The 64,771-nt window shown below is 37.8% G+C and overlaps 1 protein-coding gene across 2 annotated transcripts; it reads left to right on the forward strand.

Annotated features, from left to right (window-relative positions):
* The first annotated feature begins 9,090 nt into the window (after window positions 1–9,090).
* On the forward strand, window positions 9,091–34,069 carry LOC102112847 (desmocollin-1). 2 transcript variants are annotated; one of them, XM_088062775.1, is made up of 17 exons: window positions 9,091–9,204; window positions 11,663–11,747; window positions 14,269–14,471; window positions 14,937–15,056; window positions 16,246–16,401; window positions 17,302–17,446; window positions 17,711–17,877; window positions 20,010–20,144; window positions 21,011–21,196; window positions 22,482–22,741; window positions 22,951–23,093; window positions 24,068–24,283; window positions 25,811–26,044; window positions 28,686–28,807; window positions 29,898–30,134; window positions 30,762–30,807; window positions 30,894–31,022. In XM_088062775.1, exons 1-16 carry the CDS (start codon window positions 9,166–9,168, stop codon window positions 30,798–30,800), a joined length of 2,487 nt encoding a protein of 828 aa, XP_087918901.1. In that variant the 5' UTR covers window positions 9,091–9,165; the 3' UTR covers window positions 30,801–30,807; window positions 30,894–31,022. The 2 variants fall into 2 exon arrangements, with proteins under 2 accessions (XP_087918901.1, XP_087918893.1); XM_088062767.1 differs by lacking the exon at window positions 30,762–30,807 and having other exon boundaries at window positions 30,894–34,069.
* The last annotated feature ends 30,702 nt before the right edge of the window (window positions 34,070–64,771 follow it).

Consider the following 64,771-nt stretch of genomic DNA (forward strand, 5'->3'; position numbering starts at 1 on the left):
AAAAGGGTTTAGATCTTTCATAAAAAGCTGTATCTTAGGGCATGCTCTCTCTCCCTGGGGAGAGAAGGAATGTTGTTTCAGTCTATGTTACAAAAAAAAATTGAGAGTGTGAAATATTCTTAAATAATCTGATCCAAAGAATTAAAATATCAGGCATTGTAGAAAAAAAAATCAAAAAACAAGAAGGAACTCCAAAACAAGGGCTTATGATACTTGCATCCAAGAAGAAGTTACTTTCTGATTCTACGTCAATGACTGATGATATGATATCCTTTGCTGTTTGTCTTTGATATCTTCTAGACTTGAAAGAAAGGGAATTTAAATTTCCCTAGAGTCTACACTGTGCATCAAAACTTGTAAAAATTCTTTCCTACCTTATGTACAAATTAAGTGAATCCATTACCCATAGGATAAGCTGAATTCAATAAAAGACACCACAATAAATATTTCCAGCATTTCAAAAGCAAGTATGAATCTGTAAAACCTTCATAAACTTCACAAGCATCATATTTAAACAATGAGGGTTTCTTGCCTACCATTTCATTTGAAAAGCACATAAAGGGTTTCCCTCTTTAAATGGTTACAGGCTTTATATATACAATGCCTTTCGTAAGATCATTATGCCTAAAAATCATTCCATCTTTGGAGATTACCCAGGTGGATTCTAAAGAATAAACATACTTTCTCTAAAACTTCTACCTTGATAGCTTAAATAGCTTTTTAAACTTTCTAAAATACCTCTTCCTATTATTATATTAGTCTTTCGTGATTTTGATCCAAATTTATATTATTTTATAAGCACGGAACATCTTGCTAATACTATGCACTGTAATGCTAAAGTTCCTCAGTCTTTACTGAAAGTTCTCCTGTGATCTTCCAGTAAATCCAGTTTTGTCTCTAAGTGCCAAGTCCCGTTGATAAGCTTTCAGTTTAAACTAAAACTTCTGGATTTAGTCTCTATATGCTTTACTTTCTATTACGCTGTTTTAGCCAAAGTTTTAAATTCCTATTCACAGTGTGCAGTCCACGTGCTCCTGTCAACACTGGCTGGACTTTTCTAGTGTTACACCATGATTTATTAAAGCCAAAATTGTTTTTAAGCAGTGTCGCAAATAATGATATTAGGCAGAACTTGTTCTAAGACTGGTTCTGGGAATATATAATTTCTAGTCTCTATCCACCTGGAAAACTCTCTTATCATTGTAATCTTCTCTTCAGCTATCATGGTAATTATTACATAGTCCTTGTTTATACTTCCACTTTCATTTCCTTTCCTTTGAAATCAATTTTAATTTCTTTGAGTCACTGCTTAACTGAAACATAGATTATTAAATTGACTTCATTGATCCCACCTGAAGAATATAAAAGAAAGATGTACTATAACGTAACACAATCTACCTTTGCCAAAATCATTTTGAATTTATCTTATTTAAACTTCATGTTCTTGGTTACTTTTCCATACAAACCCTGCATATTTTATTAAGGACAAATGAGGAACTCTTTTGGATATTCCACTTTCCCTTATCAGATACATGTATCACACTTACTATTTTCTAATGGGAAGCAATAAGTACCACGACCAAAACTGTAGCTTCTTTTAAAATAACAGTTACTGGACATTACCCAGGCTGTTAATATTTTGCACAATACCTGCTTATTTTTGAATTCACCATGGATGTTATAATTTCCATTTCCTATTCTTGTTGGATAATCTTTTCTTAGTCATATATATAATTTCTTCAGTTAAAACTGGGACAAAGTATTAAGATGTGTGACATTCAGTGTCACATAATCTCTGTCTGATTTTCAGGATATGGCCCCACTTGTCCCCTTCATGTTATTTCTATAGTACTCTGGATAGAAATCTTATAATTTTGTTTTGTTTCTTTGAAGGATCTAGCTCAGATAGATATTTTGTCCTTTTGACTCTATTTTTTTACTTTCTGACCTACACACTGATAGACAATCTCATTTCAGTAAATTCCTTATCACCTACTATGTGCTTTTTGAGGTGTTTAGTGGTCCTGGCAGATGCATAATTCTTTCTTTTCTACATTCTTCTGCTTAAAACTCAAGACCAGATTAATGAAATTTTCTCTTCGTGTGATCCATCTGACATTTGAATTTTAGTCCATGAGTCCCTCTTTGTTACTTTTATTGCCTCAAAATGTTAATAATTACCTATCTTTGTCTACCACGAACTTGAACCTATTGTGGGAGTTTTGAACCTGTTTCTAGTTCCAAGAATACTGTCTCAAGCTATTTTTCTCTCTGCTCAGTCCCCATTCTTGAATTAAGATTCACAGCTTTTAAAGTAAATATAACATGGCAGTTATATTTTTCTTATTAAAGAAATTTGTCTGGTATTTTCTCCAAGGACGCCTAACCTGATATTGTGGTATAATTAATACTGTAATCTATTAGCTTTTTTTTTTCCAAAACCATTTCTAGTAAATCCATGTATTTCTCTCATAGTTTCTAAGAGTCTTCTAGCACATATACAACCCTTTTGCATATTATAAAATGTCTTGGGGAGTTCTCTTGGCTTTTTTAAAAACAACATCTTTGACTTCATTCTCTAATTTTTCTCTTACATGCTAGGAATATGACTATAGGAAGTTTCAGTTTTGACACCTGTTGTGAGTAAAAAGGAGTCATAGGATTAGTAAAGATAGTACATGAAGAAAAGTATGATGAGTAACACTCTAGCAACTCCTATGTCAGCCCCTCCTATGCAATTTTATTATGCATCTTTTATGTGAGACAAAATAAAGCTGTGCAGAACAAATACATCCGGCTTCAAAGTATTTGACAAGCTGCTGTCATTCTGTTTTTCATTTATATATATGTAACTAGAAAAATAGAGATGGAAGCATGATATAGAACTAATTCAAGATTAATTAAATTTAAATACACCCAATGTGTTTTATAAGAGCACAAAAACATTTGTCTCATACACTTAATGCCCTCACCTCTGTTAGATGTCTAGGAAAATACAACAGAAAGACATGAGAGAAAAATAAAATTAACCTGCTTTACCACACCCTTTTGAAGGTCCATTTCATTCATACTGTCTCTCACAGCAAATAGAAACTGATGTTTAGGTGGGAAGTATAAGACATAAAGCATGTATGTATTGTCTTTTCCCAGTATACTCTCCAACTTTGCCAATCAGTGTTTAGGGATTTCCAAAGTCAAGCACTCAGGGCGGGGTCTCTAGCAATCAGTGATGAGCACGCGTTATGTTATTTTTTCTGATAATTTTTCAGGCATATTTATGCTTCTTTACACTATAATAAGATAGTATTAAGGTGCACCATTTGATTATCTACCATAAAAAATAAACATTTTACTTGTTTTTATCTTATTGCCTTGGCATTTCCCTTGATAACTTTTAAATTCTCAGCTTACAAGAAACTGTGACTAAATATTCCCTATTATTTTCCATATGTCATTCATTATGTGGCAAATCCCTGTCATAGTCCTTTTCCTCACCTATCTAACCTACTACCCACTGCCTTCCATTGTTGATTCTGGATTTAGTTTCATTGTATGAAAACCACTTTTTAGTTCTTTTCTTGATAGCTTCTCTGCCTCCTGTAGGTGCATACTGAGATGCCTGGACCCACATGCAGAATTTTCACAGTGTAAATTCCTGCGTTCACACAGTGTCATGATTCTGCTTTCAATTTTGCATCCCCCTTCTTCCATTCCTAATAAGTTTTGAGATTCAACTTGCTTTTCAAATGCCTCTGAGTAATGACTTGAGCTTTTCTGAGAAACAAAAACGCCCTTACCATGAGGGGTTTTGGCATTAAAAGCTGTTCAGGCTTTTTCCTGCAACTCAGGACCAAATGTGTACACTTGCTGAAAATAATCATGTATATTTTGGTAATAGTAAAGATCAGCTGGCTAAACACTTGTTAAACACAGAAAAAAAGCTGCACTACTTTCCTACCTATAAGACACTTTTTGCCTTCTATTACTCAATTTTTTTAATAGTTTAATAGTTATGACACTTCACCACCAACCACTTCCTTTTAAAATCTTTTGATTTGGATGAAATTTTTTGAACTAGTTTTGAACGAAAACCACTTTTAATATGCACTTTTTACTTCCTTTTTTCTCTTGGTCTTGGTCTGAACAGGGCAAAAACCCTCAACTATAATATTTCATTCATTGTCACTTAGAGGTAGAAAATTCTGGATCCTCACTTCCAAATAAACTGATTAGCAGCCACTATTTTCCTGGCTTTTTACCTGAAGAGACAGTTTTTCAACCAAGTGTTAAAAATGCCCATGCAGTTTTAAAGAACCTATTTCAATTTAATGTAAAGATTCATTATCTGTATTTAAAATTATTTTATTAAAACAATAACTATTTAATAAAATATTTAAATTCATGAAAGATTTTTTATATAAACATCTGGAGGTATATATACTTAAATGGCAAAGAAATAATTAACTAGAATTTGTTTGAAATTGCACAATGAAATACCTGATTATTTCCCCTTTGAAAAAAGCACATGAAAATCAAGGTCTACTGTGACAACAGGTATACTCAGACCATAAAAAGTACACTTTTTGCTAGGCAAATAGTGGTTTTCATATAAGAATAATAATGTGGATTACTAAGTGGAAACAAGAAAAGCTAGCTTAAGTACAGAAAGTGCATTTTATTATTCTGTGATGTAAAACTGATATAAATTAAAATTTGGATAAACATTTAAATGAAAACAGTTTCAAAATTGGAGACTTAATCTTAAATTTCAGACTATGCTTGCATTTTAATATGAGAAAAACAGAAGTGCAAAAGTGCGAGGCTATAGGCTCCAATGCCTTAGTCAATCCAGCCCTCATGTGGGAATGAGTAATGTGGAAAGCTTCAGACCACTGATAATAATTATTCTCTAAATTAAAGATGAGCTTTAACCCATCTTCTTTGATGATTAAGAAAGCCAAATTTTCAAAGCTAATTAGTTTCTCAGTAAGGGTCATTGTTGTTTATTGTTCAGGTACTCTTAAGGTAATTAGTACGCCCAACCTAAATTAGGCACATTTTGCACATTTTATTAACAATGCACAGTAACAGAAACCCCTGACCAAAATATATGCTGTGCCTCTGTCTTCTGAGGTGGCCTACCAAGGAAGCAAATTCCACGTCCAAGGATGCTTCCAACATAAACATCTGGCTGCAGGTTCTTGGTTACTTGACTAACAAAGGTTGCGCCATCCCACTGCTCAGGGAAAAGCAGCTTCCATGTTTTCCAAACCCTTTGCCGGTGTTATGTTGCTTCATGTGTAGTGCAGAACAGAGCACAGCCAGACAGAAAAGCACTTGGAACTACCAAAGGAACCAGTAAGGACTGGCTTGCCATTCTATCTCAATAGTTTGCTATCTCAGCAGTAGAAAGTAGCTGATTTTTACAGAAAAATAGTTGAAATCATAAATTATTGAATGATCCCTCCTACCCATAAAAACATGTATAATCTCTTCTAGCTTCCAACCATTAGCATTTTAAAACTTTCTGAACCAAAGATGAAACTGCTTTTAATATCCAAGATCTAATTATTCTGATATTTAGATTATGAGAAAGCATGCAGTCCTCCCCAGCTCATCTTCTCTGTATCATTACCAATTGTGTATACCTCTAACATACTCCTTTTCCCAAGTTCAAGAATCCGGTCCACTTAGTCTTCATAGCTACAATCTTCTCTTGTTGCTTTTTTTGGACCTGTTTTTGCTTCTGGTATGCAATTTATGAAATAGCTTAACAGAATTGCAAATATATCCTTTTCAATATATGGCGGTTCAGAGAGTATAACATTAAACATTAAGAGGTTGATGTTGTCTCTTTCAAAAGAATTGCTGCTGTTTTATTTCCCTTTGATTGACATTAGTCACTGAGCTCAAGACATTTGCAGAGAACTATATAAAATCTCTTCTCAACAAGGCATCAGCAAGGCTAGAGCCTGCCATTCTATTTGTATCACGTTAGTTCCATTACTATATTAATTTAAAATTTCATTTATCAATTTAGCATCTTTTCACTAACCTATTGGTGAAACATGGTAACATTTTTGTTTTACTTTGGGTAGCCAGCCTTAAATATGGCTGCCATGAATATGTCATACAACAATATGACAATAACAATTCTCCATTGTTACTGTGTTACTATTAATCTCCTTACACACATCCTTTATGAAAAGATGGTCAGGTCAAGCTGCCAACCTCCCCTACAACACAACTTACATAATTCTTCTTTTCCCCATTTAAAACTACCTATGATCACAGCAAAACCTCTACTCCTATTAAAACTTAGCAATTTGTGTATTGAGTGCAATCTTACGCTCTGGTTGATTTTTGAGATCTAACTGCCCTCTATGACAGTCATGCTAACTCTTCTCCAATATTTCATATGTCTTCACGTGCTCACTGAGCCCACCCTTTAATAATCTTTTATACTAACTGGTCTCCAAGATAATCAAATCACAAGTAAGTTTTTTGTTAAATCTTTTCCCCCCAAGACTATCATGCATATCAGTGCCATCAAAGCTCTAACTAAAACTGTTGGAGGATTCATTCTACAATTATGTGGCTCTGATGTGGAAATTTGTAGGGTCTCTGTGCCCAAAATATCATGAAACAAAGGGATGCTTTTCCCTCTCACATTCTTGCTGCTTGACTCTAGACCTAAGAATGCACTCACAGGAACTTAAAATATAAACATATCCATGCACACCTATGGTCAAAAGCATGGTGTGGGAGGAAGGTTAATTCAGAGCTCCAGTTATGAGATTCCTCATGATCAAACCAAAGCCTTGAAATCTGTGTATAAGCTCAGGGACACACAGCTTATAGGGCAGGGATTTAATGCAGTTACACAATACAACTCTTCCAATGGGCAGGACAGCCCATTGTCAAATACCTCTCTGCCATACAAATGTTTCCTGGTGATGAGGAAGGCGTGAACCACTCTAAAAAGTGCTGTGATTAAAAGGCATTTACTCACTCAGGTGGAATTTCCAACTGGATTTTTGAACAGCTGAGTGATTTTGATGCAGCTGACGTTAAGGAAGACCCAAGATTTTCTGGGAGAAACTCATGGTAGCAGAGGAGCACATGAGAGACCAACCAAGATGCGTCAAAGTTGATGGCCTCTCCAGCCCAGTGTGATTTCTCCAGCCGTGGCAGTAAGCAAATAGACAGAAAAAGCAAGAGCAAGGCAGCCTTGGGCTAAGGGTACCACAATCCCATCTAATTACTATTCCTATGTCTATGTCTCTCCTTCCAGCATCTGCCCTGTCTTCCCTTGAACTCCTGCTTTCTCAACCACAGCAGCAGCATCACGTTCAGTATAGAGGTCCAGTGTGTTACTGTAAATACAGAAGAGCATGTAGGAGGAGTAAAACACGAGTGGTACGAAGCCAGGCCAGAATTTTAGGATTGTTAATTAGGGCTTTGGAATAGACAGTCTGGGTCAACCCAATCTAGGCACCTATTCTGACAGATGTGGGTTTGTCCCACACTGACACAAAACAAAGAATTCAAAAGCTCAAAAATTAAGTTTTGACCACAAGGTAAATATTCTGAGTTATTAGGTTTGGATGGAAATTATTGCAGGTCCAGACAATTCATTCCATTTCTATATCCACAAGTGCTTGGATGGAGCACAATGAATTAAAATAGTTAGAAATTAGGCCCTGTTCCTCCCACCAAGCTGGAAACCTCACTAAAGCAAAGTGGAGGGTCTGGTGCAGCTGCAGGGGGCTGTGGACGCTTGCTTTGTGCTTATCTGAACACTTGGGACAGCCAGGGATGTGAGGTTGCTTCTCAAAGACAAATCACGCTTTATCAGTTCAAACAAAAAAAGTATTACAGCCCTTTTTCCTCTGGTCCCCCTGGATCTGTATGATGGAATTCGGTGCAATGTTGTTACGTTTATGGTTCAACCATCAGCAGTCATCCTGCAACACCAACATGCCATGGAATACGGCAGCACGTAGGTGCCAATGTTATCGTAGGTTATCATGAGTTACCACAGGTTACCATACAGAGTGCCTGGTGCCCAAAGTGCACTTGTATGTAACCAGCTGCTCACACACCTCTGTGGATGCCCACCTCGCATGCTGAGATGCAACAGGTCCCTCCTTACTAGCTTAAAATTTTAAGAAACACAAGGCTTATTTTTCAGAATTTTTGCTCCTGAACTGTGAATTTCAGTGTACACAAATGTAAACAAATACTGCAATCTACTTAGTCTTTTTTTGGCGTGCTTTGGGACTGGCTACAACTCAGTAATAACTGTTTCTAAAGCAAAGCGTGGAATAAAATGTAGCCGGCAATAGAAACACGATTCCTTGCTTCGGGATGAAGGGTCTTTTGAGCGCAGGCTGCTCCCGTGGGAAGCCCACCTCCTCCGTGTGCAACCCGCATCTCCGGATTTGTTACTGTTATTTCGGCTTTTAGTCACCCGGAGCCACTTAGAAACCAAGAAGCCACAGGCGAGCAAGAGCGGCCTCACGCTGGTCAGCACGGTCGTCCCGAAAAGAAGAACCCCGTCCGAAAACCCAAAAGTTTGGCTCTGAGCGCAGGGAACTTCGGCTCGCCATGGCGGCCGCCGGCCGGCACCGCCCCGACGGGAAGGGACGGGACGGGACCCGCCCGTACGGAACCTGCGCCCCACGGAGCGCGGCCCGCAGGGAAAGGGAAGCCAAGGAATGGCAAAGGAGAAGGGAGGAGAGGCGAGGGTGCCGCGCCCGGGAGCGGCACGCCGGGGCGGGGGCAGAGCTGTCCCGGGCGCGGCTCCGCAGGGCTCTGCGCGCAGCCGGCGCCGCGGCGGGGCGGGGTAGCGCGGGGAGGGGACGGGCAGCGCCTCGCCGCGGAGGTGGGCGGTGAACGGGCGGGGTGTTCCAGCGCCGTGCCCGGGACGGGCATTACCCAAAAGGCCGAAAAAAAAAAAAGGCAGTAATTAAAGTCGCCGCTGCCGCGCACGGTCCCACCCTCCCCACCGGCCGGCTCCTGTGGCAGACGGGAGGGGACAGCAGAGCCGGGATCCCGCGGAGTCGCGCCGCCACCTCCGCCGCCACCTCCAGCTCGCTCCCTCGCCCGCCGTGGCAGCACCGACGGCGGCGGCTCCCCCCTTCCCGCCTAGCCCCGCGCACCATGGCCCCCGCAGCCCCCTGCCTCGTCCTCGGCCTCCTGGTGAGTGAGGGATGGAGGGAGGGAGCGGGATCACTGGGATCACGAGTGGGATGAATGGGATGAGTGGGTGGGCGCCGCGGGGAGCTCGGCGGAGCTCACGCACCTGGCCGCGCGTTTCCTCGGCTGCACCGCGGGCGCGCAGCGCACAGCAGAGACATCCGAGCGGGTGATCTCTGGCTGGCTCTTGACTCCAAGTCGGGTTTCTCCTCGGCGAGGTCCTTGCGAGGGGCGCAGAGCAGCGCGGAGGCTGCGCGGCCGCGGGGCGCACCTCGGGGGAGCTTGGGCGCCGGCAGGAATCCAGTGGGATGCGAGGCTCACCTTGGGACAGGTGGTCAGGTGGCTTTTGGAGCCTACCGTGAGTTTACGCGACGGGCACACGCTCGGGTCGCTAATGCTGCTGCTGGTTATTCATAGAAAAAAAAAAAAAATAAAAATACCGCGGTTAATTTTATTTAAATCTCCCCCTCTGCCTCTCCCCACCTGGTTCTCCCTTTTCTGTGGGAAGGATTGTGCCGCAGTGTGGAGCGTGTTGAGCTTCTCTGAAAGAGTTAGTTGTGCGTCCGACACTTTTCAGCGATTTCCTTCAACTTCAGTTTATTGTATTTGTACATAATTATCAGCTCCGGAAAGGCCTTTGGCAGGGAGAGCAGGGGAATTCTCTCTCACATTTTATTTTTTTTTAAATTTGTAGTAGATGAGTAAAAGTGATTTGTCTTTTGTTTCCTAGCCCTCTTCCTCCTTATTAACATTGCATTCACAAAAATAGGGCAGATGATTGAGCCTGTGAAAGAGAAATACTTGCTAGTGTTGAAGTACTGAATTTGTTATTTTAATCTTAGTTGTATATGCACATTGAAATGAAAAAGTTACTATTTCAGACAGTGTGTGCTTGCCTTTGCAAGGATATTAAAGTAAAATCCAAATAAATGAAAGCAGCTTTACTCACACATCTAATAAAAAGAAAAAAAATCTTTCGTCGAGCAGAAAAAACCAAACAACACTCAAAGGAAAAAAAAAATCATGAGGTGTTTTCTTTGTGTAAAGTGAAAGGACATCACAACTTATTTTTACTGATGTTTTCTTATGTCTTGATGTCCATGAATAACTACCACTTACTTTTGTTTAACTCATCAGTAGTTCTTTGTGCCGACATCAGACTAGTATTTGCGTTACTATTTAAAAACTAGATGTTATTGATTCCTAAAATATTTCAGAACAGTGTAAAAAGATGTTGTGATTTCACTAACTTAAAGATTAGTGCGGTGTCTTTCAGGAGAGAGTGTTTTATTGAGTGTCTGCTAATAAGGAAAGGCTATTAATACATATGCAAGGATGTTTAAATTATTTGTATATATGCAATTTTTATATCTGCTTATATATATAAGGAACTCTATGGCGAGCTTTTATGGTGCAGACACAGCAATTTTTTTTAAAGGGTCCTAAAGAGTTTAAAGTATTTTTATTTAAATATTTTCTTAATAAGCATCACAAGTAATTTTCAGGATTTCCATTCCCTATTTGCCTCTTTATACCTTTAATCCTAAAGGTATGCGCAAAATAAAAATGCTTTTCCTTTTTTGCTAGACTTTCATCCTAAATGAGTAGAGGCACTTTAAAGGATGAATAGATTTATTTACATTTTTCTATGTCTTTGTTTAATCGTCTGTGTGATTTTTGGATTACAGTTTTAAGGATGGTGATAGAAACTAGGCAGAAACATACACATATAATCTGAGATCAGGATTCACTTGCTCTCTGCTGAGGAAAATCTTTGTACCTCTATGTGATTGTTTTTAGAAAAAAGGTCTGGTTATCTGCTACTCATTTGAATTTTTAGGAGGACCCTATTTTGTAACTGGTTATATGGGAGTGGATTTATTTATGTCATATCTAATTGCTGAAGCTGCATTTAATTAGCTTGTTGAGAATGCACTTTTAAGATGCAAAGTGATATATAAGTGCAAGTGTCGTCATGTGGTTTTAATGAGACACTTGTCCCTTTAATGTTCAGCATCACCACAATTCTACCAAGCTGAGTGTTGATGGATTAAACCTTAGTAATTTAGAGACCTTGGATCTATATTGGCCAGGAAAGCTGTTTGAGGGAGAGTACATCCGAGCTTTATTTTATGTTTTCTCTACTGAAGTAATAGTGTAGGCAAAATCTTCTAGTCAAAGGGAACTCAAAGGAACCACTGTCAGTGGTGCAGTGATTTTAGAAAAAAATGAAACACAAACTGTGGACAAATCCAGGAGCAGTAGTCAGATCTTGTTTCCAATTTGAAACTTTGTATGCTGTGCTGCACAGTACCTGAATTTTTAGGGAGGAGTGCTTTATGTGCTGTTTCACTTGTTTGTCATAACAAACAAACAAATCAACCAAAGTCAGCATCTGTGTCTAGTTCAAAATACCATGTAATTATGTGGGTTTTTTCCTATTTCTTCATTTGTTTTCTAGGTGCTGAGTTTGTGCTGTGAAGCTTGCAAGAAAGTAATTTTTCATGTTCCTTCTGAACTAGAGGCCGACACGTTAGTTGGCAGAGGTGAGAAAAACTATGAAATTCCCAGCTTAACAACACAGCATTGCACCTTTGCTGGAGATGCTGTTAGCAGTGGAGGTGACTTTATTTTTAATGGAATGAATGGATGACTGGAGAGCCAGCTAAACAGCTGGATCAGCCTTTTTATGAAGGATACGCCCTGTGTTTGTTATGAATTTGAACACCAGCTCCATGCATCCATTTGACTTTTGCATAAAGAACTATTGTCAGTTTACAGGATTTAATTTAAAACTAAAATGGCAGAATTTAATGTTTTCAAAATTTGGAGCGTAAAATTTACTGTTTAAATAAATGCTTGACATTCCAAACCTCACCTGTAACCCACGGTCATATGAAGAGGAGAATAAGTCATTTGGACAAAGGAAATTATAAAAAAAGAAGACAAAACCTGCTTAACCAGGCACCAAGAGGCTGCTGTTGTGTGGAGCACGGATGTGACTGCTCAGCAGTGCTGGGGCACTCAGAGCACACGAGGGGATGTGTTGCAGAGGTCTCCTGCATGCACATTCTGTTGGGAGAGTGCTCCTGTCTGACTGGACAGTCTGCCTCAGTTTAGAGCAGCTTACAGGTGACTGAGAGCAGTAGAGACCAGAAAACATCCCACTCCTATTTTTTTCAGACCAGTCTTTCAAAGGCAGCTTTGAAGGGTGTGGCATAGGAGGTGCTGAAGGATTCTGTGCTGCCTGAGACTGATTTTGAAGATTCAAAAGTGCCCTTTGTGAGTCCTATGACAATAGAAAAGTATGCTTCAAGTCTGCAGTCCCAATCCGTATTTCTGTAGAAGGAACAAATAAAGTGAATTTGTAGTTTATCACAATTGCCTAGAAAATTAGCTTTATAGTGAAAATTCCTTGATCTTACTTTTAAATTTTAAAACGAAGAAGGCTGCTAAAGATGTGTGAGTTTTCATAGACTTTAACATTTCTCTATGTAAATAAACATAATTAATATAAAAACTAAAATTCATGTTCTTGCAGTTCTTTGAAAGATATTGCATAATGTGGAACTTAATTTTTTTCCCCAAAAAACTTTTAATGAAGCCATTATAGGTCAAATGACATCACTTAAGCATTTATGGAGAAATATTTTGCAAGACGTGGACCATACCTTGACAGTGAAATTTGTCAGGCTTTTCCAGCTTAAGAGTACTTTATACCTTATACCAAAGTTTTGAAAGAAAAAAAACTGCACAAAACTACAGCTAACCAACCAAAGGGTTGACTCATATAACCATCAGAACAATATCTCCAGTCTGGTAATTTTTGAAATGTAATGTTGAAATAGGCAGCAGTATGAGGCACTTTTAAGTGAGGCAGTGATATTCTTTTCAATACTTCATTTGCACTGTACAGATGAAAAAAGATAGGAGTCACTTCTGCAGTACCATAGAAAGTCTAGGAAATCTTTATCTGTGCATTTAAAAGACTTAAAAAGAAATCACATCATATTTAAAATTATGCTTCCCATCTATTTTTGCAGTTTTGAAAGTGAAATTTAATTTAGTTTATTGAAAATGTCATATACGTACACAGGATGAAATTCTGAATCTTCATGGATTTTGCAATCAGCTTTCATACAGCAGTGTCCCACCCACTGATACCACTGAAAGAGTATTGAAAAGTTTTGATTTTGAGACCATGACACACCTCTTGTACTCTGCAGTGATCATTTGTTTGGAGCTTGAATCTCTGATTTTCATCCTTTTCAGGGTGCAAATAATTTTTTCTTAGTGCTGTGGTCATGTCCTGGCTTTGCTTTTTCTCCAGCTGTAGTGCTAAACTACTTGCTGGTGCATCGAGTTCACTGAAGTACAAAAAATCTGTTTTAGCCTCAAGTGATAGTGAATACTATGAAAAATAGCTGGGAAGTATGCTGAAATTACCTGTATGGGATTCTATCACATGCATATTAAAAAATTGCTAATTGTTTGTTCTAGAGTTAGTCTTTATCTCTCCCATCTGTCTGCCTCATAATTTAAAAGCCTTTGTCCTCCCAAGAGTATTAAATCACATAGTACAAGTTAGTGCTTTCCTCCTGAGGGCAAATCTTCCAAGATGTAACATCTCCATTGGGCATTTGCATTAATTAATCGTCTTCACCGATATTGTAGGGCATGGAGCACGAGGCAAATGTAATAGCTACTGGTCCAATAATGGGCATGTCTGCAATGTTTTTGCATTTAAATGTACATAATTTCATCTCTGATTCTTCAATAATTTTACCAGTGTAATAGTGTTTTGTTGAGTGATATCCATAAAGCACCCATGTCGTTTAGGAAACACTAATGAACACAAGAGTAGCAATTAATGAAAACTTCATCAAATGTGAGTGCATAAGTGGGTTTTAAAATCAGTATTTGTGATGCTTAAATACTGAATGAAAAGCTTTTGAAGACTCTGTCAGTAAATAAAATTTTTACGTGGGGCTTGGGGCTTTTTTGTTCTATGAGGGGTATCGTTTTTTGCTGTTTGAGTTATTGTATAATTTTTTTTTTTTTTTATAGTTGATTTGCAAGAATGCCTTCAGTCTGCAGAGTTTATCACTTCCAGTGATGGGAACTTCAAGGTTCTAGAGGATGGTTCTGTGTATACAACATCCGCTCTTTCTTTGTCTGCTGAGAAAAAGACTTTTACCATATTACTTAAGGACATTCAAGAAAAAGTTGAAAAGAAAATACACGTTAGCTTGGTGGAAGAAGAAAAAAAGGTTAGGTTCTCATTTCAAGATATCTTAATTTTTTTTCACAGAGTACAGCTTCATACTAAGTATGTGTAGTTGAATTTTAGAATTCAAATAATCAGGCAAAATACTGGTGTAGAGTGTGTTTTTATTTAGCAGTTGTTGATTACTGTTTTGCTTTAGTCAGCAGATTTGCTTTCTCAAATGGAGGATGCTAGCAAGTAGCATAATCAGGAATGACAAGAATCTTAAAAGCCATGTTTGAGGAATTAAAGCAGATCTTAGTCATGCAAAGTGTTACAAGAAATGAAAAAGCTTGGAATATTATCACAGATATAATCAGAAATTAAGACCTTGGAAAAACAAATTGTCAGTAGGAAGACTGGCATGGATGGAAAAAGATGGAAATGCAGATGGCAGTTAAGCAAAAAATATATGCAGTTAAGAATATATGGATGTATTCTTATCTGTCTTTCTATCTTCTCGACCCAGACACCGAAGACCAGGCATTCTAGAGATACAGTTCTCAAGAGAACCAAAAGAAGATGGGGCCCTATTCCATCTGTCATGATAGAGAACTCACTGGGACCTTTCCCACTGCAAATACAGCAGGTACATTTTGGATGAACCTTAATTTTATGACTATGGTAGTATTGTATGTGACCTCTATGATGAAGAAAATGAGCTGTCTTGTATTCTCTACCGATTCTACGACATTCCTGCTAATGTTTCTCTGTCTTTTTCCACCCTGTTCATTGTATATCTCATTATCTTGTATCTGAAATAACTTGTGATCTTAGTTGTTGGAGTGAAATGGAATTGTGCAAAAGTTGAAAAAAGAAGTGAGACATACTCTCAAAGAGAGCTCTTTGGCCTGGAGATCAGTATGTGTAATTAAAAGAAAAGCAATAGAAAACAGTCTTCCACTAAACATTGCTTAGAAAATGATTTTGTAAATACAGACTGGGGTAAATTTTGCCTGCTTGTCTACATCCTTTCTGGAGCTTGAGGTGTGTACCTTCAGCCTTGAAAATGGAGTATGGCCTGTGTTATTCAGAAAAGTACTTACTGGGAGAAAACAAGTAGGCGTGAAACAGAAATGCAAGAACTGAAGTTATCATAGATCCATCTAGCCTTCACTAGATTACAGAGTGGCTGGTAGCAGATGTGTAGAGACAAGTGTAATAACAGAGTCTGTGCAGAGCAGTCATTCTTCTACTAATCTTACCCTCCTAACTTCTGGCATCCATTAAATAAGAAAAGTATTTTGGGAGAAGAGTGTTTATAAATAGATGTCTAATGTTGCCTCCTTGGTGCTCATGATGAGATGCAGATGCTATCTGAATTGGCATATATCTGAACTCTACACTGTGTGGTCTTTCTTCTTTCTTTCCTTCACTTTTTCTTTTTTAGGTGCAAACCACATTCTCAATGAATGCACTAAAATTAAAGTCTCTTGAACCGGTTCAGAAATGAGCTGTCTGTATCTGAATATGCCTTGAGTGTGAAGTGTTCTAGAGAGATTGTATTTCAGATTTTTTTTTTTTTCCTTATACTGTCATTTCTTTAATTTGATGGTTATAAATATTGATGAGTTTGAATCGACTTTCCTTCTCATATACACATATTATAAAGGAAGGCAGTCATATGTCAGGTCGTTCTGCTATTCTGTGAACAGTAAATCAAGTTTGTTTTTTAGTTTTAGGAGTTTTTGTTTGTGCTAAATATGATTGTGAAAAGGGCGAAATGTATTGAGATGCTGTTGCTGTTTTATCTTCGGCTTAAAAATGTCTTCTTATAGGTCCAGTCAGACACAGCTCAGAACTACACAATCTATTATTCTGCAAGTGGACCAGGAATTGATCAAGATCCAAAGGGTTTGTTTTACATAGAAAGAGAAACTGGAAATATCTTTGCTACTCGTGCGGTAGACCGTGAACAGTATCCAAGTTTTCAGGTACAGGCCTATGTTGTGTAAATATGATTAAATATATATATATATATAGATAGATAGATAGATTTTATTTTTATTTTTTTTGAAAAATCTCTCATGCCTACATTTGACAGTTGGGTTGCAGGGGAAATGGCAACAAACAAGATCTGGAATCTCTATTTTGAGTAATACCCTTGGTGTTGAAGAGATAAAATCAGTAGTAAATAAATAAATAGCTGGTCATCTAGATCTTGAGAGTACTTTTGGTTTTTTTACTGCTTAATTTCTAATTGAAGCATGAATATAGTGAGCTATTGGGTTTGCATCAAATTTTCAGGGAAGGTTGAAAAGATCTGCAGAAAACTGAAATAGATGGCTGTGGTTTTATGAGTCTCTCAAGCTGTTCAGTTCTGTTAACAAGGTGCACTGCTCTCTCTACTGGCTGAGAAGTGTAAGAAGGCAATTAGCAGAAACAGCTTCTAAAATGTAATTTTCAGTACCTATTGCTGCATATTATTAGGTTATGCTTTAATGGACAAATAGTTTTGCTCTCCTTCTTGTTTTGTTCTAAATAACAATGTATACATCTAAATTTTGGTAGCTGTGATGCCTTGTAAACACCTGGAAAAAAGGTGTTCAGGAAACTTGGAAAAAGTGATGGAGTTGGAGGAGGGGTCGGGGGAAAATTAGTAAAGTACTTGTAGTGTGTGAGGAATGGGGGGGAAAAGATTGGAAAGCATTCAAAGGTTTTGTTCTGCTCTCACTCTGAGATACCAGTAACATCCCCTTCCACGTGCCTTAAGAGCCTGGTCTTGAGAAGGATGTGCTTTGCACACTGTATTTCATTTCATTTTATTGACTCCTCCATTGAACTAAAAATGTAATAATACTACATGCTACTTAAGCACTGAATTTTTCTTACAGATCATTTGCTTTGCAACCACCCCGGATGGTTATTCACCAGAAGTACCCCTTGTGCATACAATCAGGATAGAGGATGACAATGATAATGCTCCATATTTTACACAAGACCTTTTTGAATTTTGTGTGCCTGAAAATTCCAGACCTGGTAAGAATTTTTTAAAATCACTTAAGACACCACTACTCAGCTCTGTTACATACCAGTATGGCTAGGTGTGATCCTGCCTTTTAAGATATTTCAGTGGGATTTCCTGGGGAGTATTATGTTTCAGAAAAGGCTGAATTTGCAAAGAGCAGCAGTAAATGATCAAGTAGCTCTTGTCACATGTTTAAAACAGAAATATCTTTTCAAATAATTTTTTACTATTTACAGATTTTTCTGGAACTAAAAATTGCTGTATTGTGTTCACAGGTGTTGTTGTTGGAAAAGTGATTGCAGAGGACAGAGATGAGCCTTATACTCTCCATACCACACTGAAATACCGCATTGTGTCTCAAACCCCACCAATTACCCCAGCATTTTCTTTACATGGTGACACCGGTGTCATCTCTGTATTACTGCCACAGCTGGACAGAGAGGTGATGTTTCCTGAAGCATTCTCAACTGTCATTTACTACTCTGCTCTGCCCTGTGAGACCCCACCTGCAGGGCTGCATCCACTTCGGGGCTCCTCAGTGCAGGAAGGACATTGACCTCTTAGAACAGGGCCAGAGGAGGGATGTGAAGAAGCTCAAATCCAAAAGTTGGAGCACTTCCTCTATGAAGACAGGCTGAGAGAGTTGGAGTTGTTCAGCCTTATAGAAAAGGGAAGTGGATTAAAACTAGAAGAGGAGGTGTTTAGGTTAGATGTTGGGAAGAAATTCTTTACTCACAAGGTAGTGAGGCACTGGAGCAGGTTGCCCAAAGAGGTTGTGGATACCCCATCCCTGGAAGTAGTCAGGACCAGGTTGTACAATGCCCTGAGCAAACTGATTTAGGGGCTGGAAGCTCATGGGGGTGAAATCCCATGGCATGGGCAGGTTGGAACTAGGTGATCTTTAGAGTCCCTTCCAACCAAGCCTTTTTGTGATTCTATGAAATGCTGGCATGGGAATCAACAGACATAGCTTCTTTTTAATTTTTTGTTAATGCCTCTAAGGACTTTCTGATGCTTTTTGGAGACCTGTAATTAGTCCAGAGAGTTTCTGCATAGATTACCATATTCTAGCTAACCTTGGCAGAGAAATTCCTACTGCTCAGCTGTTCAACCTATGGAATTTTTACTTTTTTACTGAACACTTTCTGTGTTCAGGAATTCCATGACCCACTGTTTCCTCCTAATTAAGCTTGATTTGCAGTGCTTCTTGATTCTTCATAGAGAAGATGAACCAGTTTCTCTGGAAGCGGTCAGTCATCCTATATTAACCAGAAATATCTCCAGTGGTTGAAACTTAAACAGTAATACACCATTTCTTAGAATTAATGTGCCACCCATTTATTTTCATCAGCCAACGTTCAAGCAAATAAGATACAAGATTTATTTATTTATTTTTTTTGAGAGACTGTCATACAGAGATAGTCTACACTAGGAAAAGAAATTACAGCTGCATGTAATTCAGAATAATAATTCTACTATAAGACAGTCATTCTAGGAAACATTGCAACAGGCACATCTCTTCTGAGGATAAAAGGAGTTATATTATGACATACTTGTGTTGTTTCATGACTGAAAATCCATGTAAAACGTGATGTTGCAAAATTTTGCACTTGCAGATACAGTGGTCAGCTTTTTTAGCAAGAGAAAATTGCAGTGCTTGTGAGCATCACCATGACTACTAAGAAGGTTGTTGCAGTGACTACTTGAAGGAAGGAGGGATTGAAAAACTAGTCCACTGCCTATCTTTGAAAGATAAACATATGTAGTAAAACAGGAGATTTAATTTGTGCACCAGAGAAACCGAATGCTAATTCCAGGCATTCAGAACTAGAGTTATTATCTTGATTTACAAACTTTCTCTTTTTGTGCCTAATCCATCTGTACTATCTTGTGTTCCCTCCCCTCCCCTCTGTCCACACTTCTTTTTTCTCAGTCCCTTTCTCTTGGTTGTTCACATTAAAAAAAAAAAAAGCTTTCTGTTGTTCTGGCTCAAGTTAGGGATTTAAGTGGTCTGTTTCCTATCGAGGAGCCCCTTGGAACTGATAAGGACACCAAGTCCTTCAGTGCCAGACCCTGCCAAATGACAGGCATTGTCTTATCCTGTATTGCCCAGACAGAGGCTGGTTGCAGCACAGTTTTCATTCATCCTCAGTGAAATAAGAGACATAATTGAAACACTTCACCTGCTGGCAACCTGAGGGAATTCTCTGTTGCTCTAAAGAGGAGACAAATAGCAGATGAAAGTGTGTTATCTGTATCTTCCAAAGCTTCAGGTTCTGGGAAACCAGTGCTGACATTGTGAGAAGCTTTATTTGGTACAGGGTATAGCATGCATGTTACTAACAGATGTTGAACTCAGTGCTGCTTAGCCACTGAAGATTATTTTGCTGCTTTTCCTTTTGAGCTATTGCACAAAAGGCCCCAGAGCTAATTGTCCCATTTTGTTGGTAAGCACTGAATTTAGAGCAGAGTTATGGAACAGGAGTGGAATATTCAGTTCTACTCCTGTGTTTAGCTATGCAATTAAAAAAGTGAGCATGACAAACTTCTGTATGCTTTTATTCTTCTTTTTAGCTTGTACCCAGTTACACTTTGTTAGTTGAAGTGAGAGATATGGCAGGTCAGCCTTTTGGTTTGTGCACTACAGGAACAGTTGTCGTCAAAATTGAAGATACAAATGACAATGCACCATCCTTTAAACAGTTACAAGTAAGTCTGCATAAGTAAAATGTCTGCATAAGGGCTAAAAATGAAGTATTTTCATCCCCTTTCTAATTTCCTGATGGACAGTCCCTCAAATATGGAGTCTAATGCCCTGAGATAGTTAATGCCAATATAAATGTCTTTGCTTATTCTAGCCATGTATATGATTCAGGGCAAAGAGTATGTCTCAATAACCATGTACACATCTCAAATACCACAGGAGATTTTGTAATATACAATCTTTGAAAAAATAATTCATTTTTCATAAGGGATACATGTAATTCTGTTCACTACTGTAGAATATCATAAGTAATATTAATTGAGAATCACTCTTACCTGATCTTCTTCAGCTTGTACAGAATAAAGCTGCTCTTTAAAAAGATAAAATACAAAAAATTGATCTTTTATCATCTGAGTAGAGAGGTATTTAATCCTTCTTGGCTTTTATTCAAGTTATTTTTAGTTTGTTTGTTTATATATTTTTAAATTTACCCCAGTGCCTTTTCTAATTCTCAGCTTGATCATGTTGTTTGCAAATTAGAGTTATAGCTGATAAAACTGAGGGAAACTCTGCTAATCTGCCTTTCCTGGAAGGAGAATTCCAGAATTAATTAGGTCAGTGATAGTTTGAGTGTATGAAGAGGCTGAGATTTCAGTAGTGCTGTCAGGAAATGTTTATTGTTTGATGCAGGGTATAATGGAGGAGTGGGGAAAATATGCTAATGCATGGAAGCAAATCATTACAGCAGCATGGTAAATTGATCCCTTAAGCTGAAGTAGTCTTATTTAAATATGGTGTTCTTCAGTCCTGTCTTGTGGAACGGGATTTTCTAATTTAAATAATTTATTTTTTTTTTTTTGGGTACTCCAAGTATGAAACACGAGTAGAAGAAAACAGAGTGAGCGTAGAAATACTGAGAGTCTCTGTTGTTGATCTTGATGAACCTGGTTCACCTGGCTCAGGAGCAGTATATGAAATTATACGAGGAAATGATGATCAGGCCTTTGAAATTACAACTGACAAAAACACAAACGAAGGAATACTGTGTGTTGTTAAGGTAAGTAAAAATTGGAGGGCTGGGGGAAAATTTATGGGTTTTCTAGTTTTGATTTTAAAACATAACACATAAAGCTCACCTTCCAGATTGTTCCTCAATTTTGTATGCTCAGAATCCAAAGAATTTGGTTTTTCACTTCAGAAGAGCTTGGTGCTTTGGCCTGGTTCTACAGCTGGAGTTTTTTAGATTTAGGAATGTAACTGAGGAGTGCTTCATGGTTTTTTTACATAAGTGACAGAGTGGCAAAGCAGGCTGAGCACCTCCTCTAGTCTCGTTCTCTCTGGGAGTTAAGTAAACTTCCTATTTCAGCATAAAGCTCTCCAGGTTTTATTCTGCAGTGTACTGACTTCAGGTTTGCTTTTCTGGCACGTGAGGAAGTCCATATACATATAAGAATTTGTGTCAGTTGAGTTATTTGTTATAAGTGTTTCACAGATGTGAGGTAAAAGGCCCATTGCACCTGTATTCCAGCACATCTCTTTGCCTCTTTTCCATTATATTTTATAACTGCCATAGGAGGTAACTTCTAAGGAGCAGAAAAGATTACTATTAAATTTTGAACATGTAAATTGTAGAGGTAGAGATGCTAGTAACTTTTTAAATTAATCCTTTAAAATTTATAACTATATTTTTATAGATATGATATTATTTATTATTATTATTTATTTATTTTGTTCCTAGTAATCATTAGAACTTTCTCTAAAGTTCTGTCCCTGGTATATGAACACAGCTGAAATTTCTCACATTTATTGTAATGCTGTAGTAGACTAGAGAATATTATGACTTTAGGATAATATTAGCTCTATTAAAGGCATAAGATGACTTTGGAGAATGTGTCTGAAGAATAAATGGTAGCTACTTACTGTCAGCTCCATAAATTGCCAGATGCATTTGTAACTACTAGAATGAAGTGTGACTGACTAATGGTGAAAAGCAAATGTAAGCTAAAATATATGTATATGTAAGCTAAAATAATGACTGACTAAATATGGAAGAAGAAAATCCTCCACTAAATTTAAGTTCTTTCTGTTCTTTTAGTAACTCATTTATCCAAAATATTGCAGTGGTTCTGCTTGCTTGGGTATTTTTCAGGCCCTTTTCTTTAACTTAAAACTTTTTTTTAAAAATAATTGTGTTCTTTTACTCTGTCTCGATGGCTTATTTGAGGACAGCTGGCTTCTTTTGTATATAAATGTGATACAGTTTCAGCTGTAATAATTGTGTGTTGAAAACAGTGCTAGGCTAGGTTTGAAGGGAAAAAACCTCCGCCTCACCTTTGTTACAGGGACTGGACTATGAAACTGCCAAGCAAAGGATCCTGGTGATTGGAGTGAACAATGAGGCACCCTACGTGCTGGCTCCCCACTCACAACAACTTTCTCAGAGCACCTGCTCTGTTACTGTGCATGTGATGGATGTGGATGAGGGACCGGTGTTTAAACCCTGTCTGCTGCGCTTAGACGTTAAAGAATGCGAAGATATTGGAACGGCTATTGGGAGATACGTAGCAGAAGATCCAGAAACTGGAAATAGTGAGGGCATAAGGTATGAAACAACCTTATTGACTATTTTTTTTTGGAGTACAGCACGGGTGGGATACAGGAAGGGGGAAATAGTTGTTGAGGCTGTATGTACGTGTGTGCACCTGCACACCCGTGAGCGTATGTGAATATGTGTATCTAAAATATGTGTGTGCGTACATACACACGTGTGCTGTGTTTGGGATCTCAAACAAGACAAATTATTCTCCACAGATACCGGATACCACCTGGCCAGTGTAATTGGATCAACATAGATGACAAATCAGGTGAAGTCAGAACTGTTAGGGTCTTGGACCGAGACATAGGCGAAATGAGACGAGGTCAATGCAATGTCACAGTCCTTGCAATAGACAGAAGTGAGTACTAAAATCCTTTTAGTAATTTTAAAATGAAAGATTTTCCTCTGGATTATGTTTCTTCTATTTCTTGACTATTCTTTTTTAAGTGATAGCTCCTGGCAGCTGTCTAGCTCTGAGCTCTGAGCTAGACAACAGAAAAAGTAGAGAGGACATTTTGAAAAGAAGTCACTGACCTTGTAGCAAAAATTTCTAACTCTGTCCAAGTTTGTATATTAAAGTTAAATGTAAATAATACAGATTTAAATTGTTTAGAACTTCTGTTGTCTATAAAGTAAACATGACGTAGGCATCTGCAATCAAATGTTTCTCGAAAAAGGATTAAAAAATAGACTTGATGTAATTTCACTGGAATGCAGATGCAAGCACTGACCATTTGTGTATTGGAAAAACTGTAATTAGGAGGAGGATTTAATTCATTCTTGCATGTAGACTTTGGTGATAAAATATGGGCCACTGAGGAATGCCTGGTGACTTAGAGGGTAGAGGACAGAAAGAAGTCCCCTGTTTCCTTAGTGATTGTATTCCCAGTGGAGGTGGATGTAGGGAAAGTGTAATTAATTTTTTTCCTTCCGGAAGTTAAAAGGCTGGAAATCTTCACTTTCTGCTTTTGTCTCTGTTTGTCTTAGTGTCCTTCACTCTTGGCTTACGAGCTCTTCCTCCCCTTATCCTTCTGTTAGACTAGTATGTGTTCCCACACAGACACACACGCTCAACAAAATACAGTCTGCACATGCAGAACATGGAGATGTGGGAGCTGCTGATGCATCTGCAACCAGCCAAGCAAAGAGAAGCAGCCAAGAAAGAGCTGTGAGAACTCCCCCTCTCTATCTGGCTAAATCAGCAGTTGCTTTGCGCCTTACTTCTAAACATGGATATTACAGTTGATGATACTTAATTGTGAAAGTTTGGACTAGAAATTAATGTGTGAATGTTAGAAGTAAGTGCTAAAACTAGTTATTTTTATCTCCTAGATGGCAAAACGGGCACTGGAACAATCCAGGTTTGCATTGTGCCTGGCAACAAGAATTTCCCACGACTCACTCAAACAGACTATATCATGTGCAGAGACAGAAAACCAATCTGCCTCACGGCACAGGATGGCGATGAGGCTCCTTACAGTGCGCCCTTCGTGTATCGCATCACGGACCGGAACCTGGCTTCCATGTGGAAGCTAACTCCACACGATGGTATGTTAAAACTTCCTCCTCCTCCTCACTCAGCTGTAGGCTGCCCAAGGAGGCTTTGCTGTCTCTCACTTGGGTGGTCTGCAAGAACAGATTGGATGACTCTCTGATTGAAATTGGTGTAGTCAGTGGAGCTACTTCAGGGCTCACTGATGGTCTCTAGTGATCCCTCTAGTTCCCCTCTAGTGGGAAGGGACCCATAAAGAAGATGACACTGTTGGCATCCAAAAGGCAAGGAGAAAGATCTGTCTCTTAATAAGAGCCTTAATAAGAGTGCATAAATAAGAATCTGTCCCTAGCATCCCTGGGTCAGCAATCAGCTACTGTCTGAAATTATGATGTAAGAAGATCAGGAGAAAAGAATAAAACCTGATGTAATGCATTGCGTCAACACCTGGAAGAGCAACTGTAGATTCATACTTCATTGAAATGGCTAGTAGGTCCAAAGACAAATAGAACTTTTCTTATTCTGTTATTATGATGGAGAACTGGGAAACTGAAATTTTACCTGAAATTAATTATAGGCTGACAAAAAAAAAAAGTTCTTAAAGTTTTTTTGTTACTAGTGCTGTTATTCAGCATACCTTTTGTAAAGCTGAGCTGGGTGAAAGAAAGCCTATCTCCTTTAGTATATATTTTAATTTTTATAGAAGTAGATAAACAATTTATTAGCAAAGGAATCACTGTTTCCTGAAATTTGTTGATCTAAAAAGTTGTAGCTGATGGTGTTTTCCTGGTGGTTGCCAGATGATGGCAACAAGAGCAGCACATAAATTTGCTACTATGGTGAAAAGAATTAGTTGTAAAGGATTTGATTCTGTAGCATTCCATCAAATATTCACTAAGAAAGGCAAAAGGCAGAAAAGTCTGAAAGCAAAGACATGTAAGAATTTTAATGTTTATATCAGACAAATTGAAAACCACATTTTGGATAATACATGTTGTTTCATATACTTCATCATAAAACAATCATTATGCATATCAGTGTCAGTCTTGTACATGTTTTTACAAATTACTTCTTTGCTTTAAAGAATATGGTCATTAATCATTGCTTCTAAACAGGGCAGGAGATTAAATTTTTTTTTTCCCCCTCGCTAGAAACAGTCATTCTCACTGAATACAGCAATATAAGTAAAGAGTAGAAGAGGCATAAATTAAGTTTATAATTAATTAATTCAAATCACGCTACCAAAGGTCTTTTAAATAAATGCCAGTTTTCTTTACTAGTAAGCCTAAGCAGTGTCATTTCCTATAATGAACTAAATCTTCAGAGTTTTTAATCACATGTTTTCAGAGGGTTGTATAAGGTATGCTTTGTCAGTCCTAACATTTAAAAGGTGCTGAAAGTATAAATTCTTTCAAGATGTAGTTTTGTATAAACACATTTAATCTAACTTGAAACTAATTAATATGGATCTGGTAGCAGTATAGCTGTAACAGAAGGGAAAATTGTGATTATGGTCACATTTGTGACAACTGAGTTCCAAGAATTGTTGACCGTAGATCTGGTTTTGTCTTTTTTTTTTACAGATAATTCTTGGTATCTTTCACCAAAGAGTGATATTCCGTATGGAATTTATGAAATTCCTGTAAGTGTGATTGATAATGGAGGAAAGATAGGAGAGAACACTGTAAGAGTTAACCTCTGTGACTGTGTTACTCCAAGTGAATGTGATGGCAGAAGTCGTCAGCTGTCTGGAGGAAATGTTACCCTTGGTCTCTGGGCCATCCTTGCAATGATCTTAGGATCATTATTATTGCTGTGTAAGTACATTTTTTTAAACACAAAGTACAATTCATTTATTGCAAAATTAGCTGAGAACATGATTCAGACTTGATTCAGACATTTTTATTTTGGTGGCTGTATAGGTGTCATCACTGACTTAATGTACCTGCTCTATTTGTACCAGTATCACAGGCTTCCTGCACTCATCTTGTGCTGTAGTTACTTTGTGTGGATTTTTGTTTATCTGTTTATTTTTTGTGAGATGTTCTGTATGTTCATGTAAGTGAGGCAAAAAAACCCTGCATTTAGCACTTGAACCAAAAGACTTCAAAAAAGTTGGTGAGTTCTAGAAACATTTCTGATTCTAGGAATGCTGAAATCAATTTCCCAGATCATTTTGTGTTGTGGATTAAAACATGGAGTATCTGAGACACTGGATTTCACAAGGGATTTTACAAGACCCCATATAATCATGGAACCATTGAATATACTGAGTTGGAAGGGACCCATCAGGATCATTGTGTCCAAATCCCAGCCTTGCACAGGACACCAAGAATCATGCCACGGGCCTGAGAGCATTGTCCAAACGCTTCCTGAACTCTGTCAGGCTTGGTGCTGTGACTGCTTCCCTGCAGAGCCTGTTCCAGTGCACAGCCACCCTTTGGGTGAAAAACCTCCTCCTGATATCCAGCTTAAACCTCCCCAGACTGAGCTTAATGCCATTTCCTTGAGTCCTGTCGTTGGTGATGGGACTGAAGAGATCAGTGTCTGCCCCTGTGCTTCCCCTGAGGAAATTGTAGACTGCAATGAGGTCTCCCCTCAGTCTCCTCCAGGCTGAACAGACCAAATGACCTCAGCAGCTCCTTATACAGCTTCCTCTCAAGGCTCTTCACCATCTTCATGGCCCTCTTTTGGGCGCTCTCTAATAGCTGAAAATCTTCCATATATTGTGGCACCCAGAACTGCACACAGGTGAGGTTGCCCCAGTGCAGAGCAGAGCGGGACAGTCCCCTCCCTTGCCCAGCTGGCCATGCTGTGCCTGATGCTCCCCAGGACATGCTTGGCCCTCCTGGCTGCCAGGGCACTGCTGGCTCATCTTCAACTTGCCAGTGACCCCCAGGTGCCTTTCCACAGCTCTGTTCTACAGTGTCTCTTTCCCCAGTTTGTATGCACAACTAGGGTTGCCCTATCTGAGGTGCAGAAACATTAAGGGACGGGTTGAATAGCTCACAACAGACCAAAACCTTGAATATATATATGTTGTGCTACTGGAGCTGCCTAAAAACTAACAGATTCTGAGAAGGGTAATGCTGTTAACCAGTGAGATCATGATGGTGATATATAAATGCAAAAGCAAGTTGGGTTTTTTTTTGTTTTTTTGGTTTTTTTTACCAAAATCAAACATAGTGTAACTAATAACATCCTTAAAAACCACAGAGGATATCCTGCAGTAGCTAGTATTTCAGAATTTGGTTTAGGTTTTTTTTTCCCCCTTTTTTCTTATCTATTTTTTCTGGTCATAGTAAAACTGTCTTGCTCCTGTTGAATGTCAGGTAGCTGCTCTTACTTAAGTAGCTAGAGAACTGGTACCTGGAGATGTTTTGAAGGCTAGCTAGATCAATGTTTTATCTCAACAGGGCAGGTACCCAAATTTGGGATATATCCTGAAGGTGGAATTTTCAGATGTGGGAACATACAGTACATGTCACCTACCTCTTTTTCCATATTCCATACAAATGTCACCTACCTCTTTTCCACTGCCTCTTGACTGCATCACTTATTCATAAGTCCTTTATTTTACTGTGGATAGGTTTTACCCTATATGTTCTCTGTGTCGTGGATATCTTCTTCCCATCTGTCAGCATCAGGAAGCAACCTTCTGGAATCACTGACTGCATATCTCTCTGACAGCTGATGGTACAGAAGCTAAATTAGCTTGAAGGTGGCTCTTGGCCAATTTTCACAGAAGTTTGTATGTTCAGAGATCAATTTGCTTAGTGGGCAGATAGGCAGAACTGTTCTCTCCCTCATGGGCTTTATTTCTAAGCTAACAATTTGAAAAATGAAGAAAACAGAGTGGTTCTTTGGATGAAAGGTTTAGTCATTTGTTTAGGAGAGGTATTAGGTGATCATGATTCTGTTATTCAGTCATTTTTGGGTGAGTCTCTGACAAGAAAAAGTAGTATTATTAAGAGGAATAAAATGAATACAAGGGATTAAATAAGATTGTTCTATAGCATAATGTTGGAAGTCCTCCAGGGTTCTGCTGACCTTTCCTGTGAAACAGAAGTTTCTGGTTTTGGGTCATTCAGCTTGACTATTGACATGAAAAGTATGTACAATCTAATTGTAGGCATAAGATATGATTTTTCACCTGGGTTTGGACCAAATTTTTCATTACTGTGAAATTGTGTGAATCACAGTGCTTTCATAAAGGATGCTTGCACTTCTTTTGGAAAAACCAGACGTGTTTTAGAAGAATGAAATAATTCAACAATGCAGTGATTACTCCCTATACTGTTTAAAAAAAAAGAAAAAGTGAATATATAAAGCTTTAAGTATGGGCATTTTTGGAAATTTTTAAAACACTCTTGGTGCTTAGGCCCTTAAAATTCATTATCCAACATAAGTAGATACCATTGTGAGGTAAAATTTATAGTATTATTTCCTTTTCCATAGTAATCCTGATCACAATTTGTGGCTGCTGCGGTGCTGGGGTAATGCACAGGCAGGTGACTGATGATTGTGCCAATCACAATTTAATCATTTCAAACACAGAAGCTCCGGGAGAAGAAGTGATGGTGAGTTGTCTTGTTTTTATCAACACAGAAACTTGCAGTTGACATGTCCATAGCATTGCAGTTTGAGAACATGACCACCTACAAGTAAATGATTTGATAAAGGAAATAAGCAATCAAGGCAAGGATCATTAGATGTACTTTGCTATTTAACAAGAATTTGAAAACTCTTACTTTAGGTAGAGGTGGTAGTACTATATACATTTATTTAAACATGCCTTGTAGTCATTAGGCTGGCTACTTGTAATTCTTCCAGATTTTAATGATTTGGTTGAAAGCTTCAGGTGAACATTTTAATAACATTTCCAGTCATTTTAAACAATGAGATTAGATGGAAATTAATTATTTTGCCTATGTTGAATATGTGTTAATGGCAAAACATTATTTTTAGTTGGAGAAGGATAGCACATAGCTGCTATCCTGTATATATCCTGTATATATCCTGCTATAGTGTAAATTGCTGCCCTTCTCCTGAAAAATTACCTCAAATGCAGTTTATTTCATGAACAGTCCATATTCATGTAATTTTTCTTGCTTGTGGCATCTAAACTTCTTTCAGTCTACCATGAACATAGTGCAGTCCAGGACTGAGTTCATGCAGAAGAACTGAGCTCTTTAGATTCTACCTCTTTTCTGTCATCCTCCAGCCCCTCTTCCCTAAGAAGAGGAGATAAGTTTAAAAATAATATTTCATATTGAAAACCAAGAAATCGTTTCAGTGGCAAGAGTCAAATTTCTTGTTGCCTATGAAGCGTAATGTAGTGCCATTATGGAATTATGGATTACACTGGGATGAAACTTCCATTTTTTTGATATCATATTGTATTTAAATGCAGATATCTTCTCTTCTCTCTTGTCATAGTATCCTTTCCCAAGATTATTTACTGATCTTTAGATACTAAGTACTAAGGATAGCCTTTTGTTCAAGATATCATGGTGACAGGACAGAGACTTCTCAAATTTCAGTTGTGAGAGTTTCTGATTGCTGTTTCTTCTTTTGAATTTAAAAGGACAAATAAATGAGGAGAAAAAAATATGTCCTCACTACTGCTTTTTGTTTTGTTTTGTTTTTGTTTTATTTTGTTTTGTTTAGGATCACAATATAATTCCTCTGCAAAATACATGTGATCAAGGAGGTTATGGAGTAAAAACAGGAGAGCAGCAAACATTTGAAATGGTAAAAGGAAGAGGGCATACCTTGGAATCAGTCAAGGGAGGTGGACATCAGACTCTGGGATCAGTTAAAGAAGGAGGAGGACAGCCTATGATGGATACTTGTAGATACTCCTACTCAGAGTGGCATAATTTCACACATCCTCGTTTAGGCGAAGTAAGTATTCTGAAACTGATTTTCTTTGAAGTGTAGGTTATGGTCAATAGATGCAGGCTTTTCAAGGAAGATGTCTAAATGTGCTAGAAAAGTAGCTTTCTGGTTTTGGTTTAATTTAATTTTTCCTTTCCTTTGCTCCTCTGCATCCCCTTTGGAATATTGCTCTTTAAGGAGTAATCCTTGATATATTTCAGACATAAGTGTAAATTACTTTCTTTTGGCTTAAACGACAGGCAGTGTGCTATTTTTCAGTTTGAATAATTTAGAATAATTACTGAAGCTTTTGTGAGTTTTTCTGAGGATGTCTGTTTGCTTTTATTCTAACTGCTTCCTTTGTGCTAATTTAAACCTCACACTTAGCAATGGAGTGGAGCAGGAATGAATGTACAGCATTAGAAAAGCAGTCACTCCATTTCTTGGAGATCAAAAAACTCTCACTACTTGCCTAACTAGTTATGTATAAATCAGTCTTTTAATGTTCAGTGAATTTTAGTTGCTTGACAGGTTATTTAAACAGGTTCTTCCTCTTTTATTGTTACATACATGATTAATAGAAATTATTTCTTTATTACTTACATTTTGTAGTCGTAATGATATAGACCAATCATGTGCATTTTTTGTATGTAGGAATCCATTAGAGGACACACTCTGATTAAAAATAATTGAATGAAAGGTAAATCAAAAAGAAATTTTTTTTTTTGCAATATGTTTAGGATAACAATTTAAGAAAATAATAAGATCTGTTCTGTTCCTATCCAGAAGGTGCACCTATGCAGACAGGATGAAGAACAGAAGCATTCTGAAGATTATCTCCTTTCATATAACTATGAAGGAAAAGGATCCTTGGCTGGCTCTGTAGGCTGCTGCAGTGATCAGCATGAAGAAGAGGCACTTGACTTCTTAGATCAGTTGGAACCCAAGTTTAGGACATTAGCAGAAACATGCATCAAAAGATAAATGTGCCTTTCACAGTGCTGAAAAAGACCTGTAAATAAGTGGCTGTTATAGTTTTGTGATATAGGGTACTTTGGAATTGAGGGGGGTAGAGGTTTTTCAAAATTAAGACAGACTGGTAAGAGTGTAAATAACTCTTGCTTTAAATTTACATTTTCTTACACTGGATACATTCTATCAGAAAAAAGGGATTCAAAATATTTTTTCTTTAGGTTAATATAGTAATGCTAGTTTCTACTTAGATAACATTTTGCATTCTTTGTGATTGCTCACAATGCAAAACTTGGTGTTCTGTTAATTAATTATCCAGCTTCAAAATCTTATTATATATGGCTTTGGAGAAGGAAAACTTTATAACTTCCTGTTTCTTTGTTCTCTTTTAATTTTGTAGAAATGAAGCAAATCATATTGTTGGTGGATATCAAATACCTTGTTAACTTATATGAACTGAGATACGAAATATTTTTTCATTTTGGACTTAAAAATACTCATGAGTATATTAGAGAACTTTACATTTTGATTGAAAATTAAATATATATATATATATTGTATATATGTAAAATAATATTCAAAAATATATTTTTCTCCTGATGGGTTACTACCCATCAAACTTGCTATCCTAAGGGATTTATGGTGTCACCACATAGGATATCAGCATTGTATGCGAGGATGTATTTTTCTTTTAAGGAAATAAGAGATTAAAAAAAAATAAATAAAAAAATCACGCAATAGAGGAAACTATCATAATTCAAAGGAATGCAATATAAATCTCATGTTTACTTCACACAAGTTTGTACCTCAGTTTCTTGTGAGTTTTGACATAGTATCACTGCAGAAATGATGACCATTGCTGAGAGTTTTGTCCAGTGTAGCTACCACTACCTTTTCTACTTTCCCTGTTACGGACTTCATTAAAGTGTTTCTTTTGGAAATAGAGCTTGGCAGAAGATAGGGCTCAAATGGATTGAGTACACTGCATTAATAATTTCAGAGATACCTTTTTACTGAGATGCAAAATTTCACTGGGAGAAACTCTGTTTTAGTGTAATTTGGGGTAGTTGTAGAGGTCAGCATTTACACACATCTCTGGCAGAAACCATCTGAATCCCATTTGTTACTGTTCTAGATTAAGCACACATATACACTATATATATATATATATATATATATATATATATATATATATATACAAACACATAAAAGTCCAAAATACCTTTGGCAGATGACAGCAGTGGGACATTAATGCTGCCATAAGCAGTAGGTGGAATTCCACCTCTGCTTCCCAGGTTTTAAGTGTTTTTTTAATGTTTGCACTCCTGGTTAAGCAATCTGTCTTCTTTTGTGCCTTAAAAGAACATCTCGGTGCCTATGAGAAACTTGTGCAATTGCTTTTTTCTGTAGCTAGAAGTCTGCTTTTAGGATTTGCTCTGTAAACATACGCCTTAGAGATATTTTTAAAAATTTACTATAGCTAATGATCTGTAAAAGGAAAAATTGCTAACAACCAAGAGTCTTGCTGTTCTAAATTTCAGTTACTGCTGACTTCCAGTGGTTGCAGTTCATTCCATATATGTTATTATATATATATACATATATGAATAATGGTCAGTGAAAACCCATAACAGTATAAAAACTTATCAACATTATAAAATAATACTTTTAAAACTTTGTTTCACACTGTAAAGGTGCTTCAGAATATTTCTAGTAAGCACTAGCTGTGGTTAAGGACTTCATAGACCAATGTTAAATACATTTTACTGTATTGTTTTAAAGTGGTAATGAGCTAATCCTGAAGTAAATACACTGCCAGTGGCAAGAATGACAGTCACCAGCAGCAAACTAGCTGGATAGCAAGGTGTTACAAACTTGTTTCATTTAAAAAATATGTGCTAACACTTCTCTTCTGAACACTGCTTATCTTTATCACTAACATAAACAAAATTTTCTGTACATGGACAGTCAGATCTGTGACTGATAATAGTCAGAATTTCTCTGCTGATGCCAGTGGAACTATGCTGACTTTATGTCAGGTGAAGATCTGTCCACTAGTGATTTTCTTGCTGCTCTGTGTCTTGCACCTTTATGTTTAGCTATTCGCTATACACTTTTTAAGGTAACAGTAATGTCTCCCCCTCCCCCTTTTAATGTTTGGTGGTATTTTTGTTTGTTTGTATTTTAAATTATATAAAAGTCCTATGGTTCAGAAGGACCTAGGATAAATAACGACTGCACTCTTTCGAAAATTACTTGGAGGGTCGTGTAGAGAAATCCCTGTGAGTATGCTTTCTTTCCTCATAAAATATAGTAATAGTACTTTTCTGAAAGAATAGACCAAATTTGTATGAGCTTAAATTGAATCAGTGTTGGCTGCAGTAAACAGATGTTTGCCAACTTACCATCCTACAGTGAAAATAATACATTATTTAAATCAAAATAATGTTTTTCTAGTCTAATTTACCTTTAAAATGTTTTATTTGGTTTTTTTTGTGTTTTTTTTTTCTTTTACATTTCAGCAAACATAGATTAATTACTTTTTTTTTTCATTTTTAAACAAAGTAGAAATCTGGAATCACTTCTACTCCTTTGTCTCTTAAAAAAGTAAAATTCTGAGTTGAACCAGCTATTTCTGTAAAACCAAGACTAGAAGTGAGATGCTTTAAAAAAGAACTGCAAAACATTTTAATTTTTTCTTCTAATTATGTGAATGGAAACTTTGTATAAAGCATTAAAGTTTACAGATACCAAGTACCAGGTAACATTTGTGTAAATCTTATAAATGGAATATTTCAAAATATATAATTCACTTGTTGTTACTGTCTTGAATTGCCTTAAAAATTGTGAAGATTTCTTCCCTTCAATTAGGTAATCTGCAATCTACCTAGATGTGTCAAAATTATCTTAACATCATATTTTTAGGTATATTTTGTACAACAGTGAGTAATAAATTTTTTGCAAAATAAAAGAATGTTCTATAAAAACTCTTCATTTCTTGTGCGTGAACCAGTTTATGAAGATAAGTATGCCTGTTTCTGATGGGGATTGGATTTTTAAACTTTAATGCAAGTGGTTTTGTGCCACTCTAGTTCTGTAATGCAGGTAGTACTTGTCCTTGCAGCATGAGCTGTGGGGGGGCCGAGCTAGAGTTTATACTTGGCAAATTCAGGATATTAAAAGTACAAAGCATTACTCTGTCATCTAGCTGATAATTTACAAAAATACACAGTGCCTGCTTTGAAGACCTCATAAAAACCATTTGAAAACCAGTAGCAGCAGATTACCCAAATTTTAACATATTTGGCACGTAAAGCTGCAGAATATCAGTATAGTGGGGTTTATGATATTATGACCAGGAGACAAGTGCAATATAAGTTTGGTTATCCAGCTTCTAGGAAAGGGAAATTCACAGAATGGCTGAGATTGGAAGGGACCTCTGTAGGTCCTCTGGTCCAGCCTCTTTGCTCAAGTATGGCCACTTACAGCTGGTTGTTCTGGATCATGTGGATTTTGAGGATCTCCAAGGATGGAGACTACAGCCTCTCTGGGAAACTTGTTCCAGTACTCAGTCACCTTCAAAGTAAAATTGTGCTTCCTGGTCTTCAGACGGTGCTGCCTGTGTTCTGGGCACCACTGAAAAGAGCCTGGCTCTACCACCTATGCACCTTCACTCCAGGTACAGGTAAAAATTAGTAAGATCACCCCTGAACCTTCTCCAAGCTGAACAGTTCACATTCCTCAGCCTTTTCTCATTAGAGAGAAACTCCAGTCCCTTCATTGTTTATTGTGTCTTCCTTGGACTCTGTCCAGTATGTCCATGTCTCTCTTGTACTGAGGAGCCCAGAACTAGACACAACAGTTCAAGTGTGGCCTCACCAGTGCTGATTAGAAGGGAAGGATCGCTTCCTTGGACCAGGTGGCAACTCTGCATGCAGCCCAAAATGTCACTGGCCTCCTTTGTGGCAAAAGCACATTGGCTCATGGTATCCACCAGCAGCTCCAGGTCCTATTCTGCCAAGCTGTGCTTTCCAAGCACCCAAGCTGCTGCCTATGCCATTTCAGCAGGTATCAGGGTGGTTAAGATGCCCCATGAGGATCAGAGTCTGTAGATGAGAGGCTGCTTCTGGCTGCCCATGGAAAGCCTCATGTACTTGTTCCTCCTGGTCTGGGGATGCACAGCAGACACTCAGTACCTTGTCACCCACACTATCTACTCTTTAATCTTCTCTCATAAATTCTCAGTGGGCAAGCAGCAAAATTGTCTAGTGGGCAGCTGGGTCTGTCCATCCCTGAAAGCAGAGTCACCCGCTGCTGTCACCCACTCGCTGCTTCCTCCTGGTGCTTCTGCATGGCTCAGGGTCAGTGGGTGCAGATGCTTCTCTTGAGAGCCTGCCTCATTCCTCCTTAGATTTGAGGGCAGTGAACCTGCCCTAATATTCACTCCTTGTCAATATTTATGCCACCGGTGTTTTTCAGCTCATACAAAGGGCACCCCTCTTTCCAGCCCTGTGTTTTTTAGTGGGACTGAGAGGAGGAGGAGGAGAAGGAGTAAGGTCACACAGGCAGCACGGAGAGGGTCTGTGACACTCCATGCTCCCTCATTGAGCAGCCAGCATCAGAGGGCTGAGCTCAGTGGTTGTGTGCTGGCCATGGAGGGTGGTTAAATCCACTGCACTGGGGCGACTGAGCTGTGGAGAAATTGGTGGGAGGGGAAAGAAAAGAAAGGACCTGAAACTGAGTCACCTCAACCTCAGTCAGCCTCAAGTTGGGGCTATACTTAAGCATAACAATGAAAATGGGATTCAAAGTCTCTCACTGATCTTGCATTTTTCCTGGTTTTATGTATTTTCCTAGGGGGAGAGTAAGGGGGAAAAGCATTCTTTTGTCAGGAGACTGTTACACAACACGCTGTTCTTGCTCTTTTAATCCCATTCAAAGCCTTCTGAATGAATACAAGCCAAGTGTTTTAGATTAAAAGGACTATCGTATTAGAACAAAAATGTACCCGAGATGAGAAGGGCACCAGGTTGTCTAACAGAGTGCTACTGAAAATAGACTACCATAAAATCTATCATGGTTTTTGTTTCGGCCTTACAACTTTTTGTGATTTATCTTTTTTTTAGGGGACAGTGTCTATTTCTGCATTAATTATTGTTGATTTCCACTGAAATATATATAGAATATTACCCTTCAGTGTATATATTCAAGTGGAACAATGTGAATACTCAAACTTCTGTAATATCTTCAGATAAATCTGTGACATAAAAAAAAAGTTATGTATAAAAATCCTATTCATTATACTTAAAGTTGCCCAGGTAATGCTGATGATCAGCAAAGTTAAACAATGAGATCCACAGAAGCAGTACATTCTTTTGAACAGTTTTCAAACATCTAGAATCTTATTTTGGCTGAGGCACGTTGAAAACTCTGTATGCAATTCTTTCCATTGGCAAATACCTTGAAGAAATCTGCAACTCCAAAGTACTAGCTTCATATGCTACGGAGAAATAAAATTATTTCTTTTCAAGCAACTCCCCAAGCAATTTGTTCTGTTCTCTGATCCCAGCCTCCTCATACTATTTTGGGCCTTTTCTTCTTTAGCTCTAGCCTCCAGATCCCTTTCTTATCCTAGTTTTCTCTTCCCCTTTGCTTTTGTTCTCAGTCTTGGCCTCAGGACATGTCTCTGTGTGAGTGCATTTCTTACCTCTCAAAAGACATGCTTTTTTTTTTTTTTTTAGTTTTTTTTGTCTGTGTGTTAAACACCTCTTTTGCAATTTCCCCTCTTTTCTTGCAGTCCAGCTTCTGTGTAATCTGAATCTGAGTGGTCTGTCTGCACCATACAGACCAGTACAGGGTCTGTGAGGAAAACACAAGTAACTTAGCATAACTTACATTTTAAAAATGTAGACGTCTACAAATGAGGTAATCATCATGCAGTGAATTTCTAGTTAGCAGAGATTTAGATAATGGAGTTTTGGATCATGATTCATTCAATTTGAAGATAAAGGTTTTTATTTGGTCAAATGAATCCCACCTCTGTATCTAATTTCAGTTAGAAGCCCTATGGTTACAGTGGCCACTGAAAGGAAAGCCTTGGTCAACTTCAAAGATCCTTAGACAGAGCATGTTTCAGAAAGGTCATTCTTTGCATATAATCCAACAGGCACTCATAGGCTGTCTCACAATTAGATCAAGTGGGACAGGTATGATACCAATAGACATATACCTGACAGTAGAATAACCCCATGGAAATAGTCAAACTTCTATTGAAAAAACTAGAGACACTGAAACTTTTGAACAGGAAAGGCTCTGTGTGTGTCTGTGTGTATGTGATTTTTTTTCCACTTTCTAATACAGCATTAGATTTTTGAGCTAAAATTATATATGCTGTTGAGAAAAAAGCTGCCCTCCACCTAATGCCAAGCAACTTAGATTTTCAATGCAAATGATCTTTATCACCTGCAATTATTAGACTGAAAGTAGTCTTGGGCAAACAAGGAAGCATTACACAACTCTTTAAATACAGGTAACTTTGCTGGATCAACCTATAATTAAGCCATCCCATAACTACAACCAAACCATGACAAACTTATCACATGAATGTTAAAAATCAAATAGGCTGCTAAAGTCCCAACTCTTTCCTCCCACTCTAAGGAGGCTGTAATTTGACCAGATCAAAGAGAATACGATGAGGTTTTATGATCCACCTATGTTCTAGAACACAAAAGCGATTGGCACCTTTTCCTTGCCTTCCTAACACATTATTTTAAGATCATCTTTATCTTGGGTTTTGTTTTGCACACAGCTCAATCAGCCACTACATCAATGATAAAACTAAAGAAAAGAAGTGAAGTATATAACACTAAGCAAATACTGGAAGCCTTTACTAAGTAATCAAAAGATACATTATTTTCTCATGCTACTGACAAATTCTGTAGTAACATAAAGAAACCTTTGCTGATGAACAGTGGATGTCTGCTACTGAAGCTAAGGTTTTAATTGTTTTCTCTCAAATGAACCAGATATCTAGAACTCCAGACTCACAGTACTGTTAACAGCCAGCAAAAACTTACACAACAGATAGTTTTTTACAATTAATAATTATGAAGGAAATAACAATATCAACATGAAAATTCAAAGATCATACCATTATGTGGAGTAGCACTACAAACAATCATAACCTTTTCAGTGTTAGCTTTCTTAGTTTCTATCTTACAGAAATTGTATGGGGGGAAAACTGTTAACCCTATTTTGTCCAAGCTTAGGACAAAAAATCCAATTTTTTCTTTTTTAAATTAGCGATGTTTTACAGAATTTGCTTCCTAGGATAGCTGTCTCCTTTGTTTGTGTACTGGTGACAGTATAGCATAGATCATACTGGTCTGTAACATGAATATCAGGAAAAAAATGGAAAAAGGTATGGTTTACTCTTACCAGAGAAACGGTGGCAGGAAGATGTCAAAAATTGCTATTTCTTCTTTATCGACTGTAAGACTCACTTGTTTTTGGATGAAACACTGAGTCGATGAAACTTTATTTCCCTTATCATTATTATTAAAAGTATATAATTTTTTCCAAAAACTGCTCTGGTTTCTGTTAGATGTTTGCATTGGCACCCTATCTCAATACTCATGTATCAGACTAAGATATAATACTCAATGTGAAGATCCCTGAGCTGTGACTTTTGGTGGAGCATGAATTTATTTCCAAGTACCCCAGAGTGTTTAAAAAGCCCCTATCATCTGCTCTCAGCACTTTTGCAGTATTCACTCCTTCAATCAGGAACATGTCAGAGGACAGGTCAACTGAAATGCTTACTGAAGGATGGAATGGCAGGAATGATAGTTCCTGGCAGCAATATCTACCTCAATTTTTTCATCCTTCGCTGTGGTGAGGGTGCACATCTCTGCACCACTCTCAGCCTGTGCCCCAGCTGAGCAGCTCTTGCTGCTGAGCCATGGGCAGGCATCGAAGGAGGTGCCAAGCCTGGGAGAACAGGCCAGCTCTGTTCCATATAATGTTTCTGAAAATGGGTTTTCAGGGAAGAGCAGAGTGCAGCCAGCAATGTAATACATGACTGCCAAGAATGCAGCACTATATATTTTCTGAAACACGATATAGTTATGGAAAAGCTGGAACTCCTAACATCATTTGAGCCTAATGTCTCCTATGACAGTTTGCTGGAGTAAACTGCAGGTCACTCTTCTGATAACCATGAAGCTTGAAACTCATTTTCTAGACCATTAATTTTCTATATTTTTTCTTTAGTTTTCCAGGGGACATATACATGCACACAATAATATATACAAAAAGAAAAAAGGAAAATATGTAGAGATGGAGTGAAGAATGTCTTTGATGTAATTTTAACAGGGAGGATGAACCTTGAAAGCTGCTGGGAAGTTAAGCACTTGTGAGACAGTTACTTCTGCTTGAAAGATAAGAAATGGTTTAATTGGTAAAAAAGAAAAAAGAAAATTAGGGCAGGTCTTGTAATAAAATAAACTACTGGTTTGTAGTTATTGCAGCTGAAACACAAAGTTTGATTTAAGCAGGAGATAACCTGTGCAATCAGCTGATCCTGGAAGCTGCGGTTATGTTTTCAACTGTGGGCCTGTAACTAGGTGGGACAGTGGCTATGCACACAAATGTATGTACATAAAAATCTGTGAGTACAGTCTGACAGATCTGACTGACAGAAAACTCCCTTTCCTGAAATCTGTGCATGAAGCTCTTCATGCTGTGCTGCTACTTCTAACCACAGCTATGACTGAAAGTTGTTTCCATTAAGGATGGGAACAAGATGTACAGTATGGTAGAAACAGGTGCAAAAGACAGGAAGCAGAATATTATTCAGCTATTGGTATGATAGAGTATAATGTACTATGATGAATTCAGATAAAAGCTGCAAATAATTGACTTTTTTGACATTAGAATAACAGACCCATACTCATCATATCCATCACAAGATATGCAGAGCATAGATTTCCTCTCTGTGGCCCATTGCAACAAAATATTGGAAAAAATTCAACATTTACGCCTTAATAAGCATCTACATACAATGTAGTGTCTTAGAATGAATCAGGGGGAACATTGATCAGTATCATCAAGAAAATAAAACTAAATTTGAAACTATGCTCAACCCTTTTACTGAAAGCGAACAGAAGCATTTTTGCACAGGTTAATTATTGCAAGACAGGACTGAAATGAAGTAAGAATAAAATTTGGGAATTATTTGTCCTCTGCATAGATCTGCTTTATTAAAAGAGCGTAATCGCTTCTTTTTAAAATATTGTTTAAATTCCAACAGCTGGACCATTGCATGATAGTGCTCAAAACTGCTGGCATGAGGTAAGTTTTCCAGAACCACCCTGCACACTCCATGAATGAGTGACTAGAGCCCCAGAGGCTAATCCTGCAGGGGCTGTAGGAGTTGCAGATTAATTTTACATTAATAAACGATCTGTCACACCAGCACTGGATCAGTAGGTTATAGTGCTTGGTGCCAAGGCCTCTACTTACACATTGAGGACGATTAGGGAAATTTCAGGTGACCTCAGCCAACCTGGTTCCCTGACCAGAACATCCCCTTCCTGTGATTAAAGGTCCTTTGATGGCAGTTCACTGACTGAAGCTTGGTATCATCATCATCAAGAGTGACGAGTGCATTTAATGTACACACAGAGCAGAGATTTTGGTTGAGTTTCCTCCTAAACAAATTCAGTTTGCTGCTACCAGAACTGGTCTGAGAACTGCACCAGCATGCAGTAAGTGGGGGTGACTTGGACATTTATGTCAAAGTACTCTAGAGAGAAATGTCAGTGTAGAAACTGCTTTGATGACTGGGGCACTCTTTCCCAATGCAAGATATGTACAAGCCAGCAGTTTGTCAAAAGCATGTGAGACCTGGCACCAGCTATAAATCTGTCTTCTGTCTGACACTGTAAGTCATCCCTAAATTCATATTGCATGAGGTTCATCAAGGACTTCTTATCCTGCTTCACTAAATTTAGAGATACGTGAGGATATAATATTTTTCTGGTTGCCTTCAGCAACAGCTACCGCACTTCTCTGGTTCACTCCACATGGAAAGACAGGTTCATTGCAATAAAAGCAGAAAAGAGACAGGTTTAATATTTTTAAGTCATCAAGTGACAAATTTGTTGATATAATTTAAGTTAAGGTCATATTCACCCCAGGCTGTGAAACTCAAATGCACGAGGAAAACAGGATTTGTTTGTCTGGATCAACTTGTAAGTCTGTAGCTGTGCAGAAACTGGTGAACATCTTGCTAGTGAAGCACAGAAAACTTTTGATGACATAGTAGGTGCAGAATCTGGGACAACTGATAGCATCATACTAAGAATGAAGAGAATATTAAAAGTAGTTAAGATCAAGGCAGAGGGCACATATCAAAACTAGTTACCTTAAATGTAGATAATGGCTGTGTGAATATGAGTTCAAAACAATTTTCAAGCCAAGTTAAAAAAAAAGTTGAAGCATTGCATCAGCTACATATTTGAGTTCATATAAAAAAATCATTAGCATTTTAATGCACCAAGAAAGAAATTATTAATATTTACAGGAATAATATTGTCTTCTTCTCCTCATATTCTGAAATTAACATTTTCTATTTCTCAAAATGGTATTTCCTTTGTATTTGTCTTTGTAATTTATATAAAATACTCCTTTACCTTCCAGATAAACACAGGAAAGAAATATTATAAGATGAAATTAGCAGAGAAAACATGTATTCTAACAACCCTTTCAAAATGCTAAAATTATTAGTTGCTCAATGAATAAAACTGATGAAAAGAAAAGAAATGAGAAGGGAGAAATGAGATGAGCAATGAGAAAGAAAAGAGAAATACATTTAAACACATTGCATCCATCAGCAGATGTACAAATATCTAGTTTATGTTGACTTGCTTCCTAGCCTCTATTTTGGTCATGCAACCTGCTTTAAAAAGCAAGCTGAAATTCATGTATCTGTTCATGAGGTTTGCTACTTGATGTGATTTGACACTCTTACTGAGTGCTGTTCTGCTGCTACAAGGCAGTTTCCTTTTACTGTCCAAACATGTCTTACCAACATGATTTAATTGGCTCTCAACAAAATTGCTATGATAATAAAAATTCTCAAAGAACAATGATTGCAAAATTTCCCTCAACAGTGACTCAGTTGTGAACAAGATCAAACATAAATGCAATAGAAGAAGAGAAATGTTGAGCAACTAAAGCTGACTCTTGCCACATGAGACACCCAGTAAAGCTAATTTTGCCAAAAGACATGAGTCTTGAATTTACTCTTCTGGAAAGGAATATTAAAATACAATGTCCTGTGAGGCAACAGGGCCAACACAATCATCAGAAAATCATATATGAAAGGAAGATTAAACTCCAAGGAAGATTAAGCTCTTCAAAGTGAATAACCTGTTGCAGAACACCAAACTACAAACGTGATTGGTGAATGCCTGGAAGCAAGAGTTCAGAAGCTGAAGGGTGGATCTTTAGTTTAGCTTGCTTAGGTACACGTCATCAACATAATCTCTTTTTCTTGCTTGTCAAAGTTCTTTGTTTCTCCATTGTATTTTCTTTTTCATTGTCCTGGGTTTTGGCCCTCACCTTGAGTAGTGAAACACAGAGGAACACACAGCCTGTGGGATGAGAATAGCTGTAGTTGAGCACAAATTCCCCTGACACACCTGTAATGTGGACACTCCCCCTCAACACCAGGCAATTTCCTTTACAGATCTGCTCCTATTTGTCTGCACTGTGCTATGTAGACAGAACTACTATATCACTTTTTTCCACTCTTGTTCCTAACAAGTGCTTTCCCAAATGCTTTATGATGTTCATATATAAAATAATAATATTGTGGTATAGTAGTTATCAGAGGAAATGAAGACTAGAATCAAAAGAAATTATGGCAAAAATCCCTTTTAGTGCTAAGTAGTTACTCTTGAACTTCACAGGAAAAGTGAACCAGGGTAGAGTGCATGAACTTCACTACTATTTAAGATGCAAATGCAGGGAAGAGCAAGTTGGCAGTTCTCTAAGTTTTGTTCTCTTTCAGATTTGCAGCATTCATCTCTTGGGCCAGTTCCCAGTGAACATGAACCAGTTAGAACAGCAGTGGCTAAGACAAACTCTTTTGCCAAGATATTAGCACTAACTATTACACTTGCCTGAAAAACACAAAGAAGTGAACTTACACCACTGAAACAAAGGCTGAGAGTAAAAATGTATAATGGTGTGGCATGCTGGAGAAACAGTATTTATGCTTTTTCTATTGCAGCAGATAATTTTATTTGCCCCAATCCTTCATTCCTGTAAGAGGCCTGGTAACAGCTTTGTAGTCAAAGACTGCAGTGTCTGAAGTTACTCCAGCTAATTGTAAGACTCACAGATCAGAGGCTGACTGTATTATATCTTATAATACTTACCTGTATAAGCAGATAACAGACAACAAGAGCCTACACTTCAAAGTGTGCACTCTAAATAAGTTGAATTGGTTTTGGCTGGAGTATGGTAGCTTGAATGGTGCTATGGTAAGGGTTTGGGATGAAATTAGTGTTGGTAAGTTTGGGGTGCTTTTGTTATTGTTGAGCAGCAACACAGAATTCCACAGAATCAAGGTCTTTTCTGCTCCTCACCCCACCAAACCAGTGGGGAGGTTAGGAGTGCACAGGGAGTTGGGAGGGGGCACAGTTAGGAGAGCTGACCCCAGCTGACCAGAACTGGAGGAAGAAGGCAGAAGGAGGGACATTATGGAATCTGTCTTCCCAAGTAACTCTGATGTGCGATGGAGCCCAGTTTTCCTGAAGATGGCAGAACACCTCCCTGACAATGGGAAGTGGTGAATTAATTTCTTATTTTGCTTTGCTTTGCTGTGTGCACAACCTTTGCTTTCCCTTTTAAACTGTCCTTATCTCAACCCATAGGTTTTCACACTTTTGCTCTTCTTACTTTCTCCCCTACCCCTCTGCAGGAGAGTGAACAAGCAGCTGTGTTAGCTGACTATCAAGGTTAAACCTCGACAGAAGTGAACCAAAAGAACATTTGATTGAAAGGTGAAGGAAAGTATTATCAGATGTACAACACTGCCTAACACAGTTGGGTGCTTCTTCAGTCACCAGATGTAGCAGCAGGCCAGTATTCCACCTGGATTTTATCATATGGTGCTACTTTTTACACTGTTCCTCTCGTGTATTCATAGGGGTGTAAATATTTTCATTCATCTTTCAATGGGAAACATGACTTTTTTTCCTCAGAATGATAATTACAGTTTATGTTAGACACTTATTCACACACTTCATGTTTCTTTATTTCATGTTATTACAAAGGGAAAGATTTGCTCTCTATTTCAGTTGAGGTAATAGGGCTTCTCCTCTTATCCTAATATTCATATATGACAATTGAGTGTCTCTACTGCGTTGATTTCCATAATTATCCAAGCCATTAATATTTTAATTATAATATTCTCATTAATTTGCTACAAGCTGATTTTCTCCAAGATCACTTCTCAATTTATTACCTAAGAAATCTTCTATAGGCAAGAATTAAATCATATCACAAGTTTGCTTTAAAGAAAAAAACAACAATGAAAATTAACACGAATCTAGTCACATGTACTCACAGAGATAAAAAATGCTTGTACCAATTCATGCTTAAAGGGGATGTAATAGTTTCAGAACTGACTTACAGTACCTCTAGCTCTTTTTTTCCCAAAGAAACCCCCGCAGAAAAGAACATTCGAATTCCATATTTAATGTATTTTTGTTTGTAGAAGTTTTAAAAACAGCATTTAGCTACAGACTGTATACATTTTTGCTTTAACTTAGGATCACAGGATTAAGATCCTGAATCAGTTTTACAACTCAATGTACTCCACAACAGTAAGTAGAGAGAGCTTGAAATTTCTCTTTCTCCTGTCCTATAACTTCCTACTGCTACATTTCCATCTCTTCTGCTGCCAGATCTCAGGAAATAAATTTACCTGAGATGTTTTTCAGGTTTTTTTGAGGACCCTGATGGCAGACTCAAAGGTAACCAACCAGTCATGAGTTATACACCACTTACAGACAGATAATACATGATCCAGAAAAGGCAAAGAATGATTGTGCCTGGCATAATTATACTCATCAAGTGAAGAACTACACCAATTTACCTTTCAGTTGTAAAAATAGTAATTGCACCTTTTCAGACTAAAAACTACGAAACTACGAACTAAAAGTACAAGAAAAACTCGAGTGCTTACTAAAAGTGAAATTTAATTTAATTCCTTGGAATGAAAATAAAAAATTATCTCGAGCTACGTCTGAAGCTGTGGTGGTTCTCGACAGACTCGAGTTTTGCTCTGGGGTGGTGTCTCAGCAGGCAGGGATGCACAGGGCTGGTGCATCCCGACACAGCCAGCGCTGCTCCAGGCACTGCAGGAGCTGGCCTCAGGATGGCAGCATGAGATGGCAGAAAAGAGAGAGCTTCTAATAATCACTTCCAACCCAAACTGCGTCCTGGGCTACTGCAAACAAGTGAAATGCAGACTAAACGCGGCAGTAACAAACCACAAAATCATTTTAGGATGAAATAGAATTAAAAGATATCATAATCCCACATCCAGACAAAGTGATGTATCCAGGTTTGTTTTCTATATGGCCACTTCTTTTTTTGTAAGTGTTATGATTATTGAATTCTCACTGTGTGTGTTTGTGTGCTATATACCACTTAATCACTGAGAGATGAAAAAGGAGCACAAAGTCAGATGTCCAGGATTTCTGGGACAGAAAGGAAGTAAAAAAAACTCCAAAAAACCAGGGGAAGTTAAAAAGGCAGCAGAGAAAGAAACCTTGTTCAGCTTTCAAACTCAGCCTTCCTTCATCACAGCTCTCAAGCCTGCCTTCAATCAGTTTTCAAAATTACAGCTTATTTTCCTTCCTGAGGTTCATTTTGCTTTTCCTTTTGAAACCTGAAATCTTTGAAAGGGTGCCAGAGACAGCTGTATGTGGAAAAGAAAGACTTCTGCTAGAACCACTCTGCTTTCAAGTAAGCCTTGTCCTGCTAAGCTGTAACCTTCACCTTGTGCAGGTGGAGCAGGTCACAGAGTGCAGCAGTGCATCTTGAGATGAAGGTATTGCTTCTGTCTAAAGAAAGCACATAAAATTTGGGGCAGTAGAAAAGTAAAAGGTCACTAGAGACAATAAACTCCTTCTAATTCTGAGAAGAAATATCTATACCATCTCAAAAAGACTGTCTTTGCTAGAAAAGTGAACTCCATAGACATGACCTGTGTACAGGAAAACCTCACTCTGCAGCCGCTTATGTTCAGTGGTACCTACTCCTCAGAAGCATTGGCAAGACAGAAGTTTCAAAGTTAAATCTTCTCTGTTTGTTCCCCGTATTGTGTACAGCACCTTCTCTGCATTTTGCAGCCTGTGCTGCCATCGTGTGGCATTTTACATGTTCATGCATTGAAAATTAATAAAAATTGAAAAAACAAAGGCATGTTTTCATGGTTTCTCTCTTTCATTTGCTGCTGGCCTGGCACTGACTGTCAGGAGAGAGATGGAAGACTTGAATTCCCTGTAGCACTCAAGAGTTTTCTTCTTCTGATTCTTTCCTGTTTTTGTCCTTTGTGCTCAAAACCAGCAGAAAATCCAGCCTGTCATGGCAGTAAAGTCTTGCCAAACAGTAAAAGGCACAGAAGCTGCTGAGTCTTTGATATTGTGGGTCATTTTCAGCTTCACTGGAAAGCCTTACCTAGTAGCAATCAGAAGTTGGTGAACAGAAGGTTTAAGATTTCTACTAAACCTTGGTTTTTTTGTTTGTTTTTTTTTTTTTAACCTATGATGAAAGAAAATTATGTCTTTATTTGGTAATGAGTTTCATTTTCTACCTCAATTTACATAAATAATGTGTCCTTTTCTCTATTATCGCAAAAGTAACTGGAAAAAGGTTGTCTCTTGACCCTCTCTCCCCACCCAGACCACAGGAGGGATTGCTTGCACTATTTTGTTTCATTCCTCAGTAGTACTAATGAAGAGACTTAATATTTGCTGAAAAATTGCTACCTAAAAAAACATTTCTAGAGGATTTTAGTAATTAATTCCATCTCTGACCACCTAAACTAACACATCTCCACCATCTGTTTGTACCCTACCATGTTGCATGCACATTGCTAAGTACAAAATTTAATGCAAATCCTACTAAATGCAGAGAGAAGATCACATAAATTACAGAAAGCTTTGGATCATATCTCTGGTGGTCAGGCAGTTTCTTTGCTGGTTAGACAGCAGAAGATGCTAAAATTAATTCCTAAACAGGAAAAAAAGAAAACTCCAATCGTACATGGAGCATGGTCTGTGATCAAAATGCCAAAAGTCATATAAACAAACAGCTTTTGCTTTTCTGCTGAAGCAATGATTACACAGACAAAATTAAACAGCCAAACACTTTTCATTAAACTCACCAAATTTCTAAGCAGCAACAAGAACCCAGCTACAGAACAAAACCCTGTTTTATTTTGTAGTTTTATAAATATGATGACATATGGTTCCACTGTACATCTAGAGCCTACAGAGCCTTCCAAGTGCTCAGTGAACTGGCTCTTCTGGGATTCTGGTTAGAAGTATGTAATATTTTCACTCACATATTTCCCTTTCACTGATAAAAGAACATATCTTTTCCACAGAAGGAAAAAAAAGCAAACCAAACAAATTTAAAAATCCTACTGCCCTTGGGGAAACATTTAAAAGAGCTGTCAGTATTTTACAATTTCTTTTCTTCTCAGATACCCATTATCAGGTAAGTGACACTTGGCTCCAGCGAACTTTATCTCTCCAGGTAAACTTTGTTTTTGTTGTCAACAAGACTACTGCATGATGTCACCTGCTACTTCACCTAAAACCACTTTCATGTCATGTTTTAATTAAAATTAATTTTATCAACTGAGGATTAGCTTTAGTAAAGAACTAAGACTCCTTTGAAAGCAGAAATTATAATGAACTTCTATCTGCCTTACTTACTGAATAAATAATATATAATATAAATATATATATATATATATATAAAATACATAAATAATAACTATTTGGCCAAAAGAAAACAAAAGAATAAAAAAAGAAGTTTCTAGGTAATGCCAGCATTCTCTTAATATTAAGGATTTATGGGAAATTCTTATGTATTTCTTAATGGATGTCAGCAAGAAGAAAATATGGCCCCAGAAGTTATTTTCTACTTGTTAGAAAGTTTCAGCTGAGCAGAAGTAACTATATATGTTGTACACTGGAATAGGTGAATTGGCCCTGTCAAAGGTCTTTCTTGACTTTGCATATTATCTTGACATATTTTCTAATCTTTCCAGTAGGTGCTGGAAGTAGTAAACACCATGTTAACAGCTTGAGTGTTAAACTGTGGTGACCCTATCAATTACAAATATTTAGTTAGGAGCATCATTACACAGTGTATTTCATTTCCTTCTGCAGGAAAACTATACTATCTGCATAACAAAATCGATGTGAAATGAAAGGAGTAAACAACAGCTTGCAAAATAAATATCATGAAGTATTCCACACCAAAGCTTCAGTAATTACTCCATGGAATAGACTGCCCTTAATACAACAATTAATTAATTTTTCCAAATGAATTATGCAAGCCAATATTTTTTCTTCATTAATGTTTTGTTGGAGTCATTAAGTTCCATTAATGAATAACAAAGAAGCACTTGGAATTTTATTCTAGCTGATGTGTGCTAATGTGCTTAACTTGAACTAAATGTGTTTCCAGTATGTAATCAAATTTGAATCAATCAAATCAATTTACCACTTGAAGTCCTTTTGGAACTGCAGCTGTTTTATATGGATGTCTCTTCTCAGAGAAGAATATAGACAAAACCCAAAAGACTACATGACTCTGGAACATATAACATTGTAATTAGGAACCAATCTGTCTGAGTTTTGTTAGGAGGGTACTGTTTTCTGTGCTCCAAACTCCATTATAAATGAAAGTGGCTGAATTATTTCCTAGGAATAAATTATCTAGTGAATTTAGATTTCATAAAGCCTTGGAAGCTTTATGAATTCTAGCTGATTTTTTACTTTTTTAAAATTTATTTTTCACAAAACAGGGTGAATAATTGAGCTAATTAAATAATTGGAACTTATGCAGCCTATATATTTTTGCCTACACACTACTGTTTTCAGGGATAGTCAATAGAATTGATGAACAATGAACAGTGCATATAATTGTTACTGACAATTTTCATGAAAGCCTTTCTTGCAGCTCTAAGAAAAGATATGATAATTACATAATCAGAGCATACAGAAAAGATGTTGCCAGACTTTTATTGGAGGTACACAGTAATAAAACAAGATGCAATGGGCACAAACTAAAAACAGGAAATTCTGATTATTTTACTATTATTATTGCTCTTTTAAACCAACCAAAAACTCCCAATCAACAAAACAGCTCTTGAGTGTGGTTGAACATGAGGATGCCCAGAGAGGCTGGGAATCTTAGAGATGCTTAAGACGCAACTGGACATCACTCTAAGCAACCTGACCTGACCTGACCAGCTTTGAACACGGTTTGGAACAAATGGCTTTCAGAGATCCCTTCTTACTTAGTTATTCAGTGATTCTGAAATTTGCTTAAACATACATGTATTCACCAGCAATCTAATGCAAACAAGGTGGAACTGATAATATTGATACTGCAGACTTGTCATTATTAATAATAATAAGCCAATTTGACAACCTTATGGACTAAAAGTTGCAAGAGTATACAAATATTTAACTATATCCTCTTCTAAGATGCCTTATATTTATTAAAGGGACACCTATAAATATAGCAAAAATATGACATTTGTAAAACAACTCTTAAGAAAAGGTGAAGAATCTTCTCAAAAGCTGTCATACTATATTTTTGATTTATGGACATCCTTATCATTACCATTGCAGGGAAAAAAGTGTCTCCATCTTTCACTAAATTTTCTTGTGACCAAGATTCATAATAGGAATCTATCTGAGGTCTTCAGTTATACCTCCAAAACTTAGATTTAAAGAAAACTTATGTTGCTATCAAATATTATTTGAATAAGCTTGTCACAGTCATAGTGGCTCTGTAAAAAGATTTCCATTATATGCTGTGAAAGAGTACACTGTACTGTAAGTGCAGGACAAGAGGATATAGCCCCAGGGCTGGCCAGAGGAGATTCAGGCTCAACATCAGGAAGAACTTCTTTATTGAAGGGGTGGTCAGGCATTGGAAGAGATTGGAACCACCCTCCCTGAAGTGTCCAGGAAATGACTGGATGTGGCACTTAGTGACATGATCTAGTCGACGAAGTGGTTGAAAGGTTGGACTTGGTGATCTTGGGGTCTTTTCCAGCCTTAAGGATTCTGTGATTCTGTAAGTATTTCTATGTATAAAACATACAAAACCACACAAACACACTTGATAAATAATTAATTTGAAAATAGCCTGAGTGCTTTTGCATTTCAAAAGAGATCTTATCTATATAAAACTGTTTATGAGTTCTTCCTATCCTGTTTGGTAAGAAATATTATAATAAACCTCAAAAAAACACCCCCAAAATGTTAATCTCTAGTGTTGTCATATACTATGTGAGTGTAAAAGATTACACTGTTAATGGTGTACAGCATTCCTTCACTGGCTGTGTTGGACTGCTAAGGAAAGCTGAGACAAAGGTCTTTGCAGGCATCTCCTAAAACAGCTTGTGAAGAAACCTTGCACAATCCCTTGGAATATGTATGAAGATAGAAAACGAAAACCCTGTTTCAGAATTGCTGCAATGCTTCAGAGAACTGTTAGTGTTTGCAGGCTTTTAGAGAGACATATGAAGAGAACCAAACATAGTCAGATGTTTAGCTTCCCATAACAATTCCAGGCGTAATCAGGTTAAAAGGAAAGAATAAGAAACAGAGCAAAAATGAAAGGGCTCTCTCATTTATTTTCTATGCCTGAAAGTATTGGTGTTCTCTTTTCCACAATCTGATGCTATTTGTTTATGACACTCAGAAGGATAAAGTATCAAATTTCTTTCTCCTGGAGTTGTAAGAAGATCCTAAACAATTGATTGTATCTATGTCTTGAAAGGGAGAAAACTATTATATAAAGCAGAGCTCTACAGATTAATGGCAGACTGGCAAATGAGAACAGAAAAAAATAACTGAGAGCAGAAATAGCTGCACTGAAGAACACTATAAATAACACTCCTTTTTTTTTTCTAAATTTGCATTATTATGTTCAGAAACAAGGTTTTAGCATTGTATGCTATTAAAAGACTTAAGAAAAAGGTTTATACTCTCAGATCCCTTAGGTGATTTTACCTTGAACCAAGCTGTGTGTTAATAAGCATTTTTCACTTAGTTTTCACATAGTTTGGATTAATCAAGCAGTATTATTACATTTATTATTGCATAATTGTGACCATAAATTCCAGATATTCTTCTCTAATACCTATTGCTAATAGTTATATGTCATAGTTTGAAATTTGTGCTAATCCTAAAGCAGTGATAAGGAAAATTAGGTTTTCCAATAAATTATTCCTTGGCATATGTTTGTGGATGATTAATAGGTAGTGATCATAGTAAACTGAATCAGTGCTATAATCTGAAACTTGAATTACTGTTTGAAATAGAATTTGACCAACCAAGGTCCATCAAAATAAATGGACTTTCAAGGTGGTCTAAATTGACCAGGGTCTGGCAAACCTGCCAGTGTAAAACTAGAGAAAAATCTCCATTCTTCCTGCTGAAATATGTTGTAGCATTAACAAAACTTTGGGAAGCCTTAGATGAAATACAGTGCATGGAGAGTGCAAAGTACAATCTCACCACATACAAAATTAATTGATGTTCTAAGAAAAAACCTTCTGCCCTAAGTCAGTCCTATGTGCTAGGATATAAGACTTGAGTGTAGTTTTCATAAATAGGAATAATTTCTTGCCATTATGTGGGAAAATATCCCCCAGAGATATAAACTGGCTTGAATTCCCTTCCTCTGTCAGCAGGTGCCCCATTACTGAACCTGTAGGCAGAGTCCTCTTCAGTGTAAACAGTTTGCCCACTGTCAGCAAGCTCTAGAGAAAGCTGAGTATATTTTTTCTTTTTGCCCGTCTCAAGTACCTTTTGGGGACATTTCTCTCACCCAAATCCATTAGATACAAGTCAGAAGATGTCATATTTTCCTTGTGAAATTTTCTTTTCTTTCTTTTCACATTTTCTCTGTGAAATTGCACGGCTGCAACTCTCTGATCCTAGTGGAAGAGTAATCAGTACTATGCAAAGTAAAGGTGCTGTGCTTGAAACTGTGAACAGAAGCCTCATTAGTGCACTGGAAAAAACAAAGTAGTTACTCACTCAAGTGCTAGTCTAAGGTTGCTGCAAGAGTGTGAACAGTAGATCAAATGTGTAAGACAGTGAGTGTATTTCCCAGCTTCATCCACTGCCTATCTCTACCTGAGGCAAGTTATTATCAGTTCTGACAAGTGATTATTTTGTTATTCAAATTGAAAGAGCTTTATTCAAAATTCTTTATAGATTTACTGACAGCTCAAAAGTATCCCTCTGTGTGAAGGTAACATTTCAGGAAAAAAATAAAAAAAAGAATCTAAACTTACAGATTTGCATTGCAAATATGATTGTGGCAAACAAGACTATTTGTATGCGTGTGAAGGCAGAGGACTAAAAAAAAATCAGGCTCCATGCATGCTTCCCAAACCAACAGACCACAAATCAACGTGAGTAGGAAAGAGCTCATCTCAGTGAGTCAGTGTAGGTCCCAGGAAGAGATGAGTCATCATGGAAATGTCTAATGAGGAAAATATAACTTGAAGTCAAAGTGGTTACTATTTTTTCATTATGTGGTGTGTGGGGGGGAGCATCCAACACAAATGAAGTATAGGAAGGGTTGAAGGAGTATAAGTAAACAACGTTTCCTTGTATTATTCCATCAAAGACCAATTACCTTGGGAACCTCCTTTCAGAGAGGCTGCAAAAGCACAAAGTCACATAATTTCTCAGGTTTTCCAAAGCAGTGTTTGCTGTTCCCCATAGATGTGAAGCTCTCAGCATGCAGCCAGTTTGGACATAACTTCTTACACGAGGGAGAAGTTCGTACAAGAACCAAGTCATATTAGGAACTGCAACACCTCTTTCAAAATTGACTAGGAGAAGGCTTTCCTAAAGAAAGAAAAATACAAATATGAAAGATTTCTTGATTGAATATTTCCACTTACCACTTACTCAGATGCTAAAAAATGAATAGAGTAGGGAAGTATTTTAACAATTAGAAACACACCCTAGCCCTCCAAAAAAAATCCAGCCAAAAAAACAAATAAACAAAAAAAACCACCCCAAAACAAACAAAAATAAACCACCAGCCACACACAAAAAAGAAAATGACAAGACAAACAAATGAAAAAAAAATGAAGAAAGGATGATTTTGCAAGAGAAAAAGAACTCCTTTCACTGGATTCAAATTAACAACTCACTATGTGTAAAGGGACATGTATTGTCTTTACAGTACTAGGTCAGATTGCTTATAAATACCTGATTAATATTTGCACTATCCAGATAAGACTTAGACACTGACAACATGCAAAATGTTGGCTGTGAATACATGACCTCCTGGATGGTAAGGTCACTTGGGCCTTTGGGATTCTGATTTGACCCTTATACCCTGGGAGGCATTCACACTTTTGAAAGTTGGCCTAGATTTGGAAATTAGTCTTCTACTCAATAGAGACAGAGAGTTCCAGAGGACAACTCAGAGAGGGATTTCACCTCTGGTTCTCTGCAAAAGCTTCTCTCTTCACAGAGAACAGAAGAGCTTGGGTCAACTTCAGATACCTGTAGTTTCCCTTGTGAGTACTGCTACCTTTTCTTGTGACCTACCCTGTGCTATGCAGAAGTGCATCAAGGAAAGAAGACCCAGGGAAGAAGAGTGAAAGCAGAAACACAGCATGTAACAGTTTGGAGCCATGTCCTGCATTTTACTCCTGTATTTTAAAGCAGCAATTGATCAAAACCCTCAAGAAGCTTGTGAATAAAATGAACTGATTCCTCAGGACTATGGGAGAAACAAAAAAATAAAAAATACTCGTATGTGACTATTCTTCACTGTCTTGCCAAGACTTACTTTGAATTATGTTTGCAATGAGCAGCCTGATGTAAGTTAAAAGTTGCCCCTGCTTTGACTGAAGGTCCCTTCCAACCTAATTTTTCTGTAAGTTCAATAACAGTGTTTCAGAATTCAGGATACTTCTCCCTTTTTATCACATGCTATTAATGCTGAATCCTGTGGTACACCCACTTTCACAGTTTCCACTCCTATTACACAAATGGCCGTCTAGACTTCTCTCCATCTGTTCCATTTGAAAATAGATCGTTACTAACATTAGATTTAAGAAGATTGGCTTAATTAGAGAACAAGGTGCTGGGTAGAAACAAGCTTTAATCTTCAGGAAGTCTGAAGTCTCCTGCACTTCGTTTACTGACTAGAGTTGGCATTTGAACTCAAGCTGTGGTGAGTCATTGAACCTGTTTTGATGGTGACAAGTGTTTCAACCGCTGCAAACCCACTGCGGTGTTCCCATTTACTACTAGGACCTTACTTGATCTCGTTGCTCTTCATATAGCAAAGTAAATCACAGTGAAGGATAATCCTATTTTTCAGCTTTTAGCTCACTGGGAATATAAAAATCTGTTCAGTCACTCAAAACTTCTGTGTTCTGCTGTATAACTGAAGAGATACATCACACATTCATCCATCAGTTATCTGCCTGATACAGAATGCATAGAATTCTCTGTACTTCTCTGTTTTTCAGCTCCTCTCCCACTGCTGTTGCTGAAGTTAAACAACAGCAATAACAGTCCTAGAAAATAATAATGCCTTGTCTCAAAAAGAATTTGAAATATGCGGGGGTTTTTTATTGCTAGCCTCTTCCACCTTCTCAAACATAGGAGAACAAAACCTTGGTCCATGTCCTACTTTTCAACAGAATTTTAAAGCTGTCTGACAGCTTCTCTTCTGGATTAAACTTGTGAGCTACTTGAAAAATACTTCCCAGAAAAGTAGAAATTCTGAAGTACTTCTTTAATGGCTTTCATTGTAAGAGCATTTATTGATTTTAAAAAGCAAACCCAGAAAATATTCATTATATTGACAGACTTAGGAAAGTTATTGTATTCCTATATAGTCTCACAGTATAAGAAAGTATTTAATCTTGGCTCTGTACCTCAAGGGTTGCCAAATGCCTTTAGGAAAAAGCCATCTGGACCGTTAGATTGTTTTATACTCAAGAGTCAAGGAAGTGCACTTTGTGGCATTTAAAGAGTTTGGAGGGCCCACCCTCTGGATTTATGTAACTTCTGAAAAATCTCCTCAGGGTTGAAGACAATCCCAGGAGGGAAAACTGGATGTATAAATTGTTTTAAAGGCACTCCTCAGGTTCACTTCAAAGTTGAAAAATACATGTGATTAAAACATTAGCAAGCATACCCTGAAAAGATTCTGATCCCCTTGTGTCAGAGACTTTTCTTATGGACACCATCACGGAGAATTTTGTGGGTGAAGAAAAGAGGGAAAAATCAAAAAGAGATGCTACTCACATCCTCTGGAGTGCAGAGAACTTTTTCAGTGAATGTATTTTAAAATTCAAGCTGTCTGATTTTTTTGGTACCATGTATTGTGACATACTGGAAATGCTGATAAATGTTGTGGTTTAGGAATGGTATTCCCCAGTTTATTGCTCCCACTGAAATTGTGCCAGCACTCGCTTCCCTTCCCTCTCCAGCTGTAAGCACAAAAGGCAAAGATCACAGTCTGAGATAAGAACAATTTACTGAAAACAGCAATGAAATGAGAAAAACAAACAGTTATAACCTTTGATGTACAAAGAGAGGGCATTTTACTTTGCACAATGCTCACCAATCCTAGGACAATGGAAAACAATGACAGACAGAACCTACAGCCACCACACTTTTCCAGAAAGGAACACCCTTCTCAGAAAAGAGAGAGACTTGCTCTCCCACCCCCACTAATGCCCTAAGATGTTATTAAATACCAGGCTCTTGGTCACTCCCACATGGCTCCAGCTCCACCCCCTCATGGCCACTGCAAAGATTTAACCCTTTCCTTGGCCAAAATGAGGAAAATAAATGCAGTAAAAGAATATCACAAAATTAATTTTTAGATCCTTGATCCAGATCCAGCTAACATACTGCTTATTGAATAACTTAGTGAATTATCACTGTTCCTTGGGAAGTACACACTTGTCCTCAGGGTACTGTTCAGGGTATGAATTATTCTCTCATCGGCCCTGTAGGTGAGCTGAATGCTCTGTCCTTATTTTACTACATACAGACTAGCCCTAGTCTAAAAAGCTTGGTTGGAACTCACAGGCTGCAGACACTCCATGGAGGACAATTTTTGAATGCCTGTCTCTTCTACTGTCCTATTGTACCTATTATATTTTCCATTGTCCAGTATGGTGACTGTTGTGTAACATGTCAGGTTCCAAGTATGTCAGGTTCCAAGCCCTCCATACATGCAAGTTAGATCCTTAAGAAAAAATACCATAAGACCTCAGCCAATCATGATCTTTGGAATTGCTTTGAGTTTGCTTTTGAGTTTTTATTTTTTTAATAGGTGAAACGTCTCCTGCTGCACCTGTAGTTTAGCTGACTTTATCCATCAGGTTTTAAGGATTGTTACAGTCATTCCCAAGAATTATCCCTGTGGTGTCACAGGGAGACCAAGAGTAGCACTAAACTCTGTTCAGCTTTGCAGGAAACTCATGTCAGAGGTTATTTGATACCCAATAAGGGGAACCCTCCTTCTAACAGAGCAGTCAGCCTCTCCTCAGGTTCAGGAATTCCTCAGACTATGTTCACAGATTTTATATTGCAAGTTTTATGCAGTGATCTAACATACTTAATGCATATTACCTTTAAAGGCCTTTGAACTGCAGGATGCTTCTTTTGTGGAATTTACTCAGTTTTATTTATTTACTATTTATTATTTATATATTTAATTTATTCAGTTAATTTACTGAATATGAGAACTTCTTGTTAAAGTTCTCATTTACTCATGTAAAATAATTAGGAAAAGAAAACCAAAATAAACAAATATTTCTACGATAACAGTACTCAATAGAGAAGAACCTTGAAATTGTTTTAGTTCATTGTCATGAAACATAGATAACTCTTAAACCCATTCTCCTGACAATTTTTACACATCTTCCTTGAGACCTGTGAACATTGAACAGAAAGTTAGATAATAAATTGATATATGAATTGGAACTCTTATTTATTAATTTTATTCAAATGCTAGTAAACTATTGACCACATCAGTGTTGATGACTGGTTCACAGAATAACAGATGAACAGTGCAAGCGTAGTATATCATCTTTATTCATGTTTTTCCATTTTCCCTTGGTCTCATTTCCCTTGCTTTCCTCTGGAAAATACATAGTACACATTTTTTAAAAGAATTAACTCCCTCCACACACTCCCTGAACTTTGCTGAATCCCTTCTAAAAAAATAAGAATGCAATTTAAAATGCAGCCTTCTTTAGAAGTGTTCTAATTTATGGGCAGCTAAATATTAATTCTCTATATAATTTAACAGCAGACATTCATATTAGGAGTCTATTACAATTTAGCTGAAAACTAGAAGGCATGCAAACATATATAAGAAGAATAACAGTGTTGATTTGTCATGACCCCATAAAACAAGGCTTAAAGTTCTGTAGGAAGAATATTCAATGATTGCATTTTGCAGGTATCAGCAGCACAAAATGAAGAAGCACTGCCTACCGTGCAATTTAATATGACTGAAATGCCTCCTCACGAAAAGCACAGACATCACATTCCCTCCAGGAACAATGAGACTCATGGTGGAAATGTTTAAAGAAACTCATAGGAAAAATATCTGCATGATACCTAACCAATGATTAAAACTGAAAGCTGAAGCTCACATGAGTGAATGTGATTCATTGTGCTACATCATTAATCTTTATGAGCAAAATTATCACAAAATTCTGTGGGGAGTGGAAAGCAATTACTTAATGATGTACAAAAATATTCCAATAGATGTTTCAGAAAGCACTGCGCATAAAACTGTCTGCAAAAAGCCCTTGGATGGTACAAACAGCCCAGCCCACGGCATACTTGTAAACTCTACAAGTTATTTTTTAATTTTTAACTCTGTCCCAGTCACTGTTTAACATTCCATGTTCACGCACTATCTGCATTGTTAAATTACCCGCAACTCCTGAGCAGTCAGGCAGTACTCAAATTAAGCCAAAGTAATTAGTTTTCAATCACTGAATATTCACAGCTCAATTAAATTATTTACAGAGGTTTAGACAATTCTGCAGCAAAGACAAGCATTTCTATTGACACTCCCCCAAACTGCAAAATAAATATAGCCTTTTGTGAAGATAAAACAGAACTTAGATGTCTCTTCTATAAAGAAGCTTTCCCTGCCTTTCCTATTCTACTTTAGAGGTCAACTCTTTTAAGTTTGGTTATGCCTACTCATACCTTTATAGTAAGGGGGGTGTTTTTAGGGTGGCAAGGTGAAAGGAGGAACTGCCAAAAAAACCCAAATCATCAATGCCTTTAAAAAATTTTTTTTTTCTCAATCTGCCATTTTGTTCCTCATTAAACAAATTTTGTAGTGAAAATAAAACACACACCTCACATGTATAATTGGAATAACTAATTAGTGTCACTAAATTTGGTCTGCCGAACAAGACAGAAAATAGGGAAATATTGCTCAATTGGGCTAAATTCTTTTATTTGATTATATTACCCAAACTCAAAGGAAAATAAAAAAAAAAATTGGTAAAAGAACAATACTAAGGTCAATGCACCTTGTTCACTTTGTGGTCACTGAAAAGCAAAAGGACACATGTAAGTAAAGTGTTCAGAACTATTAGTGATGTCATGGTTTGACAGAGCAGAGTTTTACTTGAATTTTTTTTCTGAGGCCAGCAAACATATTTGTCAAGTAAGAAGGAGTAGGCAACAGAGGAATCAATTTTATTCCAGTTCAAGCTCACCAGCAGTAATGAAGGTAGATGGAAATAAAGTAGGAAGTCCATCATGTGTTTGTTTTTGTTTTGGAATGCAATGGGATACTCTACAGAGGGTTACAGTGTAGAGATATCCAAATTAGCAGAGACCTGAGCCCATCGGTCTAGGTGGGTATGGAGAGCAGTGGCATTTCAGCTGAATTGTCCAGATAAATAAGTCAGGATTTGTGTCCCACTGTCCACTGACTACCTGGTGTCATGCAGCAGCCCAAGGGAGACATTCTTTGTTGTACAGGTGATTAATTCAGGAATAGTTTTAATGCCAAGCAACTACTGACCGAGCAGTTATGAAAGAGGAGGAAAAAAACACAGAAAATGAAGGGAGGTTTTCTAGAGCTCTGGACTATTAGTGGACTTCCTGGGGAAAGCAAGGAATGCTGTTACTTAGCAAAGTTTGCCTTTGACAACACCTTAGATGCCACAAATAAAGAAGTACAATGGTGTAATCAGCCTGGATGGGGATTTACAACTGAAATGAGGGTATTACCCCTATATATAGGCCTAATCACAGTAGCTGCGCCCATGAAAATTTGTGTTTAATCTACATCAGTCAGATCATCAGATGCACAGAGTGAAACTAACCTTTAATGTCCATCCTACCCAGGTACACCCTTAGAAGACACCAGTCAGACCAACTCAAATTATGCCTTTGGTATTCATTGTGCTTAACTCAAGTGATAGCATAGGACCACAAGTCTGTGATAGGTTAAGCTCCAAAAGCACAGCAGCAACCATGCTGAAGGCTATCATATGTTAGCAGAATTATTAACAGCCAAAAATTTAAGTAAGATAGTCCACAATCTGTGAACAGGAATTAAAGCTGTCTGGTTTTCCTTTATGACAACAATCTCATCTCTTTGAAGGATGGTATGTGACTCCTTTGTTGCTGAACTTTTCTGCTGACACAGGGAGTCTGTGGCACAGCAGAGACTTCCCCGCTGTCCCACATCATCAAATTAGACCAAGTTTTTTCTATCTATTTCTTCTCTTTTCAGCCATTTAGGTGGAAAGCGCATAGAGAAAATGAAGGCAAATCATGGTTTTCTGAAAATATCTAAGATGTCCTGAGAACATTTCAGACTGCTCTATTTTTTCATCAGCTGAGGAGTAAATAAGTTCTTAACATTTCTGCATGTAGGAACTAGATGAATGGTAGGAAGTCCTCTCCACTCTTTGATCATGTATTAAACAAAAACCTCCACTATTTTAGAAGACACATTCTCAATACTTGAGAGACTGGAATTCAGTTCTATTTCTTGTTAAGAAACAAAATACCTCAGAAAATAGTGTAGTTTTGGACACCTGAATATATCAGGTCAATAAGCACTGTCACCTGGAGTTAAACAGCCAGAAAACACTGGCAAAAAGAAAGCCTAGCCCATCAATCATGGTTTAACATGTTGCTTTACACAGTTTAACATTTAGTCTCAAAATGACAGTTACTGCTGAGGTAAAGGATGGGAAGAAAATTAATTGGGGTTTTGTGTTGATGAGTAAGACATTATTATTATCTGAGCATTCATTATTAAAAAAAAAACAAACCAAAAACGGTAACCAGAAGTACAGAAAACAAATGCCCAAATAGCAGACATATATGTCTGTGTACATAATGAAGAAAGAAGTAAGACAATAACGAGGTTAAGAGGTTATTATAGACTAAAGTTTACTTTGAACTGTTGGGTCAAATAGATATCAGAGTATTTCATAAACTTAGAGTCAATGAACAAGTATGACCATTACTCTGCTCAACACAAATAGGAAGTGGTCCTGAAGTGACAATCACTTTTATAGAGAGAGAGCGTGGGTAGACTTATGGCAATGACATTAGGTTTGGTTTTTGCAGAAAACATCAAAAATCTGCCTTTTGATGGAAGGGGGGAGGGAGAGAAAAAAGAGAGCAGACTCTAGGCACTGAATTGAAGAGATTGCTCCTTTTCAGCACTAGTCCTACTACAGGATGTGTGCTAGATCCAAAATCTCTGTGGGGAACTTCAATGCATGTTCTTTCATCCCTCAGGCATTTAGCACTACATCCTACCTAACTGTACTCTACTGTAGCTAGAATCTCTTGCTGTCACAGTTTACTGACTCTGCCAAGACTGTTTGTAATCTGCTAGTCAAAGCACAGCAGCTCTTGTACCAGCAACAAAACTGTTGCTTTTACTGACATGTGTGTCAACAGCAGAAACGACATCTCTTTAAGACTAAAAGCCATGTTCTCCTCCTTTCTCCGTTAAATTAAATTAAGAAAAGAACATCTTTTCTTTTTCTTGTAGTAAGACCGAGAATTTATTTACAAGGGAAGTAAAATGTATGACACAAACAGAAGCTACAGATTTGCGGAATTACAACATCATTGCCCTTTCAGGCTGGACCAGGGAAATAACTTTTTGTATTATTAAGTATCTGGGCTTTCACAGAATTTAAAAGAGGGGGTAAAAGTCACTTCTTTTCCAACTGCATTCAAAATAGCGTATTCCAACATCATATTGCTGACTCACATGTACACCAGGTCACATAGTTTGAAGGCCCAAAATGCCTCTGAGGCTCAATTTTAAATTCCATTTGTTTGCTTTTTTTTCTCTTTCACAAGCTCTGGTAAAAATTCAAGGCTAAGAAACATAAGCTATTTCAGTAATTTAATGGATGAAGACAGAATCATTTACTCTGGGACTCAGTGGGTGCATTAATGTGCGTAAGGCATATTTTGCTGTTAATTAACCACAAGGAGAGATGAGAGAAAATGACCCAGCACCACAGATTTGACTTTTACTTATTTTTGCCTTGGTACATTCCCTCACTTCTGTTTTCTCACCCTTACCCACCACCATATGCTGCCATTTTTCACTACCATTTCATTGTAAACAGCTAACCAAAGGAAATGAGGAAAACAGCATGGAAGTGTAGTGGTTAGCATCTCTCAGGGAATAATTATAGATGTGTTATTTCTGCTTTTATTCTGATTAAAAAGAAAACAAAAAAATCCCCCCAAAAACCGCAGACAAACAACACCCTACTTCTTTTGTTTCAGGGTGAAAAATGCTGCTCCTACATCAGTGCTGTGGCTCTTACAGCGGTGGTTTCTTGTGACTGGCAATGCTAATGCATTAATTACCCCTCACACAGGCAGTAAAAGGTCAACATGCTGGAACACTCACTGGCTCAGGCTTAATTGTAAAGAAATAACTTAAACAGATCTAAAAAAAAAGAGGTTAGGTGTTTTCATAAATAAACATCGCAGTGTTCATAAGTAATTAAATGTGAGCACAGATATGATGAAGACAGCACATCTACAGGTAGCTGACGAGCAAGAACTAGCATAATAGGCATCTTCCAAAAGATGAACTTCTGCTTTTATCCTTCAAAGGGACTGAAAGATTTCTGTTCTTTTTTTTTTTTACTCTTGTCTGTCCCTTATTTAGTATGCACCTCAGGGCAAATAATGTATTCCCAGGGAAAGAAAATTATCATACAGAAAACATTACTTCAGGGAATAAAGCAAAGCATGAACTAAGGCCAGTGTATAGAACCTTTTAATTTACCAAAAAAAGTAAGTGCATATCACTTATTTTCAAAGACCAGTGAAGGAGAACAATTATCAAGCTTTTTTTAAAATTGAATGTCTCCTGTTCTGCTTGTTAACATTCCTTTCAACTTCTAAAATCCTATGGAAGGAAGAGGAGGAAGTGGTGGAAGGAAGTGGCGGAAGGAAGGAAGTGGCGGAAGGAAGGAAGTGGAGGAAGGAAGGAAGTGGCAGAAGGAAGGAAGTGGCGGAAGGAAGGAAGTGGCGGAAGGAAGTGGCGGAAGGAAGGAAGGAAGTGGCGGAAGGAAGGAAGGAAGGAAGTGGCGGAAGGAAGGAAGGAAGGAAGTGGCGGAAGGAAGGAAGGAAGGAAGGAAGTGGCGGAAGGAAGGAAGGAAGTGGCGGAAGGAAGGAAGGAAGGAAGGAAGGAAGTGGCGGAAGGAAGTGGCGGAAGGAAGTGGCGGAAGGAAGGAAGTGGCGGAAGGAAGGAAGGAAGTGGCGGAAGGAAGGAAGGAAGGAAGTGGCGGAAGGAAGGAAGGAAGGAAGGAAGTGGCGGAAGGAAGGAAGGAAGGAAGGAAGGAAGTGGCGGAAGGAAGGAAGGAAGGAAGGAAGGAAGGAAGGAAGGAAGGAAGGAAGGAAGGAAGGAAGGAAGGAAGGAAGGAAGGAAGGAAGGAAGTGGTGGAAGGAAGGAAGGAAGTGGCGGAAGGAAGGAAGGAAGGAAGGAAGGAAGTGGCGGAAGGAAGGAAGTGGCGGAAGGAAGGAAGTGGCGGAAGGAAGGAAGTGGCGGAAGGAAGGAAGGAAGTGGCGGAAGTGGCGGAAGGAAGAAAGTGGAGGAAGGAAGTGGCAGAAGGAAGGAAGGAAGTGGCGGAAGTGGCGGAAGGAAGTGCGGAAGTGCGGAAGGAAGTGCGGATGGAAGGAAGGAAGTGGCGGAAGGAAGGAAGGAAGGAAGGAAGGAAGGAAGGAAGGAAGGAAGTGCGGAAGGAAGGAAGTGGCAGAAGGAAGGAAGGAAGTGGCGGAAGCAAGGAAGGAAGTGGCGGAAGGAAGTGGCGGAAGGAAGTGGCGGAAGTGGCGGAAGTGGCGGAAGTGGCGGAAGTGGTGGAAGTGGCAGAAGGAAGGAAGGAAGGAAGGAAGGAAGGAAGGAAGGAAGGAAGGAAGGAAGGAAAGAAGGAAGGAAGGAAGGAAGTGGCGGAAGGAAGGAAGGAAGGAAGTGGCGGAAGGAAGGAAGGAAGGAAGGAAGGAAGGAAGGAAGGAAGGGAGGAAGGAAGGAAGGAAGGAAGGAAGGAAGGAAGGCAATGAAAACACCTTTGAGGGAGGCACTCAGGAAGAGCCTTGACAGACTGACTCAGAACATCAATCCGTTCTACAGAAGAAAATGTGTTAATTGATGAAAGGCTGAAGGTCTGTTAGCTAGAAGAGCTGAATACATTTTTTTTTTTTTATAAATAGAATGGTCTTTGCTAAAAAAATAATCCATGCAGGCCTAGTTCATAGATTTTTTAAAATACATTTTCAAAAGGATTTATTGCTTAAGAGAAATAGGACAGCCAAGAGCCCAGTTGGGAAGCTGACGCAGAATATACCTCTACAAATTTCTCTTAGGAAATCAAGTTCAATAGCTTTCACTTTGCAAGAAGCCTTCATTTCCCTCTGTGTCTGACTACTGACCTCCAGAAGCAGGGACAAAAATCACTGTATTTCCTTTCATTATCAGTATCTTGCTAATTAAGAGCTCCAAACACCTAAAGAAAATCCATCTTTGGCTTACTCTCCAGTAAACATGTTTTTTAGCTGTAAGAGCTTAAAATCTTACTTTTTCCTGTGTTTTACACATGGAACAAGAGATGGACTATTTTCTTGAGATTTCCCTGCTCTGTTTCATTAAAGTTTCTCCTTCCAGGATCCAGCTCTAACCAGCAACTAACCTTTTATGATCCAGATGCTCACTATCTGCTGTGGAGTTAAAGTTTCATTAAAGTTTCATTAAAGTTTCTCCTTCCAGGATCCAGCTCTAACCAGCAACTAACCTTTTATGATCCAGATGCTCACTAT

The sequence above is a fragment of the Pseudopodoces humilis genome, chromosome 1 (genome assembly GCF_049639895.1).
Source record: "Pseudopodoces humilis isolate 2021_Gansu_Grassland_sample_001 chromosome 1, ASM4963989v1, whole genome shotgun sequence".
Taxonomy (NCBI): domain Eukaryota; kingdom Metazoa; phylum Chordata; class Aves; order Passeriformes; family Paridae; genus Pseudopodoces; species Pseudopodoces humilis.

Excerpts from the sequence above, each read along its gene's own strand:
- LOC102112847 (XM_088062767.1), top strand. The coding sequence starts at position 9,166 with ATGGCCCCCGCAGCCCCCTGCCTCGTCCTCGGCCTCCTG. Across the intron at positions 16,402-17,301 it reads AACAGTATCCAAGTTTTCAG|ATCATTTGCTTTGCAACCAC; the intron begins GTACAGGCCTAT and ends TTTTTCTTACAG. Across the intron at positions 26,045-28,685 it reads AGGATCATTATTATTGCTGT|TAATCCTGATCACAATTTGT; the intron begins GTAAGTACATTT and ends CCTTTTCCATAG.